The sequence below is a fragment of the Ylistrum balloti genome, unplaced genomic scaffold (genome assembly GCF_031769215.1).
Source record: "Ylistrum balloti isolate Yb309-2 unplaced genomic scaffold, AGI_CSIRO_Ybal_v1 Utg371118, whole genome shotgun sequence".
Lineage (NCBI taxonomy): Eukaryota > Metazoa > Mollusca > Bivalvia > Pectinida > Pectinidae > Ylistrum > Ylistrum balloti.
The window spans coordinates 1-72,089 of NW_026782614.1; the positions used below are offsets into that span (position 1 = coordinate 1).

General features: G+C 40.1%; 2 protein-coding genes across 2 annotated transcripts in view; both read left to right on the forward strand.

The window, feature by feature from the left end:
* Positions 1–3,875: 3,875 nt before the first annotated feature.
* On the forward strand, positions 3,876–25,247 carry LOC132560813 (uncharacterized; the record flags this gene model as incomplete). Its single annotated transcript, XM_060225501.1, has 8 exons — positions 3,876–4,011; positions 4,260–4,483; positions 5,373–5,571; positions 16,750–16,861; positions 19,032–19,160; positions 19,524–19,701; positions 20,201–20,375; positions 23,843–25,247. Coding segments are annotated over 8 exons (1,278 nt in total), but the record flags the coding sequence as incomplete, so codon positions are not given.
* An 11,397-nt stretch (positions 25,248–36,644) lies between these two features.
* The window catches only part of LOC132560814 (homeodomain-interacting protein kinase 2-like), a 52,288-nt gene continuing 16,843 nt past the window's right edge, over positions 36,645–72,089 (forward strand). Inside the window, exons 1-11 of the mRNA XM_060225503.1 lie at positions 36,645–36,886; positions 38,604–39,656; positions 57,683–57,806; positions 59,970–60,092; positions 61,243–61,329; positions 62,024–62,208; positions 63,194–63,356; positions 63,681–63,894; positions 64,556–64,644; positions 69,868–70,080; positions 70,373–70,476. Of these exons, the coding sequence (XP_060081486.1) occupies positions 38,620–39,656; positions 57,683–57,806; positions 59,970–60,092; positions 61,243–61,329; positions 62,024–62,208; positions 63,194–63,356; positions 63,681–63,894; positions 64,556–64,644; positions 69,868–70,080; positions 70,373–70,476 (2,339 nt within the window). The 5' untranslated portion in view covers positions 36,645–36,886; positions 38,604–38,619. The remainder of the gene's footprint in view (positions 36,887–38,603; positions 39,657–57,682; positions 57,807–59,969; positions 60,093–61,242; positions 61,330–62,023; positions 62,209–63,193; positions 63,357–63,680; positions 63,895–64,555; positions 64,645–69,867; positions 70,081–70,372; positions 70,477–72,089) is intronic.

Sequence of the window (72,089 nt, forward strand, 5' to 3'; positions counted from 1 at the left end):
TGTAGCTGGACATTGACATGTGACTATTTAGTAGCATGTAGCTAGACAGGGACATGTGACTATTTAGTAGCATGTAGCTAGACAGGGACATGTGACTATTTAGTAGCATGTAGCTAGACAGGGACATGTGACTATTTAGTAGCATGTAGCTAGACAGGGACATTGACTATTTAGTTGGATGGAGCTAGACACGGATCTTTGGCTATTTATTAGCCTGGAGCTAAACAGGTTTATGAGTCTATTTAGTTGTTTGTAGCTAAACAGGTACCTGTGCCTATTTTACACAATAATATATTTACATAATTATTACCAATGGAATGTTGGCAAGTGATAGAACTGGTACCACTGTTTTTACAGTTTCATACATCACATAAAGCGTGCAGTTAGCTCATTGAAATCGCAATAACCATCTAGCAATCAACATTCAGTGAAAAGCCAAACAGGAAATTTACAATGTGATGTTTAATGAGTGCAAAGAATTCATTGGATTTGTTACTTCGCATTACCATCTCATTAAAGGGTATAGATACTGTATAACATTAATAATATTTCATTAATTTAGACTGTCTAGTCGGCATGCAATGGTCCAGCAATGCACATAATTTTAAAAATATGACAAACTGCAAAAGGTGTTTCCGTGTATATCAATATTTAAAATGTAATTAAGATGCGTTTATTCATACTGGTGGCACTGTTATGTACTGTTCTTATAGCCAGCGATCTCAATATTACGCTATAACTTTATCCATACAACTAATCTCATGGATTACATTTTGACAGTATTGTTAGTGCAGGCACGTGAAGAGACGATGCTTCAGGTATCGTTTAGGGTCGTGCATTTGGGGAAACTCTAATTAAGCTTTGATAGGGATATTTGTTCATAGTTTCTTGCTTGTATGAAAGAAGAACCTATTTGCGAAATGAATGAATGCGCGTAAAAACGACAAATTAGAATGCTGCATTTTGCGTACAAACAACGAAAAGTTAAACATTTGATATTGAAGAACAGGCTATGTCATTTAGTAATTTAGAATCTCCGATAACATTATATATTTCCGGCTAACCACCATTAAAGATCACCCTGTCCAAGCTATTCCGTGGTATCAAACAGTTGAGGAGAGTTAAGATCGGCCACAGTCAAGTTCACCCTGTCCAAGCTATTCCGTGGTATCAAACAGTTGAGGAGAGTTAAGATCGGCCACAGTCAAGTTCACCCTGTCCAAGCTATTCCGTGGTATCAAACAGTTGAGGAGAGTTAAGATCGGCCACAGTCAAGTTCACCCTGTCCAAGCTATTCCGTGGTATCAAACAGTTGAGGAGAGTTAAGATCGGCCACAGTCAAGTTCACCTTGTCCAAGCTATTCCGTGGTATCAAACAGTTGAGGAGAGTTAAGATCGGCCACAGTCAAGTTCACCCTGTCCAAGCTATTCCGTGGTATCAAACAGTTGAGGAGAGTTAAGATCGGCCACAGTCAAGTTCACCCTGTCCAAGCTATTCCGTGGTATCAAACAGTTGAGGAGAGTTAAGATCGGCCACAGTCAAGTTCACCCTGTTCAAGCTATTCCGTGGTATCAAACAGTTGAGGAGAGTTAAGATCGGCCACAGTCAAGTTCACCCTGTCCAAGCTATTCCGTGGTATCAAACAGTTGAGGAGAGTTAAGATCGGCCACAGTCAAGTTCACCCTGTCCAAGCTATTCCATTTTATCTAACTGTTGACGAAAGGGCAGCGGTCAAAGTAAAGTCCATCTTCATGATGTTGTATTGACTGTCACAGATCCAACGTGTGTGATGTTATTGATCGTTTATCGATAATCAATAGCATGTAGAATTTTTCCTTGGCTGTCCAAAAAAGTTAGTGTTGAAATAACAGTGTAATTTTTTGTGGTACAGATCCACACCTTACCATCCATGGTAGGACACAAAGAAGTGATTTTACGAGGAGACTCGCACCCCCTGACCACCTTAGTCTCTGACAGAAGGGTGTTTATTTGTATGGCGGTAACATCCCCTATGGCTAGTTTCAGTGGACCTCGAGGATTTTGGTTAGGCGTGAAGCTGGCAGTATCCAGGACAGTTTTTCCCGGCAAACTGTAAATAGAATGGATATCACAAGAGGCATTGTAGATATCTATGTACGAAAAACGTTGATGGACGACTTGACATTCCTGGATTTGTTGTTTCGAGTGATTCTCTCACATTTCCAGTTCCTCTTTGAATTTCTGTATCATCCTTAAATTGTCCTATCCCATCTTTCTAAAAATAGTCTGCTAGCAGGTCAAGGTCTTGTTTCAGTTGATCACCTCACGTGACAAGTTTTAAAATGTACTGGTTTTATCTTTAAGGAATGGTTCAGTAAATTTGATACATTTCTCAAATTGTACAATGTCATTTTTTTCTGTTTAATCAATATTTTTTTTAATGTCTATCTGTTTTTGAGGAGAAATTTCACTGAGCTCACAAACAGTATGCCCTTTGTGAATTGATGGTAGACAATTGGGACAAATGAGTGCCCGGCATGTTTGACAATAAAACTCCAACAGCCTCCCTTTATGATGGACACAAGTAGTCTGACCTTTCATACGGACAGGAATTCGACTCAGCAGAGTCGCAATTTTGATAATTAAGATAAATCACAGGAGATTTTTACAATTTGTTACACATGCATGTCAATCACCAAATTGTAAATTGTTCCTCTGTCCTCTCAGTGCAAAACCACAATCAGATAAATTTTCCATGTTGGCACAGCGTTATTGATAAACCCATGCTTCCATCTCCAGCGTCAAAGTGTTACTTAACATTGTCTATATTTCTCTAACCTGGAAATTCACCGCCACAGTCCTTTTTCGTTATGTTATGCTATTCGACCTAAAGTCACCTGGTTTACTAAACATCTCATGGTACTTGATAAAGCCAAAACAGAACATTATGATTGGTAAATATGGTAAAGAAACACCAGGCCTGGTACCGACGTCCATGGTAACGTATAGAGGCACCGGTCTTAAATAGCTTCAAAGTCAATGATGTAAGGTTGTTTTAATGTGACTGAAAGCGACATTGTGTAGGATGTTACTGTGGTTCTGGTTTCCAGGAGATGGTATTTAAATACATGCTGTTTACCTGGATTTTATTATTGATAATCTTCTGTATTAGATTATACACCTGTAATTATTCAACCTGGACAAAGGACAACTTTTTGAATATCAATGTGACAACAAGAACTAGTCTATGTATAATGGTTATGATTTTAGAAGGGATTCAATTGATATATGTTATACAATTTCATATGCATCATTTTAATATATCTACCAATGGCATTTGCGGTTAATATATCTAAAACGAAGCATAAGCTGCTTTCATACAATTTACACAAAGGGCACAAGTGCCACTCCTTATTTCGTGACACTTGCCATTTCATCCTTTAAATTCATAGCATAATAGCTTACTTTTCATTAGCCTAAACAGCTCCCTTGATGATAGCAATAGTTTGAAAGTCTGAAATCTACAAATGCTTCTCATAATACTACTGCTAGGTGATTTAATTATAAACTCTCCGCAGGGAGCCCTTCTTACCTGCTCGTCGTGCATACGTACGACCGGAAATACGTCCTTCTTTATCTATGGCGCTAAGCTTGCTGGCTATTTTCAACGTGACTTTCCACAAATACAGGGCGGTATCCTCCTATATTCCTGTGAATTTGCTCACATTTCATAACGGTTTTACTTGATTTCCTATTTATTTGATATTATGTAGGTCGTGATATTTAGTCCCGTTTTCCTGTGTTTCCTTGGTTTGTTGGGCTGAAACCTGGGATTTATCGAAGGCTAATCCCTTCAGTTATGCCATTCATGATGGGAAGCTGACTCCTCATCCAGCCAAGCTGGATCGAGGGACTTATCTTTCTGGCCCGGGAAGTTAGTAGACCAGGTGGTGTTCCAGCCAAAGGAACATCACAAGGTCGAGAGGATGCTGCTCCCCTCGCCTCATATCCTGCCATTGTACAGTCGATCTGTATGTGGACCGACTTTCCGACGACGAGAGATATGCAGGTCAGACTAATGTCTGCCTTGAATTCATAAAAATTACATTCAGTGGCTGCGGTTTCGTCCACAGGGACATAAGGTTTGCGAACCCTTCCGTTCTCGCCTTTTGACGTCCCCCATTAGTGGTCCAACTCTGTTTAGTGGGGTATTATCCGATGTATAGAAGGATCTGAAAGATGATTCAATGACCTTTGGCATTGTTTTCCCTGTTCCTAGTGGTCAGATTCTTCACAGGGTTATTGGCCGGCAGTGAAGAAGTCCTCAAAGCAAAGGGCAAGAAAGAAACGGGTGGCAAGAAACTTTCTTCCAATGGAAAATCGAGCTCCTGGTTCGCTTCTTTCTTCCGTGCCATCGCCAGTTGGTCATATTTGGATGTGGTTTCTTCAGACCCCGGTTCTGTTGTGTGGAAAGGCCTAGGCGTTCCTTTACCGGAACTCCTGGTAGGCGGCCCTCTCGTTTCCTTCTTTCCTCAGTGAAGGGACAGCACCCAAGACAGCTGGCCTTTGTTTATGGTTTCGGAGGGTTGGGGGACTCTCTTGATTCAGGATCCCCCGTCTGCAAAGCAAATCTTCTTCCCCACTCCTGATGATCCGTAAAAAAGGCTCTTGCTCTGAGGAGGAAGTACGGACTACGCTATGCAAGGAAATGGTTGAGGAGATTCCTGCGATGGAATGTACACCCGACGTCTACTCCAAAATGTTCTGATTACTTTAAACATGCGCGTGGATTCCCCTACTTCAAGATGGAGACTCCATAGGGCATCATCGCTTCACTGGGGATGGGTATGAAGGCAATTTCAGATGCCTACAGTTTCAATACGGTTCTGATCATTGCTCTTTCGCCAGAGGACAAGTGTATGAAAGTTCGAGACTCTTTACGTCAGACCCTTGAAAATGTTCTTGCACGCCAACAAGGTTCCTGCTTGGATTGGAAAGTTATGCTCCCCTTAACTAAGTCAGTGAATGACTTTGCCTCTTGGTAGACTTGTAGGGACACGTTCTTCAACGGGTTCCCCTCCGTGGATCAAGTCTCACCCCCCTTTTTTCGGACGCGTCCGTGACGGGCTGGGGCACCTACCTGGTCGGCTATGTCCAGTCCAAGGAATGGTCCAGGGAACAGCTCTCTTAGCACATCAGTTTGTCGGAGACAGTCCTGCTAGCTCTGTAATCCCTTTGGGAGGTGCTACAGTCACAGGTCATTTGTCTGGCTACAGACAACTCCACAGTTATCGCTTACATGAAAAAAGTAAGGGGCACTAGATCTCATGTGCTGTGTGCCTTGACTATCAAGATTCTTTCGCTTTGTAAGGACATGCACTTGACCATTCAGGTTGGGCATCTTCTAGGCTGCTTGAAACTCCTGGCCGACAATCTTTCCAGACGTCGTCAGTCGGTTTTGGTGGAATGGTGGCTGAAACCCTTGGTTTTCCGAGCAGTATGTCAGGCTTGGAACAAACCTCAAAGATCTGTGTACCACAGCTCTGGATACTCAGTTGCCAACCTATGTCTCTCCAGTCCTCGATCTACAGGTTTGTATTGGAACAAGCTGAATGTTGATTCGTTTTCCCCCGCTCATTCTGGTGGGCATGGTGCTCCAGAAGTTTCAAGAAAATTCCTGCTCTTTTCCTCTGGAAGCTCCCCTATGGACGAGGCAGCCTGATTTCCTGTGTAACAATCTCCGCTGGTGGACCAGCCTCTGCGGTTGCCACTAAGTCGAGACCTCCTTCGGCAGCCTCGGTACAATGTGTTGCATTCACAGCCTCAGATCATCCACCTATCAAGGGAGGCCGCCTCGCTCACATGCTTTTCTGAGGATGTGTCAGCTCGCATTGTAAGATCCATCCGGTCTGTCACTTCTGCCAATCCAGATCGGGAAAATTCTGTAACTGGTGTGGTGAGAAGCTCTTGTTCTGGTGATCGCTGATTTTCATCTGTCCTTCTTCAGAGTTTTTAATCTAGCACCTGGAACCATAGTTGGCTACCGCTTTGCTTTGGCCTTTGTCTTTGCTTTTAATGGCAGACAGAAAGTCAGCATTTCCCCTTCCTTGTCTGCTCTGCTGAGGGGTTTCAATCTGGTCAGACCTAGAGTCAGGTAGATAGCACCACAACGGAATCCTTGATTAGAGACTTGTATGAGCCTCTTGATAATGCTTCTTTGAAGTTTCTTCCTGTTCTTTACAGTTTTTTCATTGCCTTGATTTTTGTGCGCAGAGGCAGTAAAGTATCATGTCTTCCTTCTTGTCTCCGTTAGTCTAGGGGTATTCTGCGGTGTCTTTGTTCACCGATCCTGCTTCCTTCGCTAAGAATGAGATGCCAGGGTTTTCTCCTGAACCTATCAGAATTCCTTCCTTGGTGTCTGTTGTAGGCATCTCAAACAATGGCAGTTTGTTTTGTCCTTGTCGGACATTGTGGTTTATCTCGATAAAACCAGTGAGGGGGAGGTTACCATTCTCTGTTGTTTCTGCCCATCAAAAAAGCTAAGCAGGACATCACTGCTCAGTCTGTCTAAGATAGATCTGTGGGAATGCATTTTGCTTACGATCACTCCGATGAAGGGATATGTGGGCGGTTCAAGGTTACAGCTCGTGAAGTCAGGGCTCTTGTTACGTCTTAGGCTCTCCTCTCTGAATCTTCTTCTTCTACAGGAGGTCAACTGGTTCCTGGATAGGACAGGCGATCTTACTGATTTTAACTGAGATCATTGGCTTCAGTTTCTGGTGACTTTTTTCTCTCTTGGTCCTTTGATTGCGGCACATTTGTGGTCAAGAGTGAACCTAATCTTTATAAAACCAGAAACCATAAAAATGGTCAGGTCTGGACCTAATCTTTATACAACCAGAAACCATAAAATGGTCAGGTCTGGACCTAATCTTTATACAACCAGAAACCATAAAATGGTCAGGTCTGGACCTAATCTTTATACAACCAGAAACCATAAAATGGTCAGGTCTGGACCTAATCTTTATACAACCAGAAACCATAAAATGGTCAGGTCTGGACCTAATCTTTATACAACCAGAAACCATAAAATGGTCAGGTCTGGACCTAATCTTTATACAACCAGAAACCATAAAATGGTCAGGTCTGGACCTAATCTTTATACAACCAGAAACCATAAAATGGTCAGGTCTGGACCTAATCTTTATACAACCAGAAACCATAAAATGGTCAGGTCTGGACCTAATCTTTATACAACCAGAAACCATAAAAATGGTCAGGTCTGGACCTAATCTTTATACAACCAGAAACCATAAAATGGTCAGGTCTGGACCTAATCTTTATACAACCAGAAACCATAAAATGGTCAGGTCTGGACCTAATCTTTATACAACCAGAAACCATAAAATGGTCAGGTCTGGACCTAATCTTTATACAACCAGAAACTATAAAATGGTCAGGTCTGGACCTAATCTTTATACAACCAGAAACTATAAAATTGGTCAGGTCTGGACCTAATCTTTATACAACCAGAAACTATAAAATTGGTCAGGTCTGGACCTAATCTTTATACAACCAGAAACCATAAAATGGTCAGGTCTGGACCTAATCTTTATACAACAAGAAACTATAAAAATGGTCAGGTCTGGACCTAATCTTTATACAACCAGAAACCATAAAAATGGTCAGGTCTGGACTTAATCTTTATACAACCAGAAACCATAAAATGGTCAGGTCTGGACCTAATCTTTATACAACCAGAAACCATAAAATTGGTCAGGTCTGGACTTAATCTTTATACAACCAGAAACTATAAAATTGGTCAGGTCTGGACTTAATCTTTATACAACCAGAAACCATAAAATGGTCAGGTCTGGACCTAATCGTTATACAACCAGAAACTATAAAAATGGTCAGGTCTGGACCTAGTCTTTATACAACCAGAAACTATAAAAATGATCAGGTCTGGACCTAATCTTTATACAACCAGAAACCATAAAATGGTCAGGTCTGGACCTAATCTTTATACAACCAGAAACCATAAAATGGTCAGGTCTGGACTTAATCTTTATACAACCAGAAACTATAAAATTGGTCAGGTCTGGACTTAATCTTTATACAACCAGAAACCATAAAATGGTCAGGTCTGGACCTAATCTTTATACAACCAGAAACCATAAAATGGTCAGGTCTGGACCTAATCTTTATACAACCAGAAACCATAAAATGGTCAGGTCTGGACCTAATCTTTATACAACCAGAAACCATAAAATTGGTCAGGTCTGGACTTAATCTTTATACAACCAGAAACCATAAAATGGTCAGGTCTGGACTTAATCTTTATACAACCAGAAACCATAAAATTGGTCAGGTCTGGACTTAATCTTTATACAACCAGAAACCATAAAATGGTCAGGTCTAGACCTTATCTTTATACAACCAGAAACCATAAAATTGGTCAGGTCTGGACTTAATCACGAGATGTTAATATTGGGGAGGACTATCAAGCGCAGTGATGTTTTGGTGGGACGAGATGTTTGTTTTGGTGAGGACTATAAAGCGCAGTGATGTGGGGTGGGACGAGATGTTTGTTTTGGGGAGGACTATAAAGCGCAGTGATGTGGGGGTGGGACGAGATGTTTGTTTTGGGAAGGACTATAAAGCGCAGTGACATGGGGGTGGGACGAGATGCTTATTTGGGGAGGACTATCAAGCGCAGTGATATGGGGTGGGACGAGATGTTTGTTTTGGGGAGGACTATAAAGCGCAGTGATGTGGGGTGGGACGAGATGTTTGTTTTGGGGAGGACTATAAAGCGCAGTGACGTGGGGGTGGGACGAGATGTTTGTTTTGTGAGGACTATAAAGCGCAGTGATGTGGGGTGGGACGAGATGTTTGTTTTGGGGAGGACTATAAAGCGCAGTGATGTTTGGGTGGGACGAGATGTTTGTTTTGGTGAGGACTATAAAGCGCAGTGATGTGGGGGTGGGACGAGATGTTTGTTTTGTGGAGGACTATAAAGCGCAGTGATGTGGTTTGGGACGAGATGTTTGTTTTGGGGAGGACTATAAAGCGCAGTGATGTGGGGTGGGACGAGATGTTTGTTTTGGGGAGGACTATAAAGCGCAGTGACATGGGGTGGGACGAGATGTTTGTTTTGTGGAGGACTATAAAGCGCAGTGATGTTGGGGTGGGACGAGATGTTTGTTTTGGGGAGGACTTCAAAGCGCAGTGATGTGGGGGTGGGACGAGATGTTTGTTTTGTGGAGGACTATAAAGCGCAGTGACATTAGGTAGGAACGAGAAGTTTGTTTTGGTGAGGACTATAAAGCGCAGTGACATGGGGTTGGGACGAGATGTTTGTATTGGGAAGGACTATATTGCGCAGTGACATGGGTTTGTGGGACGCAGTGATGGGGTGGGACGAGATACTTGTTTTGGGGAGGACTATAAAGCGCAGTGATGTGGGGTGGGACGAGATGTTTGTTTTGGGGAGGACTATAAAGCGCAGTGATGTGGGGTGGGACGAGATGTTTCTTTTGGGGAGGACTATAAAGCGCAGTGATGTGGGGTGGGACGAGATGTTTGTTTTGGTGAGGACTATAAAGCGCAGTGATGTGGGGTGGGACGAGATGTTTGTTTTGGGGAGGACTATAAAGCGCAGTGACATGGGGTGGGACGAGATGTTTGTTTTGGGGAGGACTATAAAGCGCAGTGACATGGGGGTGGGACGAGATGTTTGTTTTGGGGAGGACTATAAAGCGCAGTGATGTGGGGTGGGACGAGATGTATGTGTTGTGGAGAACTATCAAGCGCAGTGATGTGGGGGTGGGACGATATATTTGTTTTGTGGAAGACTTTAAAGCGCAGTGAGATGGGGGTGGGACGAGATGTTTGTTTTGGTGAGGACTATAAAGCGCAGTGACATGGGGTGGGACGAGATGTTTGTTTTGTGGAGGACTATAAAGCGCAGTGACATGGGGGTGGGACGAGATGTTTGTTTTGGGGAGGACTATAAAGTGCAGTGACATAGGGGTGGGACGAGATGTTTGTTTGTTTTGGGACGAGATGTTTGTTTTGGGAAGGACTATCAAGCGCAGTGATGTGGGGGTGGGACAAAATGCTTGTTTTTTGGAGGACTATAAAGCGCAGTGACATGGGGGTGGGACGAGATGTTTGTTTTGGTGAGGACTATAAAGCGCAGTGATGTGGGGTGGGACGAGATGTTTGTTTTGTGGAGGACTATAAAGCGCAGTGATGTTGGGGTGGGACGAGATGTTTGTTTTGTGGAGGACTATAAAGCGCAGTGATGTGGGGTGGGACGAGATGTTTGTTTTGGGGAGGACTATAAAGCGCAGTGACATGGGGTGGGACGAGATGTTTGTTTTGGGAGGACTATAAAGCGCAGTGATGTGGGGGTGGGACGAGATTCTTGCTTGGGGAGGACTATAAAGCGCAGTGGCATCGGGATGAGACGAGATGTTTGTTTTTGGAGGACTTTAAAGCGCAGGACTACGAGAAGCGCAGTGACATGGGGGTGGGACGAGATGCTTGTTTTGGGGAGGACTATAAAGCGCAGTGACATGAGGATGGGACGATATGCTTGTTTGGGGAGGACGATAAAGCGCAGTGATGTGGGGTGGGACGAGATGTTTGTTTTGGGGAGGACTATAAAGCGCAGTGACATGGGGTGGGACGAGATGTTTGTTTTTGTGGAGGACTATAAAGCGCAGTGATGTGGGGTGGGACGAGATGTTTGTTTTGGGGAGGACTATAAAGCGCAGTGATGTTGGGGTGGGACGAGATGTTTGTTTTGTGGAGGACTATAAAGCGCAGTGACATAGGGGTGGGACGAGATGTTTGTTTTGGGGAGGACTATAAAGCGCAGTGACATGGGGATGGGACGAGATGCTTGTTTGGGGAGGACTATAAAGCGCAGTGATGTGGGGTGGGACGAGATGTTTGTTTTGGGGAGGACTATAAAGCGCAGTGATGTTGGGGTGGGACGAGATGTTTGTTTTGGGGAGGACTATAAAGCGCAGTGACATGGGGGTGGGACGAGATGTTTGTTGGGAGGACTATCAAGCGCAGTGACATGGGGTGGGACGAGATGTTTGTTTTGGGGAGGACTATAAAGCGCAGTGATGTGGGGTGGGACGAGATGTTTGTTTTGGGGAGGACTATAAAGCGCAGTGATGTGGGGGTGGGACGAGATGTTTGTTTTGGGGAGGACTATAAAGCGCAGTGACATGGGGGTGGGACGAGATGTTTGTTTTGTGGAGGACTATAAAGCGCAGTGATGTGGGGTTGGGACGAGATGTTTGTTTTGGGGAGGACTATAAAGCGCAGTGACATGGGGGTGGGACGAGATGTTTGTTTGGGGAGGACTATAAAGCGCAGTGACATGGGGGTGGGACGAGATGTTTGTTTTGTGGAGGACTATAAAGCGCAGTGATGTTGGGGTGGGACGAGATGTTTGTTTTGTGGAGGACTTTAAAGCGCAGTGACATGGGGGTGGGACGAGATGTTTGTTTTGTGGAGGACTATCAAGCGCAGTGACATTGGGATGGGACGAGATGTTTGTATTGGGGAGGACTATATTGCGCAGTGACATGGGGTGGGACGAGATGTTTGTTTTGGGGAGGACTATAAAGCGCAGTGACATGGGGGTGGGACGAGATGTTTGTTTGGGGAGGACTATAAAGCGCAGTGATGTGGGGTGGGACGAGATGTTTGTTTTTGGGAGGACTATAAAGCGCAGTGATGTGGGGGTGGGACGAGATGTTTGTTTTGGGGAGGACTATAAAGCGCAGTGACATGGGGGTGGGACGAGATGTTTGTTTTGTGGAGGACTATAAAGCGCAGTGATGTGGGGTGGGACGAGATGTTTGTTTTGGGGAGGACTATAAAGCGCAGTGATGTGGGGTGGGACGAGATGTTTGTTTTGTGGAGGACTATAAAGCGCAGTGATGTGGGGTGGGACGAGATGTTTGTTTTGGGGAGGACTATAAAGCGCAGTGATGTTGGGGTGGGACGAGATGTTTGTTTTGTGGAGGACTATAAAGCGCAGTGACATGGGGGTGGGACGAGATGTTTGTTTTGGGGAGGACTATAAAGCGCAGTGACATGGGGTGGGACGAGATGTTTGTTTTCTGGAGGACTATAAAGCGCAGTGACATGGGGTGGGACGAGATGTTTGTTTTGTGGAGGACTATAAAGCGCAGTGACATGGGGGTGGGACGAGATGTTTGTATTGGGGAGGACTATTAAGCGCAGTGACATGGGGTGGGACGAGATGTTTGTTTTGGGGAGGACTATAAAGCGCAGTGATGTTTGGGTGGGACGAGATGTTTGTTTTGTGGAGGACTATAAAGCGCAGTGATGTGGGGTGGGACGAGATGTTTGTTTTGGGGAGGACTATAAAGCGCAGTGATGTGGGGTGGGACGAGATGTTTGTTTTGGGGAGGACTATAAAGCGCAGTGACATGGGGATGGGACGAGATGCTTGTTTGGGATGACTATAAAGCGCAGTGATGTGTTGTGGGACGAGATGTTTGTTTTGGTGAGGACTATAAAGCGCAGTGATGTGGGGATGGGACGAGATGTTTGTTTTGGGGAGGACTATAAAGCGCAGTGATGTGGGGTGGGACGAGATGTTTGTTTTGGGGAGGACTATAAAGCGCAGTGACATGGGGGTGGGACGAGATGTTTGTTTTGGGGAGGACTATAAAGCGCAGTGATGTGGGGTGGGACGAGATGTTTGTTTTGGGGAGGACTATAAAGCGCAGTGATGTGGGGGTGGGACGAGATGTTTGTTTTGGGGAGGACTATCAAGCGCAGTGATGTGGGGTGGGACGAGATGTTTGTTTGGGAGGACTATAAAGCGCAGTGACATGGGGATGGGACGAGATGTTTGTTTTGGGGAGGACTATAAAGCGCAGTGACATGGGGTGGGACGAGATGTTTGTTTTTGGGAGGACTATAAAGCGCAGTGATGTGGGGTGGGACGAGATGTTTGTTTTGTGGAGGACTATAAAGCGCAGTGACATGGGGGTGGGACGAGATGTTTGTTTTGGGGAGGACTATAAAGCGCAGTGATGTGGGGTGGGACGAGATGTTTGTTTTGGGGAGGACTATAAAGCGCAGTGACATGGGGGTGGGACGAGATGTTTGTTTTGTGGAGGACTATAAAGCGCAGTGACATGGGGGTGGGACGAGATGTTTGTTTTGAGGACTATAAAGCGCAGTGATGTGGGGTGGGACGAGATGTTTGTTTTTGGGAGGACTATAAAGCGCAGTGATGTGGTGTGGGACGAGATGTTTGTTTTGGGGAGGACTATAAAGCGCAGTGACATGGGGGTGGGACGAGATGTTTGTTTTGGGGAGGACTATAAAGCGCAGTGATGTGGGGTGGGACGAGATGTTTGTTTTGGGGAGGACTATAAAGCGCAGTGACATGGGGATGGTACGAGATGCTTGTTTGGGAGGACTATAAAGCGCAGTGATGTGGTGTGGGACGAGATGTTTGTTTTGTGGAGGACTATAAAGCGCAGTGACATGGGGTGGGACGAGATGTTTGTTTTGGGGAGGACTATAAAGCGCAGTGATGTGGGGGTGGGACGAGATGTTTGTTTTGGGGAGGACTATAAAGCGCAGTGACATGGGGTGGGACGAGATGTTTGTTTTGGGGAGGACTATAAAGCGCAGTGACATGGGGGTGGGACGAGATGTTTGTTTTGGGGAGGACTATAAAGCGCAGTGATGTGGGGTGGGACGAGATGTTTGTTTTGGGGAGGACTATAAAGCGCAGTGACGTGGGGGTGGGACGAGATGTTTGTTTTGGGGAGGACTATAAAGCGCAGTGACATGGGGGTGGGACGAGATGTTTGTTTTGGGGAGGACTATAAAGCGCAGTGATGTTGGGGTGGGACGAGATGTTTGTTTTGTGGAGGACTATAAAGCGCAGTGATGTGGGGTGGGACGAGATGTTTGTTTTGGGGAGGACTATAATGCGCAGTGACGTGGGGGTGGGACGAGATGTTTGTTTTCTGGAGGACTATAAAGCGCAGTGATGAGGGGTGGGACGATATGTTTGTTTCTTGGAGGACTATAAAGCGCAGTGACATGGGGGTGGGACGAGATGTTTGTTTTGGGGAGGACTATAATGCGCAGTGACATGGGGTAGGGACGAGATGTTTGTTTTGGGGAGGACTATAAAGCGCAGTGATGTGGGGTGGGACGAGATGTTTGTTTTGGGGAGGACTATAAAGCGCAGTGATGTAGGGGGACGAGATGTTTGTATTGGGAAGGACTATATTGCGCAGTGACATGGGGTGGGACGAGATGTTTGTTTTGGGGAGGACTATAAAGCGCAGTGATGCTTGGGTGGGACGAGATGTTTGTTTTGGTGAGGACTATAAAGCGCAGTGATGTGGGGGTGGGACGAGATGTTTGTTTTGGGGAGGACTATAAAGCGCAGTGACATGGGGGTGGGACGAGATGTTTGTTTTGGGGAGGACTATAAAGCGCAGTGACATGGGGTGGGACGAGATGTTTGTTTTGTGGAGGACTATAAAGCGCAGTGATGTGGGGTGGGACGAGATGTTTGTTTTGGGGAGGACTATAAAGCGCAGTGATGTGGGGTGGGACGAGATGTTTGTTTTTGGGAGGACTATAAAGCGCAGTGATGTGGTGTGGGACGAGATGTTTGTTTTGGGGAGGACTATAAAGCGCAGTGATGTGGGGTGGGACGAGATGTTTGTTTTGGGGAGGACTATAAAGCGCAGTGATGTGGGGGTGGGACGAGATGCTTGCTTTGGGGAGGACTATAAAGCGGAGTGATGTGGGTTGGGACGAGATGTTTGTTTTGGGGAGGACTATAAAGCGCAGTGATGTGGGGTGGGACGAGATGTTTGTTTGGGAGGACTATAAAGCGCAGTGATGTGGGGTTGGGACGAGATGTTTGTTTTGGGGAGGACTTTGGGACGAGATGTTTGTTTTGGGGAGGACTATAAAGCGCAGTGATGTGGGGTGGGACGAGATGTTTGTTTTGGGGAGGACTATAAAGCGCAGTGATGTGGGGGTGGGACGAGATGTTTGTTTTGGGGAGGACTATAAAGCGCAGTGATGTGGGGGTGGGACGAGATGTTTGTTTTGGGGAGGACTATAAAGCGCAGTGACATGTGGGTGGGACGAGATGTTTGTATTGGGGAGGACTTTAAAGGGCAGTGACATGGGGGTGGGACGAGATGTTTGTTTTGGGGAGGACTATAAAGCGCAGTGATGTGGGGGTGGGACGAGATGTTTGTTTTGGGGAGGACTATAAAGCGCAGTGATGTTGGGGTGGGACGAGATGTTTGTTTTTGTGGAGGACTATAAAGCGCAGTGATGTGGGTTGGGACGAGATGTTTGTTTTGTGGAGGACTATAAAGCGCAGTGACATGGGGTGGGACGAGATGTTTGTTTTGGGGAGGACTATAAAGCGCAGTGACATGGGGGTGGGACGAGATGTTTGTTTTGTGGAGGACTATAAAGCGCAGTGACATGGGGTTTGGACGAGATGCTTGTTTGGGGAGGACTTTAAAGCGCAGTGACATGGGGGTGGGACGAGATGTTTGTTTTGTGGAGGACTATAAAGCGCAGTGACATGGGGGTGGGACGAGATGTTTGTTTTGGGGAGGACTATAAAGCGCAGTGACATGGGGGTGGGGGATGGAGGACTATAAAGCATGTATGTTTGTTTTGGGGAGGACTATAAAGCGCAGTGACATGGGGGTGGGACGAGATGTTTGTTTTGGGGAGGACTATAAAGCGCAGTGACATGGGGTGGGACGAGATGTTTGTATTGGGGAGGACTATAATGCGTAGTGATGTAAGGGTGGGACGAGATGTTTGTTTTGGGGAGGACTATATTGCGCAGTGACATGGGGTGGGACGAGATGTTTGTTTTGGGGAGGACTATAAAGCGCAGTGACATGGGGGTGGGACGAGATGTTTGTTTTGTGGAGGACTATAAAGCGCAGTGATGTTGGGGTGGGACGAGATGTTTGTTTTGGGAGGACTATAAAGCGCAGTGACATGGGGGTGGGACGAGATGTTTGTATTGGGGAGGACTTTAAAGGGCAGTGACATGGGGGTGGGACGAGATGTTTGTTTTCTGGAGGACTATAAAGCGCAGTGATGAGGGGTGGGACGAGATGTTTGTTTTGGGGAGGACTATAAAGCGCAGTGATGTGGGGTAGGGACGAGATGTTTTTATGATCAGATTTCATGACAAAATACACCCACATCTATTTTCACTATCATCTGCAAACATCAAGAAGAGGGATGGCACTCTTCACTTGCATCTACTGCACATAAAATCACATTTTCATATACATGTATAGAGTAAATCCTCACATAATGTCTATGATTTGATCAGGCACTGTTGTGTCAGAAGAGGAAATTGAAATGTTTAAAAAGTAAGGCAAAGATGTGACATCACAACCTAACCCAATTGTAGGGAAACCCTATTTCTATAAATTCCTGTTTGATTGTGCTATATACATATTTGCAACATCAAAAAATTCTTTACATCAATACTTTTTCTCTGGTTTTTAATGAACATTTTGAAAGAAATGATAAAATGTAATGTTTGATGTTTGTTGTTCCAGGATATGGTAAAATGTAATGTTTGATGTTTGTTGTTCCAGGATATGGTAAAATGTAATGTTTGATGTTTGTTGTTCCAGGATATGGTAAAATGTAATGTTTGATGTTTGTTGTTCCAGGATATGGTGAAACGAAATGGCTCAAATGGAGGGAATGGAATGTTTTCACAGGAGCACTGGATGAGAAGATGCATTTTGTATTCGACTTTCAAATGACATTAAATATAAGGAGGTTGGTTTCTACAGTTACTGTGGTGTAATCTCTATTTAGTTTAGTGAGATATGATGAATAGAAAGTCGTATGACTATAACTGTTGTGACATGCCACTCATTCAATGCCACCAAGATTATTGAATTATAAACCATTATTATGTCATCTGACCCAAAGGGTCATGATGACTTACAGCCATTGTGCTTTGTCTGTCGTTGTCTGCTGGTTGCAGCATGCCATACCACCTTCCGCTGTATGGAAACTTTTTACATTTTAAACATCTTCTAAAGTTCCACTAGTGACATCGAGCTCAAACTTGTATGAAATATCCTGAGATGGTCCTGACCTAGTGTTGTTATTTTCAAGTCAGCCTGAAATCCAAGATGGCCACCGTTTTCACCATCTTGAAACACATATTTTAAACTTCTTCTCCATTTTCAATGGTGCCATTGAGCTAAAATTGGTGAAAATGTTGATGAAAGGTAGCCAACAAAGTGTTGTTTTTTTCGACCTTGTCAAAACTTTGACATGTCAGTCAGGGAGGCCATATTGTAACATGTTTGCACAATCATGGTCATGGTTTCTTGTGCAACACCTATTTGAAACTTCAGCTCAAGTTTCACCCTGGAATTGAGTCCAACTTCTCTGAAATGATCCTGAGATGGTCTTATGGTGACCTATTGTGATCACCTTCATTCGGCATCGTGTTTCTGTAAACAATTTAACATTTTTGACTTCTCAAAAACTCCTGATTCGATTTCAATGAAATTTTGCAGAAACCTTCCCTGGCCGAAGGTGAATCAAAATATTAATTATATAGTCCCCACCCCAAGGGCATGAGTGCGGGGTTAAAAGGGGTCAAATTGATTTGGATTTCAACACACAGATATGGTAGAATCAAATGCTCTTCATGCATGGAAGCATCTTATGGTGCTTTACCAAAATTGTGAATTTTATGGCCCCAGGATGTCATATTTCCCCACAAGGAGAGGGTAAAAATGACAGCATGATTGTATACCCATATTGATCCTGACTGATCCCCAGGGGCTGATGGGTGGGGCCAAAAGGGGGCAGATTGACTTAAATTTCAAAAATTTTCTTCTCAACACCCAGATATGGTAGAAAAAAATGCTCTGTATGAATGGAAGCATGGAAGGTGCTTTAATTACCAAATAGGTATTACATCTCTTCCTAGAGAGGAATTTTTTTTTAAACTTTACTTTAATTTTCATAGAAAAAATTGCTTTTTTGAGCATAAACTGGGTTATTTCCTTCTGGAAATAACTTTGTAAGAATTGTTAGTATAGGATGACAGTTTTGATGGTGTACATGTATCGACACTGGCTTACTATATTCAGTGACATAATTTTTGTTTCATGACACTTGATAACAACCTTTTAACCTCTTGAACCTTGTTTTGTTTGTTAAGGAAAAGAAAGAGATGGTTTGTTGTTACTTTTCAGTCCAATCAAAACTTCAACATGGCAACCACAGTAGCCATTTTGTTACAAGATTGTGCAACTGTTTTTCATGAACAGAACCTACCATTTTTGAGTTTCTGACACTTACAAGGAATGTTTAAAGTCAGGGAATTCTATGGTTTGTTCATCCATTTGTCGATTGTCAGATAATGGTTAAGATTCACACCCCTCTTGTTACCTCATCTGACAACGTATGCATGGTGCTGTGTCTGCCATACATTGCTGATATATCCATTCAAAACTTTATATTTAAATACCACTTGTCCAGAATATTAAATTTTGCCTGAATTCTCATAATTTGGATAAATAGGATTTAATCAGCTTTGTATAAACAAAGGTTTTGATTCTTTCCAGAGCATTTCTGGGTGAAAAGCACTCAGATTTGTCCCCTGCCCAATCCCAGAACAAAGAAGTACGGGGCTCAATGGGGGAAATAGAGGTATATTTTAATAGATGAATAATGCAGACCCTCTGGACATGTTGTATTTTGAAATAAGGACAAACAGTGCTTGGTGTGGAATTTAGTATATTGATAATCAGTTTTATGATAAATCATTGAAGTATTTTGAAATTAGGACATGCAAGCAGTACACTTTCAATTAAAAAAATAGAAAATACTGACGCTTGAGAAACTCCAAGTGTTTAGAATGTATCTCTGTTCTTGTAGATCATTAGAATGGTACTGACTGTAATGTGTGGTGATGTTTCAGAGTAGATGTGGTGCTGGGGTATGGTTTAGGCTGCAGTACATCAGTCGCACTGGTAGGGACAGACAGTACAGTTTTCAGATCAGCAGCACTGCTCTGTCCGGCCGAACACACGCCACTAAAACCTGTTAAGTATGTTTCACACTAAAATCAAACCAGTCCACAAGCTTTTATGTACAAAAACCAGCTTTATCATGCTTTGATGTCTAGATTCTGTGCATGTTATCTCAGTAATTCCATTCATTAGTCCATTAGGTTAATGAACAATAACAAATTCAATTTACCATAGATTTGTAATTTATGTATGTCTTTTTCACAAAAGTTCTGAATTTTTATTTTCTTTAATAATTTTATGTTCAATTCCATCTCTGAAGCAGGGACTTAATAGTATTTGGGAGGATAAGATTGATAACTCAGTACACTCTGTTATTCTTCTGTCTCCTTGTCCAGTTGATTTTTACTTACACAGCATTTAGAACAAAATTTACCTTTCAGAGGAAAGTTACAGTTTCAGAACGCTGTAAGGTTGACTAATCTTTGGGAGTCTCTACAAGCTCGTCCATTTGTTTGGCTGTATATGATATTGATGAGGGGTTCCTATGGGTATTCAGGCTATACTACCATGCAGGTGATCAACACAGCGCGGACCATAGCAGGAAGTCGCTACAAAACTGTAAGTATTACTGAGCTAATAAGATATATCAATACATCCAGATGATATTGATCTATACATGTTATATTATCTCTGTTTCAAACAGAGGCCATCCCCTTTACTCTGGGGGATACTATTTTTTGCTATGTTCTTCTCTGGAACATGTCATGACAACCTCGTGGACGAGACAAAAGACTAGTTTGATCTACTGATGTACATCAAGCGAATCGCGAGGTTGCATAACGGTATAGTTAGATGTCACTCCTTTGTTATCTTAAAAAGCAGTGTATCAGCCTGCGATTGATCAGTACTTTTCTCCTGGAACCTATCAAATAAAGGTTTTGTCCTTATTTTGCTAATTTTGCACATCCACCCCTAATGAAAACTGCTCATACAAATTATATTCTATGTATTTTGGCTAATAAGGGGAGACAAATTTCTAGTTTTTGAATCAGAGATTTCAAATTTTGTTAAATATATGATACATTGTACTTAAAGTCCTAGATGCTATCTTTTGCAGCTACAGACTTTCATGCTGAGAATCCAAATGAAGGATACACCATGTCGTGTAGTGTATCATAGCGTAGACGATAGCAAAATACCCTCAAACATATCAAAAATGTATGCAGAACTACTAGGCATTACATCCGATGACTTCATAGTATATAATGAGGACAAGAAAATATCAAATCAAGGTAAAGTTATATCTGTCATCAAAACCCTGTCATTTGTAACCTTACAAGATAAGCAGTATCTCTATATGGATTATCCAGTAAGGAGTGTTTAAATTAGCACGGGAGTATCAGAAATATTCAATCTCTTAAAAAAGAACCCTTTTATTTTATTCTGTGAGATGAAAATATAAAGACAAGCAGAGGAATCCTGGTAAAATTTTCTTGTACAGGATTCTTACTGCCACAGATAAGAGGGTAGATCTGTAAACTTTAATCAGTTATAAAGTTCACCTTTTGGTGTTTTATTCTACTCATCAATCATTTGGTTAAGGGGGTATATACAGTAGTAATGTAGTTCAAGGGGGTATATACAGTAGTAATGTAGTTCAAGGGGGTATATACAGTAGTAATGTAGTTTAGGGGGTATATACAGTAGTAATGTAGTTATGGGGGTTATATACTGTAGTAATGTAGTTCAGGGGGTATATACAGTAGTAATGTAGTTAAGGGGGTATATACTGTAGTTATGTAGTTAACAGGGGTATATACTGTAGTAATGTAGTTAAGGGGGTATATACAGTAGTAATGTAGTTAACGGGGGTATATACTGTAGTAATGTAGTTAAGGGGGTATATACAGTAGTAATGTAGTTATGGGGGTTATATACAGTAGTTATGTAGTTCAAGGGGGTATATACAGTATATGTACAGGGGGTATATACTGTAGTAATGTAGTTCAAGGGGGTATATACAGTAGTAATGTAGTTCAAGGGGGTATATACTGTAGTAATGTAGTTCAAGGGGGTATATACAGTAGTAATGTAGTTCAAGGGGGTATATACAGTAGTAATGTAGTTCAAGGGGGTATATACAGTAGTAATGTAGTTACAAGGGGGTATATACTGTAGTAATGTAGTTCAAGGGGGTATATACAGTAGTAATGTAGTTCAAGGGGGTATATACTGTAGTAATGTAGTTCAAGGGGGTATATACTGTAGTAATGTAGTTCAAGGGGGTATATACAGTAGTAATGTAGTTCAAGGGGGTATATACAGTAGTAATGTAGTTCAAGGGGGTATATACTGTAGTAATGTAGTTCAAGGGGTTATATACAGTAGTAATGTAGTTTAGGGGGTATATACAGTAGTAATGTTGTTATGGGGGTTATATACAGTAGTAATGTAGTTTAGGGGGTATATACTGTAGTAATTTAGTTCAAGGGGTTATATACAGTATTAATGTAGTTCAATGGGGGTTATATACAGTAGTAATGTAGTTTAGGGGGTATATACTGTAGTAATGTAGTTCAAGGGGGTATATACTGTAGTAATGTAGTTCAAGGGGGTATATACTGTAGTAATGTAGTTCAAGGGGGTATATACTGTAGTAATGTAGTTCAAGGGGGTATATACAGTAGTAATGTAGTTCAAGGGGGTATATACAGTAGTAATGTAGTTCAAGGGGGTATATACTGTAGTAATGTAGTTCAAGGGGGTATATACAGTAGTAATGTAGTTCAAGGGGGTATATACAGTAGTAATGTAGTTCAAGGGGGTATATACAGTAGTTATGTAGTTCAAGGGGGTATATACAGTAGTAATGTAGTTCAAGGGGGTATATACTGTAGTAATGTAGTTCAAGGGGGTATATACTGTAGTAATGTAGTTCAAGGGGGTATATACAGTAGTAATGTAGTTCAAGGGGGTATATACTGTAGTAATGTAGTTCAAGGGGGTATATACAGTAGTTATGTAGTTAACGGGGTATATACAGTAGTAATGTAGTTTAGGGGGTATATACAGTAGTAATGTAGTTATGGGGGTTATATACTGTAGTAATGTAGTTATGGGGGTATATACAGTAGTAATGTAGTTAAGGGGGTATATACAGTAGTAATGTTGTTATGGGGGTTATATACAGTAGTAATGTAGTTTAGGGGGTATATACAGTAGTAATGTAGTTAAGGGGGTATATACTGTAGTAATGTAGTTATGGGGGTATATACTGTAGTAATGTAGTTATGGGGGTATATACAGTAGTAATGTAGTTAACGGGGTATATATAGTAGTAATGAAGTTATGGGGTATATACAGTAGTAATGTAGTTAAGGGGGTATATACTGTAGTAATGTAGTTATGGGGGTATATACTGTAGTAATGTAGTTATGGGGGTATATACAGTAGTAATGTAGTTAAGGGGGTATATACTGTAGTAATGTAGTTATAGGGGTATATACAGTAGTAATGTAGTTAACGGGGTATATATAGTAGTAATGAAGTTATGGGGGTATATACTGTAGTAATGTAGTTATGGGGGTATATACAGTAGTAATGTAGTTAACGGGGTATATATAGTAGTAATGAAGTTATGGGGTATATACAGTAGTAATGTAGTTAAGGGGGTATATACTGTAGTAATGTAGTTATGGGGGTATATACTGTAGTAATGTAGTTATGGGGGTTATATACAGTAGTAATGTAGTTAAGGGGGTATATACTGTAGTAATGTAGTTATGGGGGTATATACAGTAGTAATGTAGTTAACGGGGTATATATAGTAGTAATGAAGTTATGGGGGTATATACAGTAGTAATGTAGTTAAGGGGGTATATACAGTAGTAATGTAGTTAAGGGGGTATATACAGTAGTAATATAGTTAAGGGGGTATATATAGTAGTAATGTAGTTAAAGGGGTATATACAGTAGTAATGTAGTTAACGGGGTATATATAGTAGTAATGAAGTTATGGGGGTATATACAGTAGTAATGTAGTTAAGGGGGTATATACAGTAGTAATGTAGTTAAGGGGGTATATACAGTAGTAATGTAGTTAAGGGGGTATATACAGTAGTAATGTAGTTAAGGGGGTATATACAGTAGTAATGTAGTTAACGGGGTATATATAGTAGTAATGAAGTTATGGGGGTATATACAGTAGTAATGTAGTTAAGGGGGTATATACAGTAGTAATGTAGTTAAGGGGGTATATACAGTAGTAATGTAGTTAAGGGGGTATATACAGTAGTAATGTAGTTAAGGGGGTATATACAGTAGTAATGTAGTTAAGGGGGTATATACAGTATGATGTCCCCATTCTGAATGAATGTTACATCTTGTGTACCTAACAACAGTTATTATAGTGTTACCCATGTAAGATGTCCTCTGCAATATCTTCTAAATGTGGTAACCTTATATTAATGAGATTTATATGTAATTCTGAAAGTTTTCTGGGTTTTCTGACATAAACCATTAGTCTTTATGTAAACGTTTGATACACTGAAGTGTAAGGGTTATGTAGCTATCCTTGTACAAATTTTATATCTGTCTACAATGGAATTTTTGGGTTTTTTTTATTGAAAGTATGGACAGATTTATGAATTGACTTATGAAATTGTGTCCACTGCCCCTTTAATCTTTCGAATGAAATACATCCCATTTTAGTTTATTACAGTATAATCATAATGTTAAATGTTTTTTTTTTCTTTTTCAGGTAATGCAAATTTCTCCAAAGGGATAAGGATAGAGGCTGAAACTCCAGTACTTTTAGAGACATATTCAAAACCAATAGCTGGTATGGTCCGAGATCTCATTAACACATTAAAAATTCCAAAATAAAGTTTTTTGAAAAAAATGTTTTTAATAAGTGATATTTCTCATTAAATTCATCTCTGTTTAAAGTGAAGGTAACATAGGAATAAAGATGGCTGGTAATTTTCAGAAATGTTAAGTCTTCCGTTAGAGTAAATTGTGACGGAACCTGAAGTTAATGCCAACAGATTCAGGGGAACAGTAGCTGGGACAATGAATTCTGTTGAAGGAAATCTCCAAACTGTTGAAAATTAATGGTTTGATATACTAGATGGTCCATGGTGCTGCCCAGATACCATGATGCTTCTGAAGATGCTAGACGAAACTCGAATTGGAAGTTTTAAAAATTTCCTGCCAAGTTTTTCCATAAATAGATTCTTTTTGCTTTCATTTTATGCTTTGGTTACATGTCAACAGAGTACATGTATCTGCATAGAACACATCTAGGCATGCCAGCTTCATCAATGCATTTCAACAGGTAGGGGTGCCCAAAATGGAACGCCACTCATCATTCTGTTCTTTTATAGAAATAACTGACATGACCTTGATATTTTCTTTATTTTATCAAAAAAAGGTCACCAAGTTTCTCATTAATCTCAGTCCTTTATATATCAAAAATGTTCATTTCAGCAACACTTTTCATTGTTTTGAAACATGAAACAATATTTGTTGTGTTACATAGCATCATTTCCTGGAATTTTTTCATAATTTCAGTTTTTAAAATTTCAGATAGAGATAATAAAAAGCATAGAAAACATGGCCTGTTAAAAATTGACTTAATGATTTATGAATACCTTATCACTTGTATTGAAAAATCAAAATTCTGCATTAAATACTTGAGAAGTGTTCTATTTTGGCTAGCATCACGTTATAATATATTGGATACAAATGAATTTTACATCTAACCTTTTAAGAAATGGCTACCACAGTGTATTTCCATCAGGTGTGACAGAAATGGTATATCTTTATGGAAAAGATAAATTTTATTTTAAATTTAGAAATTGTCTGTTTCGTCTGCTGTTGTTAGTGTTCGGTACAGAATACACAGAGTTTGGTTGTAAACTTTATATATTTTTACTGTAATTAAAACTGTATTCTACAGAAGTTTATGTTTTAGTGCCAAAGATTTCAAACTACTTATATATTTACATAGAGGATATATGATGGGTTTCCTGTGTAATATATAAATTTCACCAATATTTTTCATGTGTCCCTGAGAAATAGGTATGATGTTCAATGTTAATTGTCATTGTATAACATTTTATAAGGAAATAATAAAGCTGGATGAAAAGGAACAGGACACCTTACACAGTATCTTACTGTTGTAAATACTTCTCTGATACAAATCACCACTGTAAATACATATAATAAGGTTTGAATCTACAGAAAATGACCAGTGTATACAACAAAGATTTATGGCATGTCAAAAATGGTGTTGTTTATGGAATCTGTAATTCAGGAATTGTTAGGTAAACAAAGAGTGCGGCGGTGGTGGGTGACTGGAAAAGATCTTCATTATCACAAGCCCTTAAGTAGGTCATTCGAAGCCTACATGGGGCAGTCACCAGGTACTCCCTCTGGTCTGTGTTTTTTTCTTCTATCGAACCTCTGCTTTCCTCAACGTCTTTGAATAACCTTACCTATAATAGGATATAAATATGATCTCCAAATCAACCAAGCCAAGCAGGAACCACCATGTGGAACAATATATTCTCCCCGTGCCAAAGAGAAATGCCATGTTGAAATAAGTACAGATATGAAAATGAAAAATAATTGTGTAATAAAATTGCCCTGAGAAATTGTAATTTCATTTTCTTGATAATGAAGTTTATGACGTTCAAAACAAATCTTTTTCAGTAGTGAGGGAGAAAACAAATTGAGATAACTTTTTCTAAACTTGTGTTTTATAAAGCATATCTGTTTTAAAGAGAACAGTCAAAAACAAGTGAAAAATTATCTGGACAGGTTTGTAAATCTGAAAAATAGGGTATTATATTTCAAACAAAATTGTTGAATGTAAATGCTGTACAGGAATTCATTCTAAAGCTTAAAAAGTTTAAATAAAATATGTTAAAAGCTTCAGGGTGAAATCTGTAGACAAGATCAGAACAATAGAAAACAAAGGGGAATAAAAAAACAACTGTTGATTAGGAAAACACAAATGCATGTCATAGTGATCGAGCTCGCCGAGTGTGAAAGAGGTCGTTTGAAAATGATGGAATCTCTGAACAAGATTCTGATTGTGAAAATACAAGGGGCAGTAACTCTTCCAAAACTAATAAATAAAACTGCAGTTCATTTTTCAACACAATTTCATGTAAAGATAATTTCGAGTTTCGAGTTGGACAGAGATTGGTTGAAATCTGTGTGTTGAGATCTCCAGACAAATGAATGTTTATGATGGACGGACATGTATATCCAAACTGCCCTACATCTGTGGTCTGTCCTCCGTCCGTAAACAATTCTTGCTATCACTATTCCTTCTGAAGTACTTTCTAGTTTTGCTATTTTGATTTTTGGACTGATCTGAAAAACAAAATGGTGACAGGTAGCCATCTTGGTTTTTGACAATGAACGATTGTTTTTGCTATTTCTCGAGTACTGAATGGATCTTTCTCATATTTCATATCTGCCCGTTTTATTTTGAGGCCAATCAAAAACTAAAATTGATGTCAGGATTGATTTTAACAACGAGAGATTGTTAATGATATTTATTGGAAAAGTGTAGGACCTCCTTGGTCCAAAAATGTTCCTTTTTTTGGACTGGTCAGAATGACAAAATGACAGATTGCCATCTATGACCATCTCTTTGATTTGGGTACTGTTCAGAAATACAATGGCACACATGGCCTCAGGGGGAGGGGTGTGTGTGAAACCAAGGGGAACCAAAATATAAAATTCTAAGAAAGATATACTCAGGATATCTCTAGAAATAGCAAGAGCAGTATTTCATTGTCAAAATCCATGGTTGTCGCCATTTTGTTTTTCTGGTCAGTCCGATAACCATCAGAGCACAACCAAGGACGAAGAAGGATATATAGTCTGAAGGCCATAGAGTCTGAAGGCCCAAGTCTTCATGCCCGAAAGTCTGACGGCCCAAAAGTCTTCATGCCCGAAAGTCTGAAGGCCCGAAAGTCTTCATGCCCGAGAGTCTGAAGGCCCGAGAGTCCGAAGGCCGGAGAATATGAAAGTTCGATAGTCTGAAAGTCCGATGAGTCTGAATGCCGCAGAGTATGGGTCGCAGAGAGTCTGATGGCCCGAGAGAGTCTGACTGCCCGAGAGTCTTAATGCCCGAAAGTCTGAAGGCCGGAGAATCTGAAGGCCCAAGAGTCTTCATGCCCGAGAGTCTTAATGCCCAAGAGTCTGAAGGCCCAAGAGTCTTCATGCCCGAGAGTCTTAATGCCAAAGACTCTGAAGGCCCGAAAGTCTGACGGCCCGAGAGTCTTAATGCCCAAGAGTCTGAAAGCCCGAAAGTCTGACGGCCCGAGAGTTATAATGCCAAAGAGTCTGATGGCCCGAGAGAGTCTGAAGGCCCGAAAGTTTGATGGCCCAATAGTCTGAAGGCTCGAAAGTCTGACGGCCCGAGAGTTTTAATGCCCAAGAGTCTGAAGGCCCGAGAGTCCGAAGGCCGGAGAATATGAAAGTTCGATAGTCTGAAAGTCTGATGAGTCTGAATGCCGCAGAGTATGGGTCGCAGAGAGTCTGATGGCCCGAGAGTCTGAAGGCCCGGGAGTCTGAAGGTCATAGAGTCTTCATGCCCGAAAGTCTGACGGCCCGAGAGTTTTAATGCCCAAGAGTCTGAAGGCCCAAGAGTCTTCATGCCCGAAAGTCTGAAGGCCCGAGAGTCTTCATGCCCGAGAGTCTTCATGCCCGAGAGTCTTAATGCCAAAGAGTCTGAAGGCTCGAGAGTCCGAAGGCCGGAGAATATGAAAGTTCGATAGTCTGAAAGTCCGATGAGTCTGAATGCCGCAGAGTATGGGTCGCAGAGAGTCTGATGGCCCGAGAGAGTCTGACTGCCCGAGAGTCTTAATGCCCGAAAGTCTGAAGGCCGGAGAATCTGAAGGCCCAAGAGTCTTCATGCCCGAGAGTCTTAATGCCCAAGAGTCTGAAGGCCCAAGAGTCTTCATGCCCGAGAGTCTTCATGCCCAAGAGTCTGAAGGCCCGAAAGTCTGACGGCCCGAGAGTCTTAATGCCCAAGAGTCTGAAAGCCCGAAAGTCTGACGGCCCGAGAGTTATAATGCCAAAGAGTCTGATGGCCCGAGAGAGCCTGAAGGCCCGAAAGTTTGATGGCCCAATAGTCTGAAGGCTCGAAAGTCTGACGGCCCGAGAGTTTTAATGCCCAAGAGTCTGAAGGCCCAAGAGTCTTCATGCCCGAAAGTCTGAAGGCCCGAAAGTCTTTATGCCCGAGAGTCTGAAGGCCCGAGAGTCTTCATGCCCGAGAGTCTGAAGGCCCGAGAGTCTTCATGCCCGAGAGTCTTAATGCCAAAGAGTCTGAAGGCCCGAGAGTCCGAAGGCCGGAGAATATGAAAGTTCGATAGTCTGAAAGTCCGATGAGTCTGAATGCCGCAGAGTATGGGTCGCAGAGAGTCTGATGGCCCGAGAGTCTGAAGGCCCGGGAGTCTGAAGGTCATAGAGTCTTCATGCCCGAAAGTCTGACGGCCCGAGAGTCTGACGGCCCGAGAGTCTTAATGCCAAAGAGTCTGAAGGCCCGAAAGTTTGATGGCTCGAGAGTCTGAAGGCCCGGGAGTCTGAAGGTCATAGAGTCTTCATGCCCGAGAGTCCAAAGGCCGGAGAATATGAAGGTTCGAGAGTCTGAATGTCGGAGAGTCTGATGGCCCGAGAGTCTGATGATCCGAGAGACTGAATGTCCGAGAGTCTGAATGCCCGAGAGTCTGACGGCCCGAGAGACTGAATGCCCGAGAGAGTCAGAAAGTGCCAGAATCTGACGGCCCGAGAGTCTTAATGCCAAAGAGTCTGAAGGCCCGAGAGTCCGAGGGCCGGAGAATATGAAAGTTCGAGAGTCTTAATGCCGCAGAGTATGGGTCGCAGAGAGTCTGATTGCCCGAGAGAGTCTGACTGCCCGAGAGTCTTAATGCCCAAAAGTCTGAAGGCAGGAGAATCTGAAGTCCCAAGAGTCTTCATGCCCGAGAGTCCTAATGCCCAAGAGTCTGAAGGCCCGAAAGTCTGACGGCCCGATAGTCTTAATGTCCAAGAGTCTGAAGGCCCGAAAGTCTGACGGCCCGAGAGTTTTAATGTCCCAAGAGTCTGAAGGCCCGAGAGTCTAACGGCCCAAGAGTCTGAAGGCGAAAGTCTGACGGAAAGTCTGACGGCCCAAGAGTCTTCATGCCCGAAAGTCTGAAGGCCCGAAAGTCTTCATGCCCGAGAGTCTGAAGGCCCGAGAGTCTGAAGGCCCGAGAGTCTTAATGCCAAAGAGTCTGAAGGCCCGAGAGTCCGAAGGCCGGAGAATATGAAAGTTCGAGAGTCTGAATGCCGCAGAGTATGGGTCGCAGAGAGTCTGATGGCCCGAGAGAGTCTGTAGGCCCGAGAGAGTCTGAAGGCTCAAGAGTCTGAAGGCCCGTGAGTCTGACGGCCCGAGAGAGTCTGAAGGCCCGAAAGTTTGATGGCTCGAGAGTCTGAAGGCCCGGGAGTCTGAAGGTCATAGAGTCTTCATGCCCGAGAGTCCGAAGGCCGGAGAATATGAAGGTTCGAGAGTCTGATGGCCCGAGAGTCTGATGATCCGAGAAACTGAATGTCCGAGAGTCTGAATGCCCGAGAGTCTGACGGCCCGAGAGACTGAATGCCCGAGAGAGTCAGAAAGTGCCAGAATCTGACGGCCCGAGAGTCTTAATGCCAAAGAGTCTGAAAGCCCGAGAGTCCGAATGTCACAGTCTGAAGGCCCGAGAGTCCGAGGGCCGGAGAATATGAAAGTTCGAGAGTCTGAATGCCGCAGAGTATGGGTCGCAGAGAGTCTGATGGCCCTAGAGAGTCTGACTGTCCGAGAGTCTTAATGCCCAAAAGTCAGGCGGCCCGAGAGTCTTAATGCCGCAGAGTATGGGTCGCAGAGAGTCTGATTGCCCGAGAGAGTCTTCATGCCCGAGAGTCCCAATGCCCAAGAGTCTGAAGGCCCGAAAGTCTGACGGCCCGATAGTCTTAATGTCCAAGAGTCTGAAGGCCCGAAAGTCTGACGGCCCGAGAGTTTTAACGCCCAAGAGTCTGAAGGCCCGAAAGTCTGACGGCCCAAGAGTCTTCATGCCCGAAAGTCTGACGGCCCAAGAGTCTTCATGCCCGAAAGTCTGAAGGCCCGAAAGTCTTCATGCCCGAGAGTCTGAAGGCCCGAGAGTCTGACGGCCCGAGAGTCTTAATGCCAAAGAGTCTGAAGGCCCGAGAGTCCGAAGGCCGGAGAATATGAAAGTTCGAGAGTCTGAATGCCGCAGAGTATGGGTCGCAGAGAGTCTGATGGCCCGAGAGAGTCTGTAGGCCCGAGAGAGTCTGAAGGCTCAAGAGTCTGAAGGCCCGAGAGAGTCTGAAGGCCCGTGAGTCTGAAGACCCGAGAGAGTCTGAAGGCCCGTGAGTCTGATGACCCGAGAGTCTTAATGCCCGAGAGTCCGAAGGCCGGAGAATATGAAGGTTCGAGAGTCTGAATGTCCAAGAGTCTGAATGCCCGAGAGTCTGACGGCCCGAGAGTCCGAAGGCCGGCGAATATGAAAGTTCGATAGTCTGAAAGTCCGAGAGTCTGAATGCCGCAGAGTATGGGTCGAAGAGAGTCTGATGGCCCGAGAGAGTCTGAAGGCCCGGGAGTCTGATGGTCCGAGAGACTGAAGGCCCGAGAGTCCGAAGGCCATATTCTGAAGGCCCGAGAGACTGATGGCCCGAGAGTCCGAAGGCCGGAGAATATGAAAGTTCGAGAGTCTGAAATCCGAGAGTCTGAATGCCGCAGAGTATGGGTCGCTTAGAGTCTGATGGCCCGAGAGAGTCTGAAGGCCCGTGATTCTGATGGCCCAAGAGTCTTAATGCCAAAGAATCTGAAGGCCCGAAAGTCTGATGGCCCGAGAGTCTGAAGGTCATAGAGTCTTCATGCTCGAGAGTCCGAAGGCCGGAGAGTCTGATGACCCAAGAGTCTTAAGGCCCGAGAGTCCGAAGGCCGGAGAATATGAAAGTTCGAGAGTCTGAAATCCGAGAGTCTGAATGCCGCAGAGTATGGGTCGCTTAGAGTCTGATGGCCCGAGAGAGTCTGAAGGCCCGTGATTCTGATGGCCCAAGAGTCTTAATGCCAAAGAATCTGAAGGCCCGAAAGTCTGATGGCCCGAGAGTCTGAAGGTCATAGAGTCTTCATGCTCGAGAGTCCGAAGGCCGGAGAGTCTGATGACCCAAGAGTCTTAAGGCCCGAGAGTCCGAAGGCCGGAGAATATGAAGGTTCGAGAGTCTGAATGTCGGAGAGTCTGAAGGCCCGAGAGTCTGACGGCCCGAGAGACTGAATGCCCGAGAGAGTCAGAAGGTGCGAGAGTCTGACCCGAGACTCTGAAGGCCTGAGAGAGTCTGAATGCCCGAGAATATGAAGTTCCTGGTTGTAGTTAAAAAATGTTTTGTTGAGATTGAAATTGATTTTCCGTTGGTTAGGCCAGTTTTTAATGAACACATTTTTGATAACCCCGGATCGGAAGATTGGGGACATATTGTTTTTGTGATGTCTGTTTGTTGTCAACTTTAACCTTGCCCATAACTAATACACTGTAAGAAGTAGGGCTTTCATATTTGGCATGTGTGTTCCTTGTGACAAGACCTTCCCAAGAGTACCAAACATTTTGAACGTGACCTTTGACCTACATTTGAAAGTGTAAAAAAATTACCACATTTGAGACATAAGTGTTTCACAAAGTGTGCATGCAATTAGCACATGTCTTACACATTACAGTTTTAATGTCCTACTTCAGAATTTTGTTGCAACCGGAAGCATAGTGTTTCATAAACACGTCTTGTTTTATATATTTTGGCTTACATGACAACACGATAGGCCTATAACTCACTAGACGCCGCCCCTCTACACGCCTACGTGATTGACTTACAAGATAAGACATCAGATAATTTACTTATTTCATGGATTTTACGTCCACAGGAAAATGAGTAAAGAGGGAAAAGTAGGAGGTGATTGGAGAGAAGCCATCTGATAACTGTTTGTTCTGAATATATGCATATTCTGTGAGCGATAACGAAGCTCGTGGACTTGTGACGTCACTGTTGACCTGTCGATATTCGGCTACTATACATACATAGCTATGGATCAGATAAAACTCCTCTTGATTTCAACATTTTTTTTAAACATTAAAAGTTTTTTTTCCTTCATATAATTAAATTAGTAAGATCGATTCTTGTGATACCTGTAAATAAAAGAGGTAAAATGCTAAACTAAAGGAATACTATTGTAAAAAAGTATCTGTATTGGAAAGAAATCTTTAACATTTACGCTGAAAAATACACATCATTGCAAATCATGTTATGCAGGGGAAAAAAGAATTCTTTATAGTTCTTTTTAGTTTAGCTGCACTAGCATCATGTACACGTGTGTTGGAAAGTACGGATAATTCTATACACGAAAGAGATATGGCGCTTTACAGTGACGTAGCTACTATTTTGGTTCATCTCCTTGGTCAGTATAAAAATACATGACTAATGACGACAGGTAAATGTACTTCCGGAGTCACCGTGTCTAAATATAGAACATGTACGCCCGGAAAGTGTGGTGTGTTGCCATAAAACTGGGACATGTACGAGAAAAGACGAAACAACAGATAAATTCACTGGTTGGATTACTCCTTAATATGTTGACTTTTAAAATCATATATATTTATATCTTGAAGTTACATTTAACATTGAGATGACATTCTATCATGTCTGTAACAGTATCAAGTAAAACACTATTTCATTAAACTCATCGGCTGTGTTAATCTCCACCGAAGATGTAAGGTCATGTTTTTATTAAATACTTGCCGCAATGCAACACGGGTAATTAAATTAAAGGACAAACAAACAAACAAAATTGAATTAAATTTTTTTTCAAACATTTATTTTGAAATTATATTACAAGGTCCTGAAACATACTCTCACACACATATTCTTTATCACTCATACAGATCCTCACACACGCCCACACAACCGTCCCTGTCATCATCACCATCATTATCATAAACAGTCATAGTCTTCATCACCACCACACCAATCATCATCTTCATCATCAAAACAAACAAAAAGCAATAATATCCTGATGGAAGGAGATCGAACGCGTGACCCCATGGACATAAGGCTAATTTGATAGTAATGTCTTCCCGTCTGCGCTATTAGACACTGTTGTGGAAATCACCGACATTCTAATCGTTAATTCAATATGGAAGGGGTAAGCACTTGCCATTTTTGATGCAATTTGTTTCTTTCTGTGTCAGAGCACACTTGTACCGATCTTCGAGGATAGGATTTAAGTTACATTTTAGTATGAAATGAAAGCTTAGGTACGTTTGCATATCTGAACCAGCTGTTTAGAAACTGTCGATCAAATTATTGGAACCTAATGAGCCTGTTGCGAATTACAAAGTGTAGAGTAATTATAAAAATAATTCGTTGTGTAACTAAAATCCTACAAGTTCTGACTGTAATGAAATCTACTTCAGAATCAGCTAGTTTCCATGTGTACATGTTAATCCTTTCAAGGGTGTGCTGATTCCGTCAGTACGCAGTACTCGTTTCACTTTGAATATCAAGTATAAAAATGTAAAGGTTTCCAATAAAATTTAAATCGTTTTACACTTGAAAAACGAGAAGTTGTAAAATTTTCCACACATTCTACACACACACGCACATTCCACACACACATACGCACACACCCTCACACACCACACACACACACACACACCCACCCACACACACACACACACACACACATATATATATATATATATCTCGATCTGAATCCATGACATCCGATCTGCAATAGTCAGATGTCATGGTTATGTAGTGGGTAGGCAGTCTAGAATTTCTTGGCGATTAGGTGCCATAAATCGTGAGTTCGAGGTCCGGGCACGGCACGAGTCAAAATTGTCTTCCTTTTTAAAATTGTGTTACGATGCTCAAAATTTCGACAAATTAACACAATGTATCATATACAATGATGTAATTGATCCGAAGGTTCCTGAATCGAATTATCTGTCGTAATTGTACCCGGGCTTGCATGTACAAATAACTACTGTACTGGAGAAGTGACAGGTGACACCCGTACTGCAATTCTCCTTTACCTGTGGTCAGTGTCCCCAGGTATACAAGTCCATCATTTACATAATAGCAGTTCAGGTAAGTCACAGAGATGAAGCCTATTTAAGTCACAATGATGTAGCCTACTTAAGTCACAGAGATGTAGCCTACTTAAGTCACAGAGATGTAGCCTACTTAAGTCACAGAGATGTAGCCTACTTAAGTCACAGAGGTGTAGCCAACTTAAGTCACAGAGGTGTAGCCTACTTAAGTCACAGAGATGTAGCCTACTTAAGTCACAATGATGTAGCCTATTCAAGTCACTGAGATGAAGCTTATTTAAGTCACAGAGATGTGGCCTACTTAAGTCACAGAGATGTAGCCTATTTAAGTCACAATGATGTAGCCTATTTAAGTCACTGAGATGAAGCTTATTTAAGTCACAGAGATGTGGCCTACTTAAGTCACAGAGATGTAGCCTACTTAAGTCACAGAGATGTAGCCTACTTAAGTCACAGAGATGTAGCCTATTTAAGTCACAATGATGTAGCCTATTCAAGTCACTGAGATGAAGCCTATTTAAGTCACAGAGATGTAGCCTATTTAAGTCACAGAGATGTAGCCTACTTACGTCACAGAGATGTAGCCTACTTAAGTCACAGAGATGTAGTCAACTTACGTCACAGAGATGTAGCCTATTTAAGTCACAGCAGGGACGTATAATACATGGTCACAGAGAAATGAAAATATGTTATCACGGATTTTGATATTACTGACCTGTCAGTTCGGACAGAAAATTATTATTTTTAAAAGTCAATATCATAGTTCATTGATGTTGATACTCGCTGCTATTGGTGACTATCGCAGGAATAGTTAATACGTATATATTTTCACATCTCGTCGGTTCATCAGAACAGACTTACAAATCAGGTCTTTGCCTATGTCACGTGGTATAGTTGTCAAATTACTCAAATATAGATGAATATCGTGTGATTCAGAGGGATATGTAGTGTTTGAGAGTGGACAGTTCTCACAGTCAGGTGACGTTGGCTTCGACCCTAATTTTATAAACCTGATGAGGCGACAGAGGGATATTATAACTGGTATAAACAGGGGCAAGAAACTGAACCCAGATGTCACTTCTCTGGCGTTAGCTTTTGTATTTGTTCACTCAACCGTGAAGTCGTGCAGTCCACTCCTCTTACTGCTGTTATCTAACCATGAGAGACATTTTGTCTGCCAATGAAAAGTTAGGCTAATTTTCGTAACAAAAACAATACTAATAGATTATAAGTCACGTATCACATACGCCTTTTAATGTCACCAATTTAAATAATTATGATTTCCTACATATTTTGGACAGAAAATGGTGTACCATGTTGGATGGTATTTCAGTTGTAAATAGATCAAACATGCATTTTGCTTTACAAATATCAAAAGTTAACAGAAATTATTTGTCTCAAAAGTTAGCATGAGCAATTTGAAAATCAAGCTTTCTAATACTCATGATTTATTTTGAAAAAAAAAAACTACTTGTGTAGTTTTAGAGAATAATAATATAACTGAGTTCTGCGTTTCAAAGCGATATTAGGCGGTTTCTTTCTCCTGTGCACGCACGTCCCTGGTTGAAACTATCTTGTCAAAATTGATGGGTATATGTGGACGGACCGCTCCACTATTTGAGTGCAGGAAACGGGTTAGAATTCAACAAGCAACTACCAAGTGAAACAGGTCCCAGCCTGGTCTGTCAATTTGTTTACCCTCTTTCTAACATTAAATGTATTGGTACATGGTCATAACACCTGCAACCCCGAAGATTGTACAAATGACATGCAACAAGTGAATAGCGCCTATCACTGATCAGTCACCCGAATAATGAATTAGGCTGCATAGGAGTCATCAGAGATGGTAAGATTGCAAAAAGAAACGTTACAAAATCATATGAAAAAACTACAGATTTGCATGAATGACTGCCATCTTTCTTCACTTAAAATTTGAAACCCGAAAGTGAACGCCAATTTAATCGCGTTTTTTGTTTTCTTTCGACGGGGAAATGTTCATAAAAAGCGCATTTAGCACAAACTTGTTTGATTGGCTATCCCCTATTCTTCCTCGACACTGGTTTCCATGAGATCACGTGGTTTAATTATCCTCACACGACGAAAGGACTTCCTGTCGGATTTAAGCCAAACGTTGAAAACAAACTTGATATTATTTTTTAAACTATTTGTAGTTGGTTATGTATATCCATGTTAAACATTGTTGTTCATTTAAGATGCAACAAAATGAACCAAAGGAAAAGCGTAAAATCAAAATTATCGATAACAAACGAAATAATTTGATGTCATTACCGCCATCTTGTAGGATATTAAACTCATGTACCGTACGTGTCTCCTACCTGAACTCGAGTTGATCCCCCGAAAGCAAGGAAATATGATGTGCTTATAAAGAAATGGCTCGAATTGAGCCAAATTTTCGGGGGTTGTAGAAGCTCATTGTACATAGTTTTACTTTTAAACACGGGGGATACTTAATACCATAGTGATTTTAATGAAGAATTGATCAGCAACGTCGGAAAAGAACAACACATGGAGAGGAATTACAACACGCACACCGAGGCTGCTTTGTTGATATGACGGGGTTGGAATAGTGGCCATTATAAGCTAAAACAACGTATTTTCTCTCTTAACTTTTCTTTCAAGGAGAGGAGGTAAGTCGATTTTATATATTTCAAAAATGTTACGGACATTGTCGATGTCGATGTGTTTGTGTTTAACAATGTTTACTGTGTTTTGGAAATGGGGTCATCCTCGGCTCAAGGTTATGCCGCGTGTTTTGACGGATGTTTCCTTATTTCGTGCGCAAGGCTTCGACATTACAACGATGTATATCTAATAACATAGTATGATTTGTAATAAGTTAGTAGTTGTAATGTTTTGAACAGTAAAATGAGAGCCGAGGTAACACACCTTGCAGTATCGATTGTAAACATGTAAGGAATCAACACCACGACGTGCTGAGGAACACGCGATGTTTTTACCATTTAAGGTTTGCCAGGTGTTTACGTTGTTACGGATTTACCGTCTTCAGAATTATTAGAATGATTTAACCATGGGATCTTATTGTTCTTCCTTTCTGTGGTTTATGTATTAATCGAAGAAACGATATTGTGTTATTTAAGCTAATAAAGACCAGCGAATATATGGCGGTTAGTTGTAACATTTACAACTCGTGTAAAAGTACACCCAACCTGTTCTGATTTTAGACATAGAAATGAGATAATGAAATCGCCTTAAATATCTGTCAGTAAATTTGACATTAGCGCAGAATCTTTTGAAGAAAACAGCTGAATGCATTGTTAAATCAGGTCTTCAATCATTTGTCAAAAACGGACCTTGAAAATGACCAAAATGCTAATGCATGGAATAGATCACAGAAATTTCATATGTTATTTTTGAAAATGTTAATTTTGTAACAGGATGAAATTTTCGATGTTTCAAACACGGGTGCTTGTGGACTAAATTTCAATAGCACTTAAAAATAACAATCTACACATTAGTTTAAAAAAAAAACCCACAAGTACCTGTAATTTCTAAAGGATTTCTGAATAAGCAATGCAGGTATTCATATAGTTATCTAGCTGAGTTTAACATGAGAGTATAAAATATTTCCTGGATCCTTGACACAAAACAAAATGATTCTTTTTTAAATTGAGGATGTAGAGGATAAAAACAAATGTCACAGAAACAGTATGTAAACAATATTACACAACTTATGTCATAGTCTCAAAAATCCAACTACAACCCATAGTCAGTTTACTTCCTTTTATTGATGCCAGGATAGATAGAACTCAGAAATCTGTTATTTGTTCATACAAAAGTTGTTAATATATCATAATTTATGTGTGGATGTAATATGTTAATGGCTGCAGTCTATGCTTTAGTAAGGTCTTGACTGCCTTATTGGTAGTGGCAACTGCAGGGCATAATCCAATTTTGTCAAAATTAAATTAAAACAGTTTTAGTTAATTCCTTGATTTTATTTTGATTATTTGTAATGAGAGAGTAACATGTAAAAAAATTTCCACGGAATACATCGTTTTATATATTCCAACCAGGCCAACCCCCACCACCACACACCCTATTGAGGTGTTCCCTCAGGACTCCCCCTAGCAATCCTGGCTCTTGGATAAGGCTTTTGCCATGATTGCCCATTTCCTAAATCAGTCTTTCTTTTATATACTGTATATAAAATATAAATATGTACTGGACATGTAGTTGGTAGACTGACTTTATTGCTTTAGGTTGAAATATCTGCAAGTCTGATATCAGCCAGGAGGTAAAGTTTGATGAGAAGTTAGTATTCAATGGATTTATTGGTATACTCTTTCCTTACTTACAGTTAAAATGATTGTTTTGATTTTTCAGATACTAAGGGTTACTAATGCAAGAAGACCTTCGCATTTACAACTCCAAAATAAGTGCATTTAGTAACTTCAAGAAGATTAAGCTGGAAGCAGTTCCAGATCTGCATGATGTAGTTTCCACAAGAGGACCAATACGTCCACATAGCCCTGTATTTTATTCATCAGAAATTCCACAATTTAAATCCCATCAGTCTCAGATTGAGACTGCGGTAACAAGCACAACTGCTTTTGTTTTCCCACAACACAGGGATGCATTTACAAACTTGGAAAGCCAAACCAATAATTACATTCGAGCATCAGCTATAAAGCTTCGTGATAATTATCACCAAAGATGTGGTACCAAGCGTAAATGTGACGATCTCAATGCACCCATGCAGCTCACGGAAACACAAGCTGTCTCGAGCGAGGATGACAACACCACTAACAACAATACAACAACCACGACGACGACGACCACATCAAAGACAACATCCTCTTCCAACACAGAGGGTGACTACCAGCTGGTGCAGCATGAGGTCTTGTATTCGCTCACCAGCCACAATACCTACGAGGTGTTGGAGTTTCTGGGAAGAGGGACCTTTGGTCAGGTAGTAAAGTGTTGGAAGAAGGGCACCAATGAAATTGTTGCTATTAAAATCCTGAAGAACCACCCGTCATATGCGCGCCAGGGTCAAATTGAAGTAAGCATACTTACAAGACTCAGTCATGAAAACGCAGATGAGTTCAATTTTGTGCGAGCATTTGAGTGCTTTCAACACAAGAATCATACCTGTCTGGTTTTTGAAATGCTGGAGCAGAACTTGTATGATTTTCTGAAACAGAATAAATTTCAGCCGTTGCCCCTGAAGTACATCCGTCCGATTACCCAGCAGGTTTTGACGGCCCTTCTAAAGCTGAAGAGCCTTCACCTCATCCATGCAGACCTGAAACCAGAAAATATCATGTTAGTTGACCCAGTAAGGTTTCCTTACAGAGTAAAGGTGATAGACTTTGGATCAGCAAGCCATGTTTCTAAAGCGGTGTGTTCAACGTACCTACAATCTCGCTACTACAGGTAGGCACATCATCTGTTTTAGTCCCACTGAAGTTCTTATTTATTTTGAATCTTAAAAGTGGAAATTTCAGAAATGATTTTGTTGTTATACATGTTACCATGAATTTGCTGTCACATTGTATTGACTGGTCTTTGAAGTTCAGTTTTAATTCACAATTAATGTTTGCAACATGGAGAAGGTTTTTTTCTCACTGGTTTGGGATGGAACATTTTGGCCTCATTTTGGGATGAAAATTGGTGAATGAGTGAGAAAGTTGCATTAATTTACAAATTTTGGGAATTAAATATGGAATAATTTCAGTTGGAAAATTAGGCTGAAAGAGACCAATTTTGCATATTGTTTTTCAGTGGTGAACACAACTTTTCTGCTGTAGTGTTGATATCAAATTTTAATGTTTTAGACTGGTTTGACCAGGACTGTTGTTTCTAAGATATTTCTATCATTGAGTTCACCCCTTGATATCCATACACTCTATCATTGAGTTCACCCCTTGATATCCATACACCATGTTACAATATACTGTCACTTAAATATGTGCCAGTTAAAGACCTTCTATCTGATTTTGTTTAGAATCCATGCTCAAGTTGACTTGTCATTCAGATAATTTTTCTATGGGATTGGCCAGAGGAATATCATTCAGCGAATTTGATTGAACGACTACAACATAAAAACCAGCATGTTTGGGATACTTATAATCATCTTAGTTTTTGCCATACTGAAGTTACTTTTAATGCTTACTCAATTCATCATTGATTTTTGTGAGAGATTTATCTTTGATAAATACTGATTTTTGTGGGAGATTTATCTTTGATAAATACTGATTTTTGTGGGAGATTTATCTTTGATAAATACTGATTTTTGTGGGAGATTTATCTTTGATAAATACTGATTTTTGTGAGAGACTTATCTTTGATAAATACTGACTTTTGTGGGAGACTTATCTTTGATAAATACTGACTTTTGCGAGAGATTTATCTTTGATAGATACTGATTTATTTGAAAAACCATGAAAACTGGGTCCATTGTAAATATACTATGGTTAGTGTTAGGATAACCAATGAACACTTAAGACATTTATAACTTTAGGTGTATAACCATTTGATAATGGTGACCCGAGTTTCTCATTCAATGGATACTGAATGTGATCTTGTGAGACATCTCTCTAAAGACAAGTCATTTTCAATTTTTCATGATTCACTTTTCATCATTTAGATGTTTACCTTGAAATGGCTGAAATAAACTCGGAAGATACTGAAGTTACTGCTGGCTGCATTGGTTGTGTGTATCTAAACATGACAGGAGCAGTTAGTCTGCTGAAATTACTCATTTCATTCATTAATTTTTCTTTTGTTCAGCAGTTTCTTTTTTGGCATTCGTTTTAATATAATTAGATCAAAAATTGTCTTCTTTCAGACATATTTCGGTTTTTGGTCACCAACATATGGATACCAATTTGGTTACATTTTAGCTTACAAAACAAAATTTTGAACAGAAATTTCTGATGGTCAGAGTCAAGCACAAGCTGAGACAAAGAAAATGGAATTTTCCTAATAAGTGTGTATAAAATTTGAGTTTCGGTGACATTGCAGGTCAAAAGATGTCACTTGATAATAGCCAGTTTTTCGTTAGGTTGGACACAAACTTCCTGTTGTTTTATAAGCAGTAGGAAGTCTCCGGGTTTGAACAAAGACATGTTTATTACATGATTCATGCAAGATTGAGGTATTTAAAAAGTTTACTCTATAGTGATAATACTATTCCAATAGAAGGTTAATAGATAAAGATTTATGACATTCAGTGATGCTGGGGCTAGGTCATGTGATAGGGTAACATATTTTAATCTGACATGGAGACTTCTTGTATTATCAGTAATGAGGGCCTTGACAGTGTCTTGAGTTGCCGCTGGATCTTCTTAGTCTTTGGACTAGAATATAATCCCTTGTACAACTGCTGGATAAAGTTAACATTGTAACTGGATGTTTTTGTCTTCGACTGTCCAATGAGTGATTTTAAACATTTCAGTTCTGCAGAATACATTTAAAAAGCATTTCATGTCAGCTCAAGTCAGTTTCCATCAATACTCTAAGGTTCATTTAGCATTACTAGTGAATAGAGTTTATCATACTTTTTCAATTAGCAGTTGATTTACTAAAAGTAATATTAAAAAAGGGTAAAACTTATGTTTGGATTTCATTTACAAGATCTAACCAGAAAGTTACCTGTGTAGCAAAGGTTGTGATAAAGGAAAAATTCTTATGAAGCTACGGGTGCAACCTTATTTACATACAGGTGGTGATTTTATTTAATGCCCATGGTCTTCCATTGTAGTGATTTAACACACCTGATGTCAACAAAGTATTGACCTAGAATTTACCTGTCAAAATAGTATGACATACTGGACTAGAGATTAGCCTTCATGAAAGGTACTACAGACAGTGAGAACTCCAAATATGACATACTGGGCTAGAGTTAGCCTTCATGAAAGGTACTACAGACAGTGAGAACTCCAAATATGACATACTGGGCTAGAGATTAGCCTTCATGAAAGGTGCTACAGACAGTGAGAACTCCAAATATGACATACTGGGCTAGAGTTAGCCTTCATGAAAGGTACTACAGACAGTGAGAACTCCAAATATGACATACTGGGCTAGAGTTAGCCTTCATGAAAGGTACTACAGACAGTGAGAACTCCAAATATGACATACTGGACTAGAGATTAGCCTTCATGAAAGGTGCTACAGACAGTGAGAACTCCAAATATGACATACTGGGCTAGAGTTAGCCTTCATGAAAGGTACTACAGACAGTGAGAACTCCAAATATGACATACTGGGCTAGAGTTAGGCTTCATGAAAGGTACTACAGACAGTGAGAACTCCAAATATGACATACTGGGCTAGAGTTAGCCTTCATGAAAGGTGCTACAGACAGTGAGAACTCCAAATATGACATACTGGACTAGAGTTAGCCTTCATGAAAGGTACTACAGACAGTGAGAACTCCAAATATGACATACTGGGCTAGAGTTAGCCTTCATAAAAGGTACTACAGACAGTGAGAACTCCAAATATGACATACTGGGCTAGAGTTAGCCTTCATAAAAGGTGCTACAGACAGTGAGAACTCCAAATATGACATACTGGACTAGAGTTAGCCTTCATGAAAGGTACTACAGACAGTGAGAACTCCAAATATGACATACTGGGCTAGAGTTAGCCTTCATAAAAGGTACTACAGACAGTGAGAACTCCAAATATGACATACTGGGCTAGAGTTAGCCTTCATAAAAGGTGCTACAGACAGTGAGAACTCCAAATATGACATACTGGGCTAGAGTTAGCCTTCATAAAAGGTACTACAGATAGTGAGAACTCAAAGAATGAGTTACGCCTCATGGAAGAAGTAGGAGATTGAACACAGGAAAAGAATAGATCTAATGATCTGGAATTGAATTACAAGTCTTAAGAATAATGTTGACACATAGCTTCTGCATGTTGTAGGTTCTCCAAGATACTGGCTGAAATTGGAATGTTATATTATTAAGATCTGTCCATTTCTTAGAATATTATTGATAGTTTCAGGCCAAATTCATTATACTTGATTTTTTTTTGTACATTTTCAATAACTTTGCAACAATAAACTTTCTTTCAAATTTGAGTGACTGAACCTAGGTAAACAAAATCCTGTCTAAGATATTGTAAAAAGGCAAAAATGATATATTGATTTATTCATAATAACCGTAGATTTTAGGTGTTCTGTATAGAATTTAAGCTCTTATTAAAAAAAGGGGGGTATTCTTTATGTACAGAGTTAGAAATTGGAAAACACAAAATACAAATTGAATGTTGAATTCCAGTTTAATATATATCTTGTACATAATGTTTAAATTGATCCTCTTTGCTATATCTGTATATTGTGAGGGAAAACTTAGTTACAGATGTTAAGTGTAGCTCATCTGGCATGCAATAACAGTAGTGCTAGTTTACTGTACAGAGAGTCTATTGTATTATAACCCAGGAATGTTATAACATTCCTACTGAACACCCCTGTCCTATCTGTTGTAATAGTCCCTACTGAACACCCCTGTCCTATCTGTTGTAATAGTCCCTTCTGAACACCCCTGTCCTATCTGTTGTAATAGTCCCTACTGAACACCCCTGTCCTATCTGTTGTAATAGTCCCTACTGAACACCCCTGTCCTATCTGTTGTAATAGTCCCTTCCCTACTGAACACCCCTGTCCTATCTGTTGTAAAAGTCCCTTCCCTACTGAACACCCCTGTCCTATCTGTTGTAATAGTCCCTACTGAACACCCCTGTCCTATCTGTTGTAATAGTCCCTACTGAACACCCCTGTCCTATCTGTTGTAATAGTCCCTACTGAACACCCCTGTCCTATCTGTTGTAATAGTCCCTACTGAACACCCCTGTCCTATCTGTTGTAATAGTCCCTACTGAACACCCCTGTCCTATCTGTTGTAATAGTCCCTTCCCTACTGAACACCCCTGTCCTATCTGTTGTAAAAGTCCCTTCCCTACTGAACACCCATGTCCCGTGTCCCACCCCTTATGAACACTGCTGTCCATTCTGTGATGCATGCCCCACACCTTATGAACACCTCTGTCCATTCTGTAATATGTGTCCTATCCCTTATGAACACTGCTGTCCATTCTGTGATGCGTTCCCCACCCCTTATGAACACCTCTGTCCATTATGTAATATGTGCCCTATACCTTATGAACACTGCTATCCATTCTGTGACGCATGCCCCATCCCTTATGAACACTGCTGTCCATTCTGATGCATGCCCCATCCCTTATGAACACTGCTGTCCATTCTGTGACGTGTGCTCCACCCCTTGTGAACACTGCTGTCCATTCTGTGACGTGTGCCCCACCCCTTATGAACACTGCTGTCCATTCTGTGACGTATGCCCCATCCCTTATGAACACTGCTGTCCATTCTGTGACATGTGCCCCATCCCTAACGAAGGCTGCTGTCCATTTTATGACATGTATGCTGTTCCTTATGAATGCTACTGTCCATTCTGTGACATATATTCTGTCCCTCAGGAAAGCCAGTGTCCTTTCTGTGGCATGTATCCCATTCTGTATTAATGACTCATAATGAGCTTCCCGCATAAGTACACTCTGAATGCTGCATTCTTTCACTGAATTTTACAGACTTATACTGTCTGTAACTTAGTTAAGCACTGTTCAGTATGTGTAGCAAGTGTATACCAGGCACATGTCCAGAATATCTGTAATAAGCTTGTACTCTAGGATATATCAGGTGTAGTCTTGGTTAGAAAGGGACCCTGATCCAGGGATGCCCAGTGGCAAGTAGTTTGCTGCTAAATGAACTCTCATAGTTTGCAAATGTGAATCACAGTGGTTTTCACATGCACATGTATATCATTGCCTAATTTTTGACCAAGATCGCTAGATGTCTCTACACTATCATTTTAGGCCTGAATGTTACTCCTAATTAATCAGTTCATCAGAGTTGAATGATAAATATCATCAATTAGGTCATCAGGGTTGAATGATACACATCATCAATTTGTTCATCAGGGTTGAATGAAAAACATCAATTAGTTCATCAGGGTTGAATGATAAACATCATCAATAAGTTCATAAGGGTTGAATGATACACATCATCAATTAGTTTATCAGGGTTGAATGATAAACATCATCAATTAGGTCATCAGGGTTGAATGATGAACATCAATTAGTTCATCAGGGTTGAATAATACTCATACTATATAAGTTCATCAGGGTTGAATGATATACATCATCAATTAGGTCATCAGGGTTGAATGATACACATCCTCAATAAGTTCATCAGGGTTGAATGATACACATCAATAAGGACACGAGGGTTGAATGATACACATCCTCAATAAGTTCATCAGGGTTGAATGATACACATCATCAATAAGTTCATCAGGGTTGAATGATACACATCATCAATAAGGACACAAGGGTTGAATGATACACATCCTCAATAAGTTCATCAGGGTTGAATGATACATATCATCAATTAGTCTTAATAACAATTTTCATAGAAATAGCAGAAAATAGTGGACTCCTGTGTATGAGCAAACAAAATGCAATTATGTAGTAAAACTGAAAAACATATTCATGCTGTACATAGATGTGATCAGTAGTTGATCAATAAAGTGAAGGGATTATGAATTGTAGCTGAAAAGTATACAGATACCATAGCAACTAGAGGAGTGTGATGATGCAGGCCCATAAAGCCTGACACTTCATAATATAATACTAGATTTAAGCTATTTATTGATCAGATTTTAATCAACACTTTGCTTTTAGGGCAATGTTAAATATTTATGACAGGACTTTAGTGATATTGGAAACTATACAGCATCATTTCAGATAAAGAGAATATGAAAATTTGAATAACATTTCCAAAGCGCAGAGAAAGGAGCAGAATGTAATGAACAGGACTGCTTCTGTTGATAACTGTGTGAGGACTGGCTACAGGTGACATTTAAGGACCAATCTGATCTAGCCTTGACCTGACAGACCTTAATACACAGCCGTGGGGGACAGACCAGTGGAAACTTCAGACAGGACTGTGAGTTTGTGTACACAGTCTTTCTCTACAACAAGACATTAGCTCTGTCCCAGATATACCACATCACAAGGAAAAGAAAAATAGATTGAATTCTCAACATTTTGTTTACAAGTCCTATTAATGTGTACTATTATTTAACAGGCTGTGAACAGCCTGGAATATAGAGGCACTGCTTGTGTGATATTGAGATTTTGTCTGTCTGTGTATCAAACAGTTATTCAACTAGGAAATAGATACAACCCATACCTAGACCAGAGTTTGTAAAGGAGACAAAATCCATGGAATCCATTCCCAGAGCAGACTCTGTAAAGGTGGCAAACTCCCACATTGCTAGCACCCTTTAGTCAGCTTTTGAACTGACCCAGTACAATAAATCTGTGTGCTGACTTACCTTTGTTTCAATATATTGGACTGGTCCTTATCCTGTGTTAAAGTGACAATTTTGTCTAAGCTGGAGGTACAACCTACTTCAGTAATTTCAATTTTCAGGGAAATGAGTTATAAAAAAAACAAACCCCAGCATTTTTTTCACATTATGTTAGATATTTTGAAATCTCATTCAAGGAAAGTTTTTTTTCACAATTTTTATTTTCTATACATTAATGTGGTTAATGACATTATGTCAAACTCTGGTAACGATCAATTTGTACACTTTTAACTCTGTTACAACCTGACTGCAGTATTTCACCTAAATTACCAAAGGACATGTTATATTTTCAGTATCCTTAGGTCAAGTGAAATGTCCTAACTGATGGGAACTGATTTTGTAATTAATCAAGTTTTAAAATGTTATTTATCAAGTTTAGAATATAATTAATCAAGTTTAAAATATAATTAGGAGTTTATCACAACATGCTAAAGTGTTACCAACTTGCAGTGAGTGGCTGGTTTATTGTCTACTAGTTGTTGGTCAGATTAAAAGTTTCAATAAGTTACTAGTTATATATGGTGGTTGATCTACAGAAATTACTAGTCAGTAACCTAATGGGGAGGTTATTAACACAAATATTGCTTTAACCTAAATGTTGTTATTGTCTGGTTTACATCAACTGTGTAAAAGATGATATAAATTTAAATTCAACTTATTGCTTATAACATAATTTTTTTCCTTAAATATTGCAGAAAACATATTTTTCAAATTAATTTTAGCTTTTTATCGATGTCACAGTCACAATAGGTCATATTGACTCCAATGGGTCTTGCAGGGCTCTCGATCTGCCAGATTTCCAATGCAAAATACCGTAAAAACCCACATAATGTCCGCATCTGTGTAATGTCCGCACCCCTTTTTTGACACAAAAATCTGGGGAAAAAAACCACCTTCCATGTAATGTCCGCGGGTAAAAAATGCAAATTGAAGCTGCCGATTTCATTTCACGTAAGCTAATGTCGAAATGGCCGAGAGCATGTCGCATTGTGTATAACGTACAGGTACCATTCAAGAATTCACTTAATTGTTTATAACAACAGTTATTCTCCATAATGGTACAGTAAGCTTACCGGTATGACTAGTCCTCATTTCGATAATTGGTGTTTTGATAAGGGTTAGCCCAGCAGTATTATAAACAGCTTGGGTCGTCTCCTCATCTCGAGTGTGAGTGGGTGACAGCGTGTGATTAGCCAATTAATGATAACTATACAGTGACATGACCCGCCCACTTCCAAGCCAACATTGTACATAAATAATACTGGAAAACTGTACACAATCACAATCTTCTGTGGTGTCCGTAATTTAATTATCCGAGGGTACCCAACAGAAGATTATTTATTTGAATCATGGGGAAACGCTACGCTTCTTACACTGCCTAAGAAAAGTTAGAGATCGTCGAGTATGCTGAGAAGTTTGGTAACAGAGCTGCTGCCCGAAAATATGATCCTGATGACAAGAACGTCAGAAACTGGAGACAGCATATCTAACAAACTAGATGGTTCCGAAGACGATGAACTGTGGACAGACGGCGCCACTGACCCTACTGACACACCATCAGACGATGAGAACGCCATTTATTACAACGACCAGACAGAGGAAGACAACTTCAACGCCGAGGAGTTCTTCCACAGGACGATGACGAGGACTTCTGGGGTTTCGAGAAACACGATTAAAACGGCCTGCTATGTATTAAGACTTTCTGATAAACGATCCATAATCAATAAAACGTCTGATTATTTATTTTATGTAATATTCTTGTACATGTTATTTATTGTTATTTTGTAAATAAAATGTAGAATGAAAATGTTGTGTTATTTTGTATATGCTCATGGGTATGCTTTTTCAATGGGGAAAGGGGAATAACTCTAACTTTATTCATGTGACAAAGTCAAACAAAATGGCTTCCTATTACGAAGGACGACTCAATACGAACCTGTAACGAGAAAATGGAAGGAATTAATCATGGAAACGGTAGTATCTTTTTTTCCCAATTTAGACCCCAAGTTTACCCAATTCTATGGAAAACGCAGCTATTTTTCCCAATTCTAAGGGCCCCAGGCCCCAGTCCCAAAATGGGGTGTGATAGCCCTGTCTTGTGTGAATTTATTACACAGTAATTATGTACCGAATATCACAGCTATTATATGATAACATCAGATAGTTATGACACCTGCAACATCATAGGTTTTGAGCATGTCAAAATATTGAAATGGCCTTTTTCTGGCTTGGAGATACAATATTTGTCCTGTGGATATAGCCGCATTAGGGGCTCGACGGCTGTCAGAGGTGTCAAGTAAATTCTGCTTTTACTTTTAGTCACAGTGGTAAATTACAGAGTTGCAGATGTGGGTTGATTTTAGTCTCTATGGAAAGTAAACTACCTAGGGTCTCTATGAGGATGGTAATGTTTGGTGATTTTAGTCTCTATGGAAAGTAAACTATCATGGGTCTGTATGAGGATGGTAATGTTGGGTGATTTTAGTCTCTATGGAAAGTAAACTATCCTGGGTCTGTATGAGGATGGTAATGTTGGGTGATTTTAGTCTCTATGGAAAGTAAACTATCCTGGGTCTGTATGAGGATGGTAATGTTGGGTGATTTTAGTCTCTATGGAAAGAAAACTACTATGCAGGGGTCTGTATGAGGATGGAAATGTGGGTTTATTTTAGTCTCTATGGAAAGTAAACTATCATGGGTCTGTATGAGGATGGTAATGTTGGGTGATTTTAGTCTCTATGGAAAGAAAACTATCATGGGTCTGTATGAGGATGGTAATGTGGGGTGATTTTAGTCTCTATGGAAAGAAAACTATCATGGGTCTGTATGAGGATGGTAATGTTGGGTGATTTTAGTCTCTATGGAAAGAAAACTATCATGGGTCTGTATGAGGATGGTAATGTGGGGTGATTTTAGTCTCTATGATAGAAAACTATCCTGGGTCTGTATGAGGATGGTAATGTGGGGTGATTTTAGTCTCTGTGGAAAGAAAACTACTATGCAGGGGTCTGTATGAGGATGGAAATGTGGGTTTATTTTAGTCTCTATGGAAAGTAAACTATCATGGGTCTGTATGAGGATGGTAATGTTGGGTGATTTTAGTCTCTATGATAGAAAACTATCCTGGGTCTGTATGAGGATGGTAATGTGGGGTGATTTTAGTCTCTATGATAGAAAACTATCCTGGGTCTGTATGAGGATGGTAATGTGGGGTGATTTTAGTCTCTGTGGAAAGAAAACTACTATGCAGGGGTCTGTATGAGGATGGAAATGTGGGTTTATTTTAGTCTCTATGGAAAGAAAACTATCATGGGTCTGTATGAGGATGGTAATGTGGGGTGATTTTAGTCTCTGTGGAAAGAAAACTACTATGCAGGGGTCTGTATGAGGATGGAAATGTGGGTTTATTTTAGTCTCTATGGAAAGTAAACTACCTAGGGTCTGTATGAGGATGGTGATGTTTGGTGATTTTAGTCTCTATGGAAAGAAAACTATCATGGGTCTGTATGAGGATGGAAATGTGGGTTTATTTTAGTCTCTATGGAAAGTAAACTATCATGGGTCTGTATGAGGATGGTAATGTGGGGTGATTTTAGTCTCTGTGGAAAGAAAACTACTATGCAGGGGTCTGTATGAGGATGGAAATGTGGGTTTATTTTAGTCTCTATGGAAAGTAAACTACCTAGGGTCTGTATGAGGATGGTGATGTTTGGTGATTTTAGTCTCTATGATAGAAAACTATCCTGGGTCTGTATGAGGATGGAAATGTGGGTTTATTTTAGTCTCTATGGAAAGTAAACTATCATGGGTCTGTATGAGGATGGTAATGTTGGGTGATTTTAGTCTCTATGATAGAAAACTATCCTGGGTCTGTATGAGGATGGTAATGTTGGGTGATTTTAGTCTCTATGATAGAAAACTATCATGGGTCTGTATGAGGATGGAAATGTGGGTTTATTTTAGTCTCTATGGAAAGTAAACTACCTAGGGTCTGTATGAAGATGGTGATGTTGGGTGATTTTAGTCTCTATGGAAAGAAAACTATCATGGGTCTGTATGAGGATGGTAATCTTGGGTGATTTTAGTCTCTATGGAAGAAAACTACCATGCAGGGGTCTGGAAAAATATTTTAAACCACAAGGCACAGGACTAGTGGGCTAAAAAATTCAGCTATGAAATGGCGACTTAATCAGCGAGGATGTGTTTTTTTAATATTTTTATTTGAAGTTTTAGTGAAAAAATTATGCAGTGATGGCTGCTTTGCATTAGACATTGTGCACGACTTAGGCCTATCCATAGTGTTTGTTTACATCCAATTGACTCGGTGCTGCTAAATACAGACCGGTACATGTTGGTACCACCCGAGAGCACCTGACATCAGTATGACCGCGGAAAATGACTAAGGTATTCTGAATGCTATATTTGACATCATGGGAATTCTGGTGTAATCAAAAGTTAGAGTGCAGACTGGAATATTTTGTTTTCGAAGTACAGTCAACATGTTTCTTTGTTATAAATTTTCGTCAAATTTTTAAAAAATTTTGTAACATTATCATTGGAAAAAGTACTCGTCAGACGGACGAATGACAAAGATAAATCTGGTTGTCCGAGACAATTTTCACTCGTCCATGATGACCAGATGAGTACTTTTCCGGACCCCTGCCATGGGTCTGTATGAGGATGGTAATGTGGGGTGATTTTAATAAGCAATCTCTAAAAAAGAAATAGTTAAAAGATAAGCATAACACTAAGGACTAGCCTGTCCATTGTTTGACGTTTTCAGGAGTAAAATTAAGACTGCAGTCTATACATGAAGTTTGGGAAAAAATGTATGGTCAGAATTTACTGTCAATATCTGCATAACTGCCAATATACCACATGTGTTAGTCTGATGTTCAAACCCAGTGATAAAAAAACTTCCTAATTTTAAACCTGTAGGATATGATTGATGTCAATCCACAACTGTGATGGATGATGACCTTGGCATTGCTAGTAAACAACTCTTCCTTTAGGTTCCCACTTTTCCGAGTAATCATATTCTCCAGGAAACACTGAGGCCATGTTTCAGCTTTCCACCACAGTGAAGTACTGGAGAAAGCCTCTCCAACACATCAGTTAGATTCTAGTGTTAGACAAAGTTTGAGCTATAGACACATTGCCTAGCAACACTGGGTTTAATCAGAACCAGAAACCTTATGTGTTCACTGCCTTTATATCACCCACCTCCCAGGCAATCTTGGCAAGTGGCTACATAAAGATTTTCTCTTAAGAAATTGGGTTTTATATGATCACAGAACATGTTGAATGTGGTGATTCAATGATTCAGTGTTGACTTGTAAATCCCAGTAATATTATTAACTAATCATGGAAGTCCTTGACACTTCCATTTTTAGAGTTTAATGTCTTCGCAACAGCCAAGATTATTTACTCAGAAAACAAATGTGAAGAACCATGTACACCTCTGTTTAGGGCTGTCATGGGTACACCTCTGTTTAGGGCTGTCATGGGTACACCTCTGTTCAGGGCTGTCATGGGTACACCTCTGTTCAGGGCTGTCATGGGTACACCTCTGTTTAGGGCTGTCATGGGTACACCTCTGTTTAGGGCTGTCATGGGTACACCTCTGTTCAGGGCTGTCATGGGTACACCTCTGTTCAGGGCTGTCATGGGTACACCTCTGTTTAGTGCTGTCATGGGTACACCTCTGTTTAGGGCTGTCATGGGAACACCTCTGTTCAGGGCTGTCATGGGTACACCTCTGTTCAGGGCTGTCGTGGGTACACCTCTGTTCAGGGCTGTCGTTGGTACACCTCTGTTAAGGGCTGTTGTGGGTACACCTCTGTTTAGGGCTGTCGTGGGTACACCTGTTAAGGGTTGTCGTGGGTACACCTCTGTTTAGGGCTGTAGTGGGTACACCTCTGTTACGGGCTGTCGTTGGTACACTTCTGTTTAGGGCTGTAGTGGGTACACCTCTGTTACGGGCTGTCGTTGGTACACTTCTGTTTAGGGCTGTCATGGGTACACCTCTGTTAAGGGCTGTCGTTGGTACACTTCTGTTTAGTGCCATCATGGGTACACCTCTGTTTAGGGCTGTGGTGGGTACATCTCTGTAAGGGCTGTTGTTGGTACACTTCTGTTTAGGGCCATCATTGGTACACCTCTGTTTAGGGCTGTGGTGGGTAAAACCTTTCTGTTTAGGGCTGTCGTGGGTGCACCTCTGTTAAGGGCTGTCGTTGGCACACTAATGTTTAGGGCTGTCATGGGTACACCTCTGTTAAGGGCTGTCGTTGGTACACTTCTGTTTAGGGCCATCATGGGTACACCTCTGTTTAGGGCTGTGGTGGGTACATCTCTGTTAAGGGCTGTTGTTGATACACTTCTGTCTAGGGCCATCATTGGTACACCTCTGTTTAGGGCTGTGGTGGGTTAAACCTTTCTGTTTAGGGCTGTCGTGGGTGCACCTCTGTTAAGGGCTGTCATTGGCACACTAATGTTTTGGGCTGTCGTGGGTACACCTCTGTTAAGGGCTGTCGTGGGTACACCTCTGTTAAGGGTTGTCGTGGGTACACCTCTGTTTAGGGCTGTTATGGGTACACCTCTGTTTAGGGCTGTCGTGGGTACACCTGTTAAGGGTTGTCGTGGGTACACCTCTGTTTAGGGCTGTTATGGGTACACCTCTGTTTAGGGCTGTCGTGGGTACACCTCTGTTAAGGGCTGTCGTGGGTACACCTCTGTTAAGGGTTGTCGTGGGTACACCTCTGTTTAGGGCTGTCGTTGGTACACTTCTGTTAAGGGCCATCATGGGTACACCTCTGTTTAGGGCTGTGGTGGGTACATCTCTGTTAAGGGCTGTTGTTGATACACTTCTGTCTAGGGCCATCATTGGTACACCTCTGTTTAGGGCTGTGGTGGGTAAAACCTTTCTGTTTAGGGCTGTCGTGGGTGCACCTCTGTTAAGGGCTGTCGTTGGCACACTAATGTTTTGGGCTGTCGTGGGTACACCTCTGTTAAGGGTTGTCGTGGGTACACCTCTGTTTAGGGCTGTTATGGGTACACCTCTGTCTAGGGCCATCATTGGTACACCTCTGTTTAGGGCTGTGGTGGGTAAAACCTTTCTGTTTAGGGCTGTCGTGGGTGCACCTCTGTTAAGGGCTGTCGTTGGCACACTAATGTTTTGGGCTGTCGTGGGTACACCTCTGTTAAGGGCTGTTGTGGGTACACCTCTGTTAAGGGTTGTCGTGGGTACACCTCTGTTTAGGGCTGTGTTGGCACACTAATGGGTACACCTCTGTTAAGGGCTGTTGTGGGTACACCTCTGTTAAGGGTTGTCGTGGGTACACCTCTGTTTAGGGCTGTTATGGGTACACCTCTGTTTAGGGCTGTCGTGGGTACACCTGTTAAGGGTTGTCGTGGGTACACCTCTGTTTAGGGCTGTTATGGGTACACCTCTGTTTAGGGCTGTCGTAGGTACACCTCTGTTAAGGGCTGTCGTAGGTAAACCTCTGTTAAGGGCTGTCGTGGGTACACCTCTGTTAAGGGCTGTCGTGGGTACACCTCTGTTAAGGGTTGTCGTGGGTACACCTCTGTTTAGGGCTGTAGTGGGTACACCTCTGTTACGGGCTGTCGTTGGTACACTTCTGTTAAGGGCTGTCGTGGGTACACCTCTGTTAAGGGTTGTCGTGGGTACACCTCTGTTTAGGGCTGTTATGGGTACACCTCTGTTTAGCGCTGTCGTGGGTACACCTGTTAAGGGTTGTCGTGGGTACACCTCTGTTTAGGGCTGTTATGGGTACACCTCTGTTTAGGGCTGTCGTAGGTACACCTCTGTTAAGGGCTGTCGTAGGTAAACCTCTGTTAAGGGCTGTCGTAGGTACACCTGTTAAGGGCTGTCGTAGGTACACCTTATAAGGGCTGTCGTAGGTACATCTCTGTTTGATTCCAACCCTGTGTGATCTACCATTCATTGACAAAATTGTATGTTTTTTCAGTCGTCAGTTTCGTAACTAAAACAAAACAATAAATACTTTTTTTTTGTCACAAGTTAGCAGCAACATTGTGTACCAACAATAAACACATTGACTTGCACATGCACAACAGGAAGTAATATCATTCGAAAAGCCTGTGATGTTATCCATATGAAATAAGAAAGCTTTCACATGTTGATGTTTTTAGTCTGCAATGAAACATGGTGATGAGTTAACCAAATGATAACAATGTTGTCTGGTAACATTACAGTGAACTGTTAATATGTAGCTGATGATATTCATGGATGATTTGATTGAACTATATTGGTGGTCAGTAAAGATAGTGTAAAATTGAATTCCTACAGTGATTTAAAATTTCAGAAGATATCTGTTATTCCTGTACACCAGTCCACAGACTGAATGTTAATACTAAATCGGGACAACTATGAAATATCAGCCCTGCCAAATTCCTGGGTGGTGATTGAGTCGGATATGTTATACTTGTATAGGCATACACATCTTAAATGGTACGGAATGATTACTTGAGTGCATGTTCAAAAGTCATAGGGTCAATACTTACTACGCTCATGAAAGTTTTATCTTCAGCTTCTCAATTATTGCAATTAAACTCGGTGACTTAAGTATTAATAGCCGAAGAGGATTGAACAGAATTGAAAAAAAATGTGGTCCCTAAGTACCCACCTGGGACCACAGGATGGGGTTAAAAATGTGCTAAAATACGTGAAAAATGTTTTTCTTTAATCAGAGGCCAAACTGAAGTAAGCACTCATGGTTATAATGTCAAAGAGTGGCTTCAGCGGATGGAAGAAATTCTTATTCTGTAGATATTATAGCCTTCAGGGCTGGAGAAATTCTTGTTCTGTAGATATTATAGCCTTCAGGGCTGGAGAAATTCTTGTTCTGTAGATATTATAGCCTTCAGGGATGGAGAAATTCTTGTTCTGTAGATATTATAGCCTTCAGGGATGGAGAAATTCTTGTTCTGGATATTATAGCCTTCAGGGATGGAGAAATTCTTGTTCTGTAGATATTATAGCCTTCAGGGCTGGAGAAATTCTTGTTCTGTAGATATTATAGCCTTCAGGGATGGAGAAATTCTTGTTCTGTAGATATTATAGCCTTCAGGGATGGAGAAATTCTTGTTCTGGATATTATAGCCTTCAGGGATGGAGAAATTCTTGTTCTGTAGATATTATAGCCTTCAGGGATGGAGAAATTCTTGTTCTGTAGATATTATAGCCTTCAGGGCTGGAGAAATTCTTGTTCTGGATATTATAGCCTTCAGGGATGGAGAAATTCTTGTTCTGTAGATATTATAGCCTTCAGGGCTGGAGAAATTCTTGTTCTGTAGATATTATAGCCTTCAGGAATGGAGAAATTCTTGTTCTGTAGATATTATAGCCTTCAGGGATGGAGAAATTCTTGTTCTGTAGATATTATAGCCTTCAGGGATGGAGAAATTCTTGTTCTGTAGATATTATAGCCTTCAGGAATGGAGAAATTCTTGTTCTGGATATTATAGCCTTCAGGGATGGAGAAATTCTTGTTCTGTAGATATTATAGCCTTCAGGGATGGAGAAATTCTTGTTCTGTAGATATTATAGCCTTCAGGGATGGAGAAATTCTTGTTCTGGATATTATAGCCTTCAGGGATGGAGAAATTCTTGTTCTGTAGATATTATAGCCTTCAGGGCTGGAGAAATTCTTGTTCTGTAGATATTATAGCCTTCAGGAATGGAGAAATTCTTGTTCTGTAGATATTATAGCCTTCAGGGATGGAGAAATTCTTGTTCTGTAGATATTATAGCCTTCAGGGATGGAGAAATTCTTGTTCTGTAGATATTATAGCCTTCAGGGATGGAGAAATTCTTGTTCTGTAGATATTATAGCCTTCAGGGATGGAGAAATTCTTGTTCTGGATATTATAGCCTTCAGAGATGGAGAAATTCTTGTTCTGTAGATATTATAGCCTTCAGGGATGGAGAAATTCTTGTTCTGTAGATATTATAGCCTTCAGGGCTGGAGAAATTCTTGTTCTGTAGATATTATAGCCTTCAGGGATGGAGAAATTCTTGTTCTGGATATTATAGCCTTCAGGGATGGAGAAATTCTTGTTCTGTAGATATTATAGCCTTCAGGGATGGAGAAATTCTTGTTCTAGATATTATAGCCTTCAGGGATGGAGAAATTCTTGTTCTGTAGATATTATAGCCTTCAGGGCTGGAGAAATTCTTGTTCTGTAGATATTATAGCCTTCAGGGATGGAGGAATTCTTGTTCTGGATATTATAGCCTTCAGGGATGGAGAAATTCTTGTTCTGTAGATATTATAGCCTTCAGGGATGGAGAAATTCTTGTTCTGTAGATATTATAGCCTTCAGGGATGGAGAAATTCTTGTTCTGTAGATATTACAGCCTTCAGGGGTAGAGAAATTCTTGTTCTGTAGATATTATAGCCTTCAGGGATGGAGAAATTCTTGTTCTGTAGATATTATAGCCTTCAGGGATGGAGAAATTCTTGTTCTGTAGATATTATAGCCTTCAGGGATGGAGAAATTCTTGTTCTGTAGATATTATAGCCTTCAGGGATGGAGAAATTCTTGTTCTGTAGATATTATAGCCTTCAGGGTTGGAGAAATTCTTGTTCTGTAGATATTATAGACTTAGGGTTTGGAGAAATTCTTGGTCTGGATATTATAGCCTTCAGGGGTAGAGAAATTTTTAGTCAAAGTCAAAATACTTCTGATCCTAGGTCAAAGGTCAGTGAGACTTGAATAGTAAAACTGCCATTTTTCTTAAAAAATGTCAAACTGCCAATTTTACTCTTTCCTTTTTTTTTGAATCTAGGTAAATGTATTTATTTTGTCACACTTAATACCATGTTGGTAATCAATATTAACAGTTATATTATGCAATTTTTCTAATTTCAGAGCTCCATTTATTTTTGGAATTGCTAAGTTTGTCTTTGTTGTATTATAGAGTAATTTATATGGCACTGTTTGGTATTGCAGAGCACCAGAGATCCTCTTGGGCTTGCCTTTCTGTGAAGCAATTGACATGTGGTCTTTGGGATGTGTGATAGCAGAACTTTTCCTGGGATGGCCTCTGTATCCGGGTTCTTCAGAATATGACCAGGTAAGTTGTATAAAATCTCCCTGGTTTGTAAATGTGAATTCCCTATGAACAGAAGAAGGTAATGGATATTACTTTTATCACACTGAAATAAGCTGAAATGGGCAATACAGTACCTCCAACTCAAAACCTCATTACAGGACAAAGACACCTATTTCTTCATGCTTGGAAAAGATATTCGTGGGCTTATTAACAGACCGGGAGCTATCGTCAGATACATGGCCATGTCTGTGTTGAGGGTTGAGAACTGCTTATAAACCAAGTGCTATTGCAAGTGTTATTATGATGATGAACTAAAAAGCTGTGGCACTCGGCTTGCAGACAGCATTATGGAAACTTTAGAATTGATTAACTGCTTTTAAGGTTTGGCACCTTCCTCTTTGTCTTATCCTTATGTAAGCTTCAGAAAGGGGAGATAATGTCTTGTCTGATTGACTCAGCTGCCTCTGCAGAAACATCACACATTGGTAAACATTTTAACCCTATCTAAAGCAGCTATTGAAACAATCGAGTAGATGTTCAGGGGCCCTGTCTAGGATTGTTTACTGGTCAGACAGGAAAGTTGTAGTCCTCTGCTGTGTTTATCTACAATGAGTAAATCTGTACACAAATATTGACTGAGGGCTTCAGTTATTTCTTAAATCACCAACCATATGTAAATTTGCAATCAGGTGTGTTTATGCCTTTGTTTGTATTGAATCTTTTAATGTTTGTTTTGTTCAAGCTGAAAAATTTTATTTGTACATGCATTATGAGGTGCCTTCCTGATTTTATTGCAGTGAAACAGATTTCAGTCGATTTGTCCATATCAGACTAGTTCTAATCCATTGATGTACATACTTAAAACAGGGAAACCGTTATTGTAGTTTGACTTTTGCTTTAACAATCTTTTTGTCAAAAGAACAAAAATATAAGAAGAAAATAAGGTAAAATTTGCAGGTGAAACTACTTTAAATGTTGTCCATCTGTTTCTCTGGTGTAGAAACTGATGAAGCATTGTTGTTTGTTTCCTTATTGCTGAAGCTGATAAGATGCTGTCCATCTGTAGCTCCATTGTAGAACCTGATAAGATGCTGTCCATCTGTAGCTCCATTGTAGAACCTGATAAGATGCTGTCCATCTCTAGCTCCATTGTAGAACCTGATAAGATGCTGTCCATCTGTAGCTCCATTGTAGAACCTGATAAGATGCTGTCCATCTCTAGCTCCATTGTAGAACCTGATAAGATGAACCTGATAAGATGTTGACCATCTGTAGCTCCATTGTAGAACCTGATAAGATGTTGACCATCTGTAGCTCCATTGTAGAACCTGAAAAGATGCTGTCCATCTGTAGCTCCATTGTAGAACCTGATAGGATGCTGTCCATCTGTAGCTCCATTGTAGAACCTGATCAGATGCTGTCCATCTGTAGCTCCATTGTAGAACCTGATAAGATGTTGACCATTTATTGCTCCATTGTAGAACCTGATAGGATGCTGTCCATCTGTAGCTCCATTGTAGAACCTGATCAGATGCTGTCCATCTCTAGCTCCATTGTAGAACCTGATAAGATGCTGTCCATCTGTAGCTCCATTGTAGAACCTGATAAGATGAACCTGATAAGATGTTTACCATCTGTAGCTCCATTGTAGAACCTGATAAGATGTTGACCATCTGTAGCTCCATTGTAGAACCTGATAAGATGTTGACCATCTGTAGCTCCATTGTAGAACCTGATAAGATGTTGACCATCTGTAGCTCCATTGTAGAACCTGATAAGATGTTGACCATCTGTAGCTCCATTGTAGAACCTGATAAGATGCTGACCATCTGTAGCTCCATTGTAGAACCTGATAAGATGTTGACCATCTGTAGCTCCATTGTAGAACCTGATAAGATGTTGACCATCTGTAGCTCCATTGTAGAACCTGATAAGATGTTGACCATCTGTAGCTCCATTGTAGAACCTGATAAGATGTTGACCATTTATTGCTCTGTTGAAGAACCTGAAGAAACGTTCTTTATCTGTTTTTCTGTCGTTAAATCTGATTGTGTGTTGTTTAACCTGATGTAATGTTTTCCATCTGTTGTCGTCTACCTGTTGCTCCTTTGAAGATCTTGATAAAATGTTGTCCACCTGTTGCTCCTTTGAAGAACTTGATAAAGTGTTGTCCATCTATTGCAGATTCGATATGTCTCACAAACACAGGGGCTACCTGCTGAACACATGCTAAGTGCTGCTACAAAGACTACACGGTTCTTCATTCGAGAAAACACTGATAGTAACTACCCATTCTGGAGATTAAAGGTAGGTCACTGTACTGTAAATACCATGAATTTGAGACCAAGATTGCATCTGGGATGAGAAATAAGGATGCTGGTACATCGGTTTATAATTGATTAGCAGTATTTCAAGTGACCTGCATTTTAATTGTCTTTTACTAGATCTTTTCTTGTCACAGGTAATGTGTTGTACTCTCTGTATATTGGAACAAAGTGAGAAACAGTTTGAGCATCTTGCTAGGAACATTGTTTTTATTTACATGTATTGATGTGACATGTGACAGACTGACAACACTTGTTGTAGTGATGTGACTTGTGACAGACTGACAACACCTGTTGTAGTGATGTGACTTGTGACAGACTGACAACACTTGTTGTAGTGATGTGACTTGTGACAGACTGACAACACTTGTTGTAGTGATGTAACCTGTGACAGACTGACAACACTTGTTGTAGTGATGTGACTTGTGACAGACTGACAACACTTGTTGTAGTGATGTAACCTGTGACAGACTTACAACACTTGTTGTAGTGATGTGACTTGTGACAGACTGACAACACTTGTTGTAGTGATGTGACTTGTGACAGACTGACAACATTTGTTGTAGTGATGTGACTTGTGACAGACTGACAACACTTGTTGTAGTGATGTAACCTGTGACAGACTGACAACACTTGTTGTAGTGATGTGACCTGTGACAGGCTGACAACACTTGTTGTAGTGATGTGACCTGTGACAGACTGACAACACTTGTTGTAGTGATGTGATCTGTGACAGACTGACAACACTTGTTGTAGTGATGTGACTTGTGACAGACTGACAACACTTGTTGTAGTGATGTGACTTGTGACAGACTGACAACACTTGTTGTAGTGATGTGACCTGTGACAGACTGACAACACTTGTTGTAGTGATGTGACTTGTGACAGACTGACAACACTTGTTGAAGTGATGTAACCTGTGACAGACTGACAACACTTGTTGTAGTGATGTGACCTGTGACAGACTGACAACACTTGTTGTAGTGATGTGACCTGTGACAGACTGACAACACTTGTTGTAGTGATGTAACCTGTGACAGACTGACAACACTTGTTGTAGTGATGTGACTTGTGACTACACCAGGTGTTGTGGTAATGTCTAGTCTGATTTTAGCAATAATTGAACTTTTCAGACTCCAGAAGAACATGAAGCAGAAACCAAGATCAAGTCAAAAGAAGCAAGGAAATACATCTTCAACTGCCTGGATGACATGGCACAGGTAGCTAGGGTAAAATTATTGTTCCACTACATACTAGGTAACACTGTAATATGTTGTGTGTCTTCGTCTGAGATTTGTACTGTACTAATCAGAGGTATTATATATTTACACTAAGTAACCCTTTGTGTGTCTTCATCCTAGATTTGTACTGTACTCATCAGAAGTATTATATATTTACACTAAGTAACACTGTTGTGTGTCTTCGTCCTAGATTTGTACTGTACTCATCAGAAGTATTATATATTTACACTAAGTAACACTGTTGTGTGTCTTCGTCCTAGATTTGTACTGCACTAATCAGAAGTATTATATATGTACACTAAGTAACACTGTGGTGTGTCTTCGTCCTAGATTTGTACTGCACTAATCATAAGTATTATATATATTTACACTAAGTAACTCTGTTGTGTGTCTTTGTCCTAGATTTGTACTGCACTATTCAGAAGTATTATATATTTACACTAGATAACACTATTTTGTGTCTTTTTTTCAAGAGAGGATTCTTGAAAAATGATTTCCAGTGTCTGGAAACATTTCATTAGAAAGACCAGGAGGTTATATTTGAAGGAGGAAAATTATTTCTAAGTTTATGTGAAGGACTTTTAAATTGGTTCTTGAGTCGATATACATAAGGAAATCAAGGGAAGATTTGACACATTCTTGATAAACAAGGAAGTATGATATTGCCTTACAGATCAATGTGCCAACCGACTTGGAAGGGAGTGAACTCTTGGCAGAGAAGATAGACAGGAAGGAATTTATTGACCTTCTGAAGCGAATGTTGACACTTGATCAGGAGCGTCGCATTATGCCGGGGGAGGCTCTTAATCATCCTTTTGCCACCATGGCACACCTTATTGAATATGCCTGTAGTAGCATGTAAGTAAAGCAGATTACACACAGACAAAACTCAATCATCCTTTTGCCACCATGGCACACCTTATTGAATATGCCTGTAGTAGCATGTAAGTAAAGCAGATTACACACAGACATAACTCAATCATCCTTTTGCCACCATGGCACACCTTATTGAATATGCCTGTAGTAGCATGTAAGTAAAGCAGATTACACACAGACATAACTCAATCATCCTTTTGCCACCATGGCACACCTTATTGAATATGCCTGTAGTAGCATGTAAGTAAAGCAGATTACACACAGACATAACTCAATCATCCTTTTGCCACCATGGCACACCTTATTGAATATGCCTGTAGTAGCATGTAAGTAAAGCAGATTACACACAGACATAACTCAATCATCCTTTTGCCACCATGGCACACCTTATTGAATATGCCTGTAGTAGCATGTAAGTAAAGCAGATTACACACAGACATAACTCAATCATCCTTTTGCCACCATGGCACACCTTATTGAATATGCCTGTAGTAGCATGTAAGTAAAGCAGATTACACACAGACATAACTCAATCATCCTTTTGCCACCATGGCACACCTTATTGAATATGCCTGTAGTAGCATGTAAGTAAAGGAGATTACACACAGATTAACTCAATCATCCTTTTGCCACCATGGCACACCTTATTGAATATGCCTGTAGTAGCATGTAAGTAAAGCAGATTACACACAGACATAACTCAATCATCCTTTTGCCACCATGGCACACCTTATTGAATATGCCTGTAGTAGCATGTAAGTAAAGCAGATTACACACAGACATAACTCAATCATCCTTTTGCCACCATGGCACACCTTATTGAATATGCCTGTAGTAGCATGTAAGTAAAGCAGATTACACACAGACATAACTCAATCATCCTAACATGACCATGCCTACAAAGTAGGGCAGGGGAGACATATAATCATTCTATTAATGAGGATGTGTTACATATGTATGTTCTTAGGGTGAAGCAGAGTGTTCAAGCTATGGAGATTTGTCGGAGAACTGTGAAAAGTATATTTGATATCAATCAAAATGGTGGTGGCCTTATGTCTAATCTGGTACCCACATCCACGGCCAGTCTGACAGTGACTTTTAACAACCAGATCAATGCCCTACACACGCAGGTATATTATCTTCACTGAATTGTTTGGTTTCTGCTTGTGTGAGTACTTCGTAAGTAGACAAGTATAAAGCTTAACAACATTCAGTAAGAAATGGAAATACAGCATTGGAAGTACTTGTTGGTGCTAGTAGTGAAAAGTCTGACATTCCTGTATGAGGTCTGTGTTTTAAAGTCAAAAGCAATAGGAGAAATGTTGAATAGCAGAATTTTTTTTATATTGTTTTCAAAAGATATTTGAAACCATTGTAGATTTTCTGGAGGAGCTGTTTATATATTAAATGCACTTTAGCTAAATGAGTTACATGATTGAATTCCTTCTTTAAAGATGGCATCCCAGAACTTGGCCGCTTCTTCTCACCAGACGGCCCCCGAGCTCCAGTACCTGCCATACCCTCTACAGTCCCGGCCATATATCCCCTACCAGGCCTCACAGGTCAGCCAACCCCTCCCTGGGGCCAGCCAGCGATCCAACACACAGTTCAACAGAGCTGACCCCTTCATCCATGTATCATCTATTGTGGTACCAGGTACTCTTCAAGGTAACCACAACCTCCATTAAAGACAACTCTCGTCCATTTGTCTTCCAACATTCAATCAGTCATGACTTTACCACAGTAATGAAAAAAATGTATAATTGTTTTGTAAAATATATTTGAAAAATAAAATCATGAAAATAAGAAGTCTTTATGTTAAAGCTGACTTGTTTTCTCTGAATAAGTAAATTGTTATTACAGTACACCAGTGTTTCATACATTAAAGCATGGCCTAGTAACAGAATCTGTTTTACATGATTACCCAACGTGTATTGAAAGCCATGATTTCTAATGTTTCTAATGCCCTGTAAATGATTCTGTAAAGTTTGGATTCTGATATTGATTGGTTATCAGTTTCTCAGTATTTCTGGTTATTGCAACGTCAGAGTGAAGAATCAGGTGATATACCAACCTCAGAAATGGTCCTCATGTTGCCTGAGGGATATTATCACATTATTCTACCATAATTCCTGTCTTGGGAGCAATTTTACTCATCAATGTATTACCAAGGAACCTCTCCACAGATTTCGTTCATAGTGTTATCAAGTTTTACACCTGATTCCAAGGAGCTGGGAGGCTCTCCTGTCTGACATTTTCTTGTTAGGATCTCCAGACTTGTAATATTGGTTTACTGTCCACTTTATTGGTATGTGTTCTTTATAAACAGGTCTGAGCTCGCCCACCAGATACAACCACGTTCCCATGGTTACGCAAGCTGCTCCTACCCTACAGTTACAGCCACAGTTGATAACACAGGTAAAGATCAGTGTCTACATCAGTTCTTATGAAATGTATGGTGTACATGTAAAGTATTTTGGAATAGGAAACCATGTTACCTTGGAAACATTGTAAACAAAATTCTCTATCTTGATAGAAAGCGTCTATATATATATGGTAAGAAATATGAAGAGAAAGAAAAGGGACTCAGTTGAAGGATTAAGTAACTGGGTAACTTGTGTAGGATGGGTTTCGACATATCCATATTAATGCTTAATGTTTCTTTTCTTATTTGAGAGAATTTTGACATATTTGGATCTTGTGTGTGTAACTTCTTGTGAAGTTGCTGGGAACAACGTGCTCATGTGAAGGATTGTTTTTCGTAATGGTCATAAGAATGTACGGTTTTTTTTATTAAAAAAAACCCAAAAACTGTGCAGGGCTCTTTTATTCAGATTTTGAAATGTATTTTGTACATGTATAATATTCTGGAATAGGAAATATAAATCCTCCATCCATCCATTTGTGATGTGTATCTGATGTATAAATGTGGGTTGTATGATTGACTCATCACATCCTATACTAACGAGCACACAGTTCCTGTCACTGGAGATAAATACCTGGTTGGTTTTGTTGTAGCCGACCACACAACAGATAACGCCCGTAACAATGCTAGATGGTGGTAGACCAGTGTTAATGACAGTACGTAACACACCTGATGGATTTTTATACCATTATGGATTTTGATCTGTTTGTGTTTATATATTACTCTTGTTTTAACACCTCTGTGATGCAGTACTCATAACTATAACACTCTGACTGGACCAGCTGGTGTCCACATCAATTCCTTTTAACTTACAATTCTATCTTTTTTGATATTTTTTACTCAAAAATAAACCAAAGTCAAAAAAGCAAATCATTCTTCACTTTTAATAGATATTTATCAATTCTGTTATAAAAACAGTTTTAGAAACATTATTTAAATAAATCATAATGGAAAATAAACTCTGACAACAACAAAAACCTAGAAAGTAAAAGCTGATTTTTAAACCCAGTTCTTTTTTAGTATTCTTTTTGTCTCTTAGTTTCTTTCCCTTTTCCATTTCATTACAGTTTAGTCTTACCCGTGACGTTTTATCATGGCACCATATTGATCTGTATATCAATACATAACAAAGAATTTGGATGGGTTTTTAATGGTCTTTGATGGATCTATGAAAATACTCCTTCTTCAAAATGTATTCAGCCTTTGGAATTTTGCAGTTTTTATTCTGATGAAATTTATTTACATTCTTTTGGTATGATCAAAGCCATCTGAAGGAAACTTCTGCTGTCAGTTTGGAACTGTGACAAATGTCACTAAAAGGATTAAACCTGGTAAAAAGTCCAGAAAAACAGGTGCTAGTTTCTATAAATAACTCCCATGACAGACATGTATCATCAATATTTTACTTATAAAAGAGCGTTCAAACATTGATATCATCAATAAACATTGAATCAGATGTGTAATTAACAATTGTGGTAACCTTTTTCTTCTCTCCGGGCCTTTTGCTCTTTAATTTTTGCCAATTATTTTGGAGTTTTGTTTTTTAAATCATGCCAGAATTCTGATTGAAAGATTAATCCACACCTGAACTTTTAATATGTTCTGTAGATAGAGACCTGTGATTATGTGTTGTTATCAAGTGTGAACTAATCTCAGGTTTGCTGTAGTACTAACCCAGCAGATTAACTTACTAGTTTTAGATCTCCAGTAACTTGTATGTCACATATGCATGTTTCCACAATCAGCAGTCTTCAGTAATGTTAATTGATATAAGTATGTATCTAGGTGTCTCATTATCACAGCCCCCAGTCATTGTTCAGTAATGATAATTGATATAAGTATGTATCTAGGTGTCTCATTATCACAGCCCCCAGTCATTGTTCAGTAATGATAATTGATATAAGTATGTATCTAGGTGTCTCATTATCACAGCCCCCAGTCATTGTTCAGTAATGATAATTGATATAAGTATGTATCTAGGTATCTCATTATCACAGCCCCCAGTCATTGTTCAGTAATGATAATTGATATAAGTATGTATCTAGGTGTCTCATTATCACAGCCCCCAGTCATTGTTCAGTAATGATAATTGATATAAGTATGTATCTAGGTGTCTCATTATCACAGCCCCCAGTCATTGCTCAGTAATGATAATTGATATAAGTATGTATCTAGGTGTCTCATTATCACAGCCCCAATCATTGTTCAGTAATGATAATTGATATAAGTATGTATCTAGGTGTCTCATTATCACAGCCCCAGTCATTGTTCAGTAATGATAATTGATATAAGTATTGTATCTCATTATCACAGCCCCCAGTCATTGTTCAGTAATGATAATTGATATAAGTATGTACATGTATCTAGGTGTCTCATTATCACAGCCCCAGTCATTGCTCAGTAATGATAATTGATATAAGTATGTATCTAGGTGTCTCATTATCACAGCCCCCAGTCATTGTTCAGTAATGATAATTGATATAAGTATGTATCTAGGTGTCTCATTATCACAGCCCCAATCATTGTTCAGTAATGATAATTGATATAAGTATGTATCTAGGTGTCTTATTATCACAACCACTGTCATTTTTCAGCATCCTTTGTCTCCTCACTTCTCATATTTTTTTTTCTTAAATACTGTTGCTTTATCATTACAAAATTCTCTATTTCTCTTAAAAGGCTGGATTTGATATTCAAATCATTTAGTAAATGAAATTTATTATGCTTCAACTATGCAATTATGTTTCAATTTTGAAAAAAAAAGATTTTGAGTTTCCTCATCAGCCTGTTTTCATGTGTTAACTTTGACCCATACTCTCAGTTCTCAGGTTCAAAGTCGAAAAGCTTTATATGTTTATTAGTCTTTTTTCATCTTGCAACTTGAGATCTTTTATTGGAATAAGAGGAGAGACCTGAAACATGGTAGTTGGCCACAGAATTAGCTCAAGTGCCTACCTGGTAGTAATTGATTAAACAAAATAAGCATAATAACCCGTGTAATGTGCAGAGTTTTTCTTGAGGAAAGAAGATTGTTTGATGGTGCCATCATTGATTATCACCTTTATCTGGTACACAAAGCTGACACAAGAAAAAATGGACTATTTATTTATGAGCAACAGTGATAAAATAATTAGATGTATATATTACTGCAAACTCTCGGAGTACATCTATAATCACATTGTTCAGAAATGTGATAGCAACTAGCAAGACAGGAAACCGCAGATAGGTAAAGACAGTGGCCTGTTTGGGACACTGAAAAATATGTTGATTATAATGTGATTATCATTGGAATCACTGACATGTTTGACTGTTAAGAAATGACTTTTTCTGGGTCAATCTCCTTAACATTAGATATAGTGACATACCATGAGACTGTCTGCTTGTGGAAGTTAGCATTGCCATATTAGTATGTGGAGTGGTGATAGAGACTCTGGTTTTATTTTAGAATTGGTCTCCGTGGTGTTACGATAAATAATAATAGCTTTGATGTTTATTGTAGTGTGTTCTGAAACACAGTACACATTACTACATTCCATGCTCTGTATACGGCAAATATCTTTGTATTTTGCAAATCCAGAGACAGGGCCTCAATTTGTGTTGTTTGTTATGAGCATGATGTGACAGCAAAACATGAATAAATGTTTGATTTGTGAAGATAGTAATAACCTGATGTAGTCATTGATGGGTGGACAGTTATAAGTACCTGTGATAACAATGCTAATCACTGTTGATTAAGGTGAAGACAAGTGTTTGTGTTTGCATGATAAATCTAGACTAATTGAATAGGTGAGTGTGCAGTGAATAACTTAAGCATATAGGGAATAACTTGAGTGTACATCGAATAACCTGTCTGAAGTCAAAGATATGCATAAAGTGTTCATCAGTTGTGTTGTACCAGTAATTAAAGAGAATAATGTAATTAAAAGTCATTGAGATCAAACTTATTTGGAAGAGAATACTTTCAAGTTTTGGACTTTTTATATCATTGGTCTGACATGTCAGCCGATTATTCTTTAATTTTTTATCTTTCTGAGATATTTTTCGACTGAATTTTTGGATGCACAAATTGTGTACATTTCATTGTGAACAGAAGCATATTTTCAGCATTTTTACCAGAGAAAATTACATAGCACATTACACGGGTTTTTAACTGTTATAAGTTGAATGCAGCTACAGAGTTAGAGAGTATGTTGAACTAGTTGGCTGCTCTGTGATTCTGTACTGAGATCAGTTCCTTGTCATGTGAAATACCATGTGAACACTTGACAAGGCTGTGTAAAGCCAGGATATACTTGTCTTCTGTAACTTTTGACCAGTTTGATTGATTTGTATACTCTGTGTTTTGTTGCTTGCATTTTCATATGAAGCAGCGTTGTTAATGAAATTTTTTAGCTCATGGACCGACAGTGAGGTTGTGCTGTGGCACACTGTCAATTGTCTCCTCATTACCTTTACCAATCTGTTTAGGGAGGATGTAGAAGGAATATGTAACCTGTTTGACCTGAATCAATGATATATATACAGTATATACAGAGTAGTTATTAGAAATTTACTGAAAGTTGATGTATCTAGCCTTGAAATGTGGTACCCATATGTATTGTTGCTTAGTTACAAGGACCGGCTTGAGAGCCCTTTGGCTTCAGTTTAAAGTTCATGATACTAGTTGAGATTTGCCCCTTTTTATCACATCACAAATTACAGTCGCTGTGTATGAGGAGACAAGTACATATGTGCTACAGGATCAACTTGAGGGTTCATAAGTAGAACATTTTTTACCTGTTCTCAGCTTGCATTATTTGTTGTATTCTATATACCTTTACAAACTTTTATAAAAATGACTAAATGACCAGATGAGCTTTCAAGGCCTGGGCTTGTTATGCTAATTCAGTCAAAAAACTTCAGACTTGGATAGGTAATGATTGTTTAATCCACAAAACTTTGGTTTGTTGACAATTTCTGTATTACTCTTATTTATAGATATGTAGTAGAAATTTGCATACATTACATTTAGTGTTTGTTGTAATTTGAAATATCAAAGGCGCTCTTTATAATAACTGCGCAAATCATTCATATAAAACCTTATTTTATGCTGTTTTAGAAGTAGAAAAATTACATTCAAGATTTAGATGTTTTTAAATACTAGACTTTTATTTTTCCTGGAAAATACAAATACGATAAATGTACATTGTAAAAAGTTGTGTCATACATTTTAACAGAATGCTGCGGGAGGTGCATGGCCACATGCGGCAGCAGCAGCCGCAGCACAGCAGGTGCTTGTGGGGTCGTGGCAGCAGATCCCTGGCCTGCCAACACAGCGATCAGTCCAGCAACCCCTGCTTACAGAGACGCTGGCGTCACAGGCTCTACCAGATAGCTGGCGCCAGTCCATTGTGCTTGACAGCTTCGACCAGTCATCATTAGCACCTTTGGTAATTATGAAATCATCTGTGTTTCTTTGGAATGAAATCATGCAAGGACTTGGCACAAAAATGAAGTTTCTTATATCAACAATAATGTGAAACTACTGTTAAATAAGACTAAGTTGGTTTAACAAAGCTGGTAATAGATTTTATCCTATTGAGAAGTATCATTGTTTTGTTGGAGATTTGACAAGAAGATGTTCACAAAACTTTTACTGAAATACTTCTCTCTTTTTTTTGCCTTTTCTATGAATTCATTTTGGGCATAAAATCAAATTTCCATATTTTTACTGCATTGTAGGGGTCAACATCACAGCAATGGAACATTGGAATGGTTCCAACTACATACAGTCTGAGTGGTCAGCAGTCCTCTTCTCAGTCTAGTAAACGTCACACAAAACAGGGGTAAGTTTAGAAATACATACAGCCTGAGTGGTCAGCAGTCCTCTTCTCAGTCTAGTAAATGTCACACAAAACAGGGGTAAGTTTAGAAATACATACAGCCTGAGATGTCAGCAGTCCTCTTCTCAGTCTAGTAAACGTCACACAAAACAGGGGAAAGTTTAGAAATACATACAGCCGGAGTGGTCAGAAATTCAGTGATACATCTCATTGATAACTTGTTGGTGTGACGTTTGTAGAGACGTATTGATAACTTGTTGGTGTGACATTTGTAGAGACGTATTGGTAACTTGTTGGTGTGACGTTTGTAGATAGACGTATTGATAACTTGTTGGTGTGGCGTTTGTAGAGAGACGTATTGGTAACTTGTTGGTGTGACGTTTGTAGAGAGACGTATTGGTAACTTGTTGGTGTGGTGTTTGTAGAGAGACGTATTGGTAACTTGTTGGTGTGACGTTTGTAGAGACGTATTGGTAACTTGTTGGTGTGACGTTTGTAGAGAGACGTATTGGTAACTTGTTGGTGTGACGTTTGTAGAGAGACGTATTGGTAACTTGTTGGTGTGACGTTTGTAGTATTGGTAACTTGTTGGTGTGACGTTTGTTGAGACGTATTGATAACTTGTTGGTGTGATGTTTGTAGAGACGTATTGATAACTTGTTGGTGTGACGTTTGTAGTATTGGTAACTTGTTGGTGTGACGTTTGTAGAGACGTATTGGTAACTTGTTGGTGTGATGTTTGTAGAGACGTATTGATAACTTGTTGGTGTGACGTTTGTAGAGAGACGTATTGGTAACTTGTTGGTGTGACGTTTGTGTAACTTGTTGGTGTGATGTTTGTAGAGACGTATTGGTAACTTGTTGGTGTGACATTTGTAGAGACGTACTGATAACTTGTTGGTGTGACGTTTGTAGAGACGTATTGGTAACTTGTTGGTGTGACATTTGTAGAGATGTATTAGTAACTTGTTGGTGTGATGTTTGTAGAGACGTATTGGTAACTTGTTGGTGTGACGTTTGTAGAGACGTATTAGTAACTTGTTGGTGTGACGTTTGTAGAGACGTATTGATAACTTGTTGGTGTGACGTTTGTAGAGAGACGTATTGGTAACTTGTTGGTGTGACGTTTGTAGAGAGACGTATTGATAACTTGTTGGTGTGGCGTTTGTAGAGACGTATTGGTAACTTGTTGGTGTGACGTTTGTAGAGACGTATTGGTAACTTGTTGGTGTGACGTTTGTAGAGACGTATTGGTAACTTGTTGGTGTGACGTTTGTAGAGACGTATTAGTAACTTGTTGATATGACGTTTGTAGAAACGTATTGGTAACTTGTTGGTGTGACGTTTGTAGAGAGACGTATTGGTAACTTGTTGGTGTGGTGTTTGTAGAGACGTATAAGTAACTTGTTGGTGTGACGTTTGTAGAGACGTATTAGTAACTTGTTGGTGTGACGTTTGTAGAGAGACGTATTGGTAACTTGTTGGTGTGGTGTTTGTAGAGAGACGTATTGGTAACTTGTTGGTGTGGTGTTTGTAGAGAGACGTATTGGTAACTTGTTGGTGTGGTGTTTGTAGATAGACGTATTGGTAACTTGTTGATATGACGTTTGTAGAGA